Source organism: Nylanderia fulva, unplaced genomic scaffold (genome assembly GCF_048542155.1).
Source record: "Nylanderia fulva isolate GAGA-0341 unplaced genomic scaffold, ASM4854215v1 Scaffold388, whole genome shotgun sequence".
Lineage (NCBI taxonomy): Eukaryota > Metazoa > Arthropoda > Insecta > Hymenoptera > Formicidae > Nylanderia > Nylanderia fulva.
In genome coordinates, this window is record NW_028190464.1 from 16,542 (window position 1) to 88,104 (window position 71,563).

Below are 71,563 nucleotides of genomic sequence, written 5' to 3' on the forward strand. Positions count from 1 at the left end.
GGGGGAACCCTGTGGTATTTCAGGGCATTCCCCACCCGGTGCCAAAGCAGGGTGTTGAAGGCATTGGAGATGTCCAGTGAGACTGCCAACAACACCCCGCCTTCTTTCACGACGGCTTCCGAGACCGAGCGGACACGCAAGATTGCGTCAATTGTTGACCGCCCGGCCCGAAAGCCGTATTGCCTCTCATCCAAGTTCGGACCATCTCGGGACAGGTGATGGACGAGGCGGGCAGCGAAAATTCTTTCCAGAATCTTTCCCGCCTCGTCCAACAGGCATATCGGCCTGTACGCCGAGGGCGAATCCCTAGACTATCGACGCCCTCTTCCACTCCTGGGGGAAAGAGCCCTCCTTGAGGCACCCGTTGTACAGGTGCCTCATGGGCTCGACCATCTCTTTGAAGGCAAGGGCCCAGATCTTTCCGTGGATGCCGTCTGGTCCGGGGGCTTTCCCCTTCTTGATTCTCTTGACGGCATCCCGGATTTCCCTTCCCGTGACCCCCATCTCTGTCTCGTCACAGTCCTGTCCCCCCGTCTGTATCGGGTTTTCCGTGCCCGCTACCCGGGGGAACAGGACATCAATTATATTTTGGACGAGATGGGGGTCCAGTGACTCCGTCAATGGAACCGTCCCTCCTCTCAGTTTATTTAAAACTATTTTATAGGGACGGCCCCACGGGTCCTCATTCAGAGAGAAGATTAGATCTTCCCAGGCCCTCGCCTTCGCCTGTCGGATGGAGGCGCGCAGGGCGTTTCTTCTCTCTCTATACGCATCCCACGCGTCCTCCAATCCTTCAGGGTCCGACAGCGCGTACTTTGCCCTCCTTCTAACGTTCCTTCTTGCGTGGTCGGAGGACCACCTCAACTCGGCAATGTCCTCCGACCACCAGTATGCTTTTTTCGGGGACCGGGTTTTAACCCTGGGCATGGCCACGTCGCACGCTTGGAGTACGACGTTCTTTAGCCATGCCCTGTGTTCCTCTACTTCCCCGGTCCCCTCTTCCCTCGTTATCATGGCGGCGTTTATCGCCGCCATGAACATGTCCTCGTCCAGCTTCCTGAGAGCCCATCTTTTAGAGTTCGCCTCTCTTTGTCGGCGACGCTCTGCGACCTCTTTTGTGGTGGTGGCGACAGAGATCTCTATGTATTTGTGGTCTGATAACGTTTCGATTTCCGCCGCCACCCTCCACTCTCTTGCCATCCTTGCCGCAAGGCGGGTCATCCAGGTAAGATCGACAATTGACCCGCCCTGCCGGCGCACACACGTCTGCGCGCTCCCCTCATTAAGGAGCGCCAGGTCGCATCTCGTCGCCCATTCCTCAACCTCACCACCCCGCTAGTCGGTACGCGGGGAACCCCACGCCGTTGATTTGGCGTTGAAGTCCCCCGCGACCATTATTGGTTTGGGGTGGTGTTTGGCGATCTCTCGTTCTAGAATATTTAGTCTCCCGCCAAATTCATTATTTTTTAGGCTCGGCGGGAGATACACTCCTATCACGATGATGGGCCCCCAGGAAGCCACCACGAATCCCTTCCCCGCCCTAATGAGGTTTAGGGGAAAGGAGTCGGGCATATTCCTCCTTACTATTGCCGCGGTGCCCTCGGTGCTTTGTACCCAATTGGGCCTCTTTGGCACCTTGTAGGGCTCCGCGACAATTCCTAGGCCACAGGATCTCTCCGCCATAGTGTGGACGAAGAGATCCTGGGCGTCCTTCGTGTGGTTCAGGTTGGCCTGGATTATTTTAGTCCAGGCCATCGTGAACCATCATTTCTTCCTCTTTTCCCGAAGCAACTTCCATTGCTTCGGGGGCTTCTCTCCTTCTCCTAGTTCTTGGAACTCTTTGTTCCATTGGGGGCTCTGCTAGTCCCCTTGTGACTCCTTCCTCTGTTGGCCTTGCCATTCTATTGTGACGTGACGCTTTTGGAGCGCCGTCACAAGGGCGAAAAAGCCCGATCGGGTAGGCCGCGGAGACCTGGAGCGCCCCTCACTTCGGGGAGGGTGCGATCCGTCGTTTTTCGTATTTCGTATTACCGTATTTTTTGCGAGAATCGCCGTTGCACGCAGCATCGGCCTGTCGATGCGCGTGCGACGCGATTCGTAGGTAGAGCGACAAGGACGGCTCGAGAGAGCGGCCGGAGAGAGACATATTAAGCAAGAGAGAGAGGGAGGATGCCGGAGTGCCGCAGCAAGAGAGAGAAGGAGGATGCCGGAATACCGCAGCGCGAAAGGAGGATGGAGCGAGCATAAAAGAGAGAGAGCGCGGGACCTCGCGCAGTTAAGTATCAAGTATTCGTAATTTAATTTGATATATCTCGCGCAGAATCTAGGCGTGGAAATATTATAGATACCGAGAGGACTCCGGGAGCCAAGTAAATCACAGGGCCGATCCTGAAGGGGGACTACGGAGGGCCCGGCCAGCCCCCGTTTGTTCCCGAAGGAGAGATGCCGCGGGAAGAAACCCGGAGGAAAATCCTGTCGAACAGCGTTCCGCTCCCGGCGTGAGAATTACCTCAGCTAAAGGGGGAGGCGGGGGGAGACCTTAGGGCCCCCGCCATCGACCCTATCATCGAGGGATGCGCAAAAGATCGGCGCAAAAAAGAAGGTACCGAGACGCGCGAGGTCCGGCTCTCCACTGTTCGGTGTGCCGTAGACTAGAGAGGGTGCCTCCAGGACTCCACAAGTGCGACTCAAGGACTCGAATTCACCGCCAGAAACTGTAAGCCGCCTCTCGAGTAGTCGTAGTTACGTGTTGGTTGGTACCGTAGATATTGATCGTGTACCGTAATTACCGTGAGTACCGTACTCTCTCATTTTTCGTATCGTTTTGTGTGTGAGAGAGCGGTCTCTCTCTTTTTGTTTTTCGGAGTATCGTATCGCGGGGCCAGCCGACTTTGTGTTTCGCGAAGAGAGCCCTCTCCGAAAAGTGCCGCCGACAGTCTATCGTCTCGAAAATAATTATCGTAAATTCGGGTTACCGAAATATTCAAAGTCACGTTTTTATTAGCTCGATTATTAGATTTTCGGGATTTGCGTATAGCCGTCTCCGCGAGTTTGTTAACTATTTCATTGTTCTCGACTCGGCGAGAGAGTCGTGCGAGAGAATCACGAAATCTCCGTCATCTAGTTATCTTGTTTTTTTTCATACCGTGCCGTGTCTCGGAATATCGTATTGTGACCTCTGTCTATTCCGCGTGCCCGCGAAAATAAGTTAGACCATCATAACGTTTACCGATTTTGTATTTGTTATTCCGTTTGTATATTATCGTCGCGAAATTATATAAAATGTTTCACCTTGTATAAGTGATACTAATTTTGTAAGTCAATTCCGAAAATACCGTTACTCGCAGATCTTATTATATTATATTTTTGATTCGCTACCGCTAGTTTATATCTTACTGTTTCTTACATAATTTTATTATCCAATTGTATGTATCCGATGTCAAATTGTAAATCCTAAGTGTCAAATATATATATCTGTCAAATTCTAACACCACGTGTATGTCTCTCTATACCTCTCTCTCAACCATAGACCCATCACTCCTATAGACCCGCGACTCTGTATGAAATTTGAAAAAGTAACTTTAAGTACCGTTCACAGTATTATCGTGGCGCGTTTACACGCGCCTGGCGCCCAACTTTACCGTGAGTTAATGAACGCCCCTAAGGGCGTAGAATTAACTCTTCTGATACCGATTTTTACCGTTTCATTAGTTAAACTTGGAGAATCTTTAAATTGAACGCTCCCCTGTCCGAACTTGGCGTTTCGGCACAGGAAAAGACGTTGCAAATTTTTGGCGCCCAACGTGGGGCCACGCCAATAGAATATTATAGGAAGAGAGAGAGAGTAATATTCCTGAAAATTTTTCCTTTTCCTTTTTGAATTTGTGTACCGAACAAATATTTTTTTTTGTATGTGAATTATTATAGTATATGTTTTTTTATATTATTTGAACAAAATTTTTTTCCTTTTTTCGTTCTTTCGCCTTTTTGGTTCTCGTTTTCGTTCTTTTTCGTTTATCGTTCGTTTATTAGTGGGGAAAATTTTTAGTGTCGTACAGTGATACCGTCAACTGATAATTTGAAGATTGTGGAAAATATTGTCTGGCCGTAAGTAATTGAGCCAGCTATCCACGTCTTTGAGACTTATGAGCCATCGGGAAATATGCCGATTTTGATACCGCGGCGCCGTAATTTACCGTTTGTTTAGTATAATTATTGAGGGGAAAGTGCCGACAATCTTTCGCAGTTTTTTTTTTCTCTCTTTGTCTTTCGTTTTGGGCCTGATATCGACTATTTTGCGAAATTTTTTTTTGTTACCGTCTATCTGAATACCGAATACCGTTCCAGTACTTTCGTCGGTTAAACATTTGAACTGGATTCGTTTCTCTTTTGGTTTTTTCGCCCGCGTCTCGTTTATTTTGGTGACCGTCCAGAAATTTTCGGTTATTCGCCGCCATACGTGTAAATATCGTTAGCGAAAATAAGTCGCGGGAAATATAGGAATATATTATTGTTAGGGATACCTTTGTTGTTTTTTTCTGCCTTCTTGCTTTCCGTATCGGTTTTGTCTCGACTTCTAAAGAAGTTGAGCAAGTGGATATTTTTAATTTCAGTTATATACATTTTTTTTGTTTTGTTTATTGTGCGCGGATACCGTTACTCAGCCTTAGGGCAAGTACCCTGGCCTCTTGATACCGTTTCGACCTAAACAAATATACCGAACCTGATCGTTTACTTCGTATTGACTATTATTATTTTTTTTCTCTCTCGTTCGTGTTACTTTTTTTGGAATAATAGTCGTGTTTTTATTTTCTTGTTTTCTTTTTTCGGATATCTGGAGTCAACCGTTGAGAGTTAACCTTATTTATTATTAGTTTATATATTTTTTTTCCTTTCTTCTTTTTCTTCTGCCTTTATCTCGAATATTGTTAGTTATTTTTATTTTTTTTTCTGCTTTGCTCTTTTATTATCATCTTTCAATATTGTTAGAGTTATTATATTTTTTTTGTTTTTTTTCTGTTATGATCTTCGCTTCGTGACGGAAAGTTATTATTTTTCTTGTTTTAATACCGAGACTTATTATTATCGTTTTTTTAATTTTTTTTGTTTTAAATTCTAGCTTCACGAAATTTCTTAGCGAACCTATATATATTTTTTTTGTTTCTTTTATCTTTTTTTTTCCTTTTCGTTCAAACTTATTATTATTTCTGTTTTTATTTTTAATATTTACTTATACGGGTTTAACTTCGTGTCGCATATAAGATTATTATTATTATTTCTTTTGTTTTTTTCTTTTTCTCGGGGCACTTCGATTCTTTATTGTAGTTTATTCCTAAGTATAATTTTTTTTTATTCTCATTATTATTTTATTATTACTTTAGATTTCCTTAAAAATTTTTTTTTTTTCTTATAATCACGTATACTAAAAATTTTTTTTTCTTTTCTCTTCGTTCTTTTTCTTTTGTTCTTTTTCGAAAGTAATTAGTTACTGTGAACAGTTTTGCTCCGGTTTACTCTCAACTACATTCGAATTGTCCGATTTTGGTTACCGTTCTGTTTAAAGTTACCAATGAGGCCAGGCAGCGATCCACACCAGTGGATACAAAGTTTAACGGAAAGTCAAGCGCGACATCATTTGGCGGATAGGAATTTAAGCACGCAGGGAATTGTACCGGTCTTAAGGGCACGATTGTTACACTACGAGGAAGGAATAGCGAGAGGGCAAATGTCGACAGAGGAAGGGACCTCCAGTGGGGTATCGGAACCTCGACTGAGTAGGAACCCCTTAGAAGAGGAGGCCGCAGTTGACCCCACACCTCCCTTATTCGAATCCTTCGACGGGATTCATGAGGTCGAGCGGAAATCCGTAAGGCCTCAAGTTAGGTACCGCAATCCCGCGCCAGAGACGAATAACCCGCGACCCGGACGAGCTTCCACCGCAAAGGCATACAACCTCATGCGGAAATGGAATTTGCATTTCTTGGGGAAACGGGGTAGCGACGCGGAGGCATTTTTGTTGCGTATTAAGGAAGCCCGCGCCATAGTACCGATTTCGGACGCGGATCTGTTCAAGTGCCTGCCGTTGTTCTTATCGGACATCGCACTATATTGGGTGAGGTTAGAGGCAGAAAATTGGAGGGATTGGCGTGATTTTGAGACTGCCTGGAGGGGGAGATTCGGAGACCCCGATTATCAGTACGCGCTCCGAGACGAAATTTTCCGACGAACGCAGGGAGAATTCGAGAGCGCGGCCGATTATTTGACGTGTTTGAGGGCTTTGTGAAGTCGGATGTCTCCGCAGTGGCCCCTGACTGAGCAGCTAAATTTCGCGCATCGCAATATGTTGCCGAAGTTGCAAATCATGATTCGGCGGCAGGAATTCGAGGATTTTTCGACGCTCGAGTATTTGGCAACGCGAGTCGAACGCAGTTTTCTGGCCGAGAAAAATTACCGTCCCCCGTTACCGCCCGAACAATCTATTTTCCCGGATTTGGCGTATCACGCGCCAAAAGGGAAAACGCGAGCCCCGATTACCGTTGCGGCCGCGACCGCCACTCGCAAAGAGAAAGAGGCCGCGAGGAATACAACCGCGAATACCGCCTCAAATATCGGAGCTCCAGTAAACGCGGCGGCTACCGTTTCAGATACCGTCTCCGGGGATACCGTCAGACCGGCTGCAGATAACGCCAGCACTATAAAGTGCTGGAACTACAATAAGACCGGATATCGTGCACGCGGGTGTGCGGAACCGCGCCGAAAGTATTGTTACCGCTGAGCGAAACCGGACGTTACCGTACAAACGTGTACAAAGTGTGCGGGAAACGCGAACCGGAGCCCGTAGAGAGGGTCCCTACGACTCCGAGTTTGAGGAACGAGACCCGAAATTATTCGTATGTTACCGTCGGGGAAGAAATATTACCGTCTCTACGTTTCTTCTGCGTCACGATACGCGGCCATAGTCTCACGGCTCTCGTGGACTCGGGGTCCAATCGCACATTAATAGGCCGCGACGGAATGAAAATAATCGAAGCGCTAAACATCCCGACTTCCCGTACTAGAGGGATTCAGATCCGCACCGCGAACGGTCAGCTCGCGGATATTATAGCCGAGGCCGCCGTACCGATACAATTAGAGGATAGATGCCGCAAAATTACCGTTGGTTTGTTACCGAATTTAGCTGTACCGTGTATACTCGGGATTGATTTATTAACAAAATTCGGAATAGTAATAGATTTCGCCACAAGCGAATGGCATTTTTCGCAAACGCCACACATCCGTTACCGCCTCACTACGGAAAGTACGCAGGGGATTTCGTGCTGTGGATTATCCGACTTGACGCCCAAACAAGAACAAAGTTTAGAAATTATTTTACGAACGTTACCGCCAATCTCAGACACCCCCGGAGTTACCGCATTAACCGAACACACGATAGACGTGGGTTCGAGCCCCCCGATTAAGCAACGCTGCTATTTAGTATCGCCAAAAGTGCAGGAAGCAATACGGGCGGAGACCGAGAAAATTCTCGCGGCGGGAATTATAGAGCCATCCTATAGCGAGTGGTCGAATCCGATCGTAATGGTGAAAAAGCCGAACGGTAAATACCGCTTTTGTTTAGATTTCCGCAGGGTTAAAGAGTATCGAAGAAAGACGCGTACCCGTTGCCAAACATGAACGGAATTTTGGACAAGTTACGGTCGGCAAAATACATCTCGACAATCGATTTAAGTCAGGCATACTTTCAGATACCGTTGGCAAAGAACAGTCGAGAAATTACCACTTTTAGTGTCCCAGGGATGGGATTATATCATTTTACGCGAATGCCATATGGTCTTACGGGGGCTCTGGCTACCTTTTAACGCTTATTAGACCGGTTGATAGGGCCTGAAATGGAACCGCACGCGTTCGCGTACCTAGATGATATAGTAATAGTTACGCCTACATTCGAGAAACACATGATTTGGTTGAAGAAAGTGTTAGATAAAATAGTTACCGCCGGACTTACAGTTAACCCGGACAAGTGCGAATTTTGCCGCTCTCAGGTGCGTTATTTAGGATTTATCGTGCAGCGAGAGGGCCTTACCGTGGATCCCGAAAAGACGCGACTGATCTTGGAATATCCCGCGCCGCGAAATATCAAGCAGTTAAGGAGATTTATGGGGATGTCATCTTGGTACCGTCGTTTTATACCGCAGTTCGCGACGTTCAGCGAGCCCATAACGCGTCTGTTGAAGAAGGGCAGGCGCTGGGAATGGGGGGATGATCAGAATCGCGCCTTTCAGGAGATCCGAGATCATTTAGTTACCGCACCGACTCTGGCTTGTCCAAATTTCGAGATACCGTTCGTGCTGCAGACAGACGCTAGTTCGGTGGGATTAGGCGCGGTGTTAACGCAAACGATAGACGGGGAAGAAAGAGTGATTGCGTTCGCGAGTAGAGCACTGGCAGATCCCGAAACGAGGTACACGGTTACCGAACAGGAATGCTTAGCGGTCGTATGGGCGATTAAGAAGTTTCGACCGTACCTCGAAGGATACCGCTTTACGGTAGTTACCGACCATAGTAGCCTACGCTGGCTACATAATTTAAAGAACCCGACGGGTAGATTGGCAAGATGGGCGTTGGAATTATTGGAGTATGACTACAAGGTCATACATCGTAAGGGAGCGTTGCATCATGTACCGGATGCCCTATCGCGAATGTACGAGGGGGAAGATACCGACATGATATCGTATACCGAGCACACTAACGCTTTGGTGAATGCCGCGATAGAGACAGTACATGTAGAAAATATTACGGACGAATGGCACCAAAAGCGATTGAGGGAAGTTATCGAAACCCCAAGTAAGTTCACGCAATGGAAGGTGCTGGACGGTAGACTGTATTTTTTGAGGCCGAAGCGCGTAATTTCGGATATCGTGGAAGACTTAGACCGATGGAAACTTGTACTACCGAAGGAATACCGTATAGAAGCCCTAAGGGAGTCGCATGACATGCCGCAGGCGGGACACTTGGGGGTGGAAAAAACTTATCAGCGCGTGGCCGTATCGTATTTTTGGCCGAATTTGTTTCGAGAAGTTACTGCTTATGTACGAAATTGCGACTTGTGTTAACGGACAAAGGTGGATTAGGCAGGTCCGGCGGGTCTGATGGGACGTCGTATCGCGGACGGCCCGTGGACCGTAGTCGCGGCCGGTATCGTAGGTCCGTTGCCCCGTAGCAAGGCCGGATTTCAGTATCTTTTGGTGATACAGGATTTATTTACAAAATGGGTCGAATGCAAGGCCCTAAGAGCGGCCAACGGGAGTAAAATTAACGAGGCCCTCGAGGATTTAGTGATATCCCGATGGGGCGCGCCGCGATTTTTGTTGACCGATAACGGTACCGAATTTATAAATAAAGTCCTGAAGACGTTCGCGGAAGAACACAACCTAACGCATACTACCGTACCGCCATACCACCCCCAGGCTAACCCCGTAGAGCGAGTGAATCGAATTCTTAAAACGATGACAATCTCGTTCATAGATAAAGATCATCAAGAATGGGACGAACACCTTTCCGAATTTCGGTTCGCTTACAATACCGCATGTCATTCGTCGTTGGGCGCGTCTCCCGCTTTCTTGAATGTGGGGCGGGAATTAGTACCGGTCTACTCCCTGAGTAGGCGCACTCAGCAAGCTACCGAAGTTACCGCCAAAGATACCGCAAAGTGGGCAGATAGGATGCGAAGATTACAGTCATTGAGAGAATGGGTAGTCGAAAATTTGAATAAAGCGTACGAGAAACAGGCCTCCCACTACAATTTACGTAGACGGGATAAAAGATTTCGGGTGGGAGACCTGGTACTAAAATGGCAACATGTTTTATCGTCCGCCGCAGAGAGGATCGCGGCGAAATTGGCTCACAAGTTTCAGGGACCCTACAGGATAGCGCGGGTGATCTCTCCAGTTGTGTACGAATTAGCGCAGCTGGACGGGACCCCCGCAGGCAAATGGCACATTAAGGACCTTAAAGCTTATCACGTTCCGGATACCGTTTTGTAGATGCCGCGTAAATGTTACGGACGTGTCGCGGCCCGGACGCTGCTGCGGAATTTCTGGAGGCGGCACCCCGAGGTCGCGGCCTTCATCGAGGAGCACGACGAGGGCTTCTGGCCCGACATGGAGGATACGGCCGGGCAGTATCATGCGGCCGTATACACTACCGAGGGGGCGGTGGTGCGGGAGTTCCCGGAGACCCGGGAAACTCCGGTGCAGACGCCCGACAAGCCGCGTGTGAAGCCCGAGCCGCGAACACCTCCGGTGCCGCGGACGACGGAGCGGGCGACATCTCCGGGGCGAACCCCGAGGGTACGCTCTGGCCGAGTGCAGCGCACTCGGTCTCCCCGAGGGATGCCGATCCGCGAACTCCAGCGTGGGTGCTGGAACTGCGGAAACCAGGCACACGCGTACACGGCCTGTCCGTTGGGGCGCACCCACGATTTCTGTTATGGGTGCGGGTGGCGGGGCGTAACTCTACGCCAATGCCCCCGCTGCGGCCCAAACTACCGCAGGGCAGAGCCGTGTACGGCCGGACGAGGACCGCGAGCACCCCGAGTGCCATCGCCGGCACGCGAGGACTCGCCGACGCGGGACGGGTGGCCGTGGGCCCGCGACACGGACGGAAAGTCCATATGAGGACGTCGCGGGGGCCGCGGAGAAGAGCGAAGAAATTTTTTTTATTTTTTTGATATCTCTTTTCTTTGTTTTCTTTCTTTTTTTTTCTTTTTTCTTTTTTGTTCGATTTTTCTTTCCGTATATTTTTTTTATTTTTATCTTGTGGTTGTTTTTTTGAGAATTGTTTAGTTTAATGGACCAATGCCAAAAAGGGGAATAAACCCATATTATTGGAACCAGAGTATTCTTTATTTCCCTTTTCCTAATTCCCCCTATCGCGAGGTCGCGGAGCGGCTCATGCGAGGTTTTAGAGCGCGGACGCGAAAAGAATATGTCGCGATGTTGCTGTCGGGGCAGTCAGGGAGATACAGGGCAGCCTACCGTTTTCAATTTTTAAGCATGTGGAAGAGAATCTGCCGGAGAGGCGGCAGGTAAAGGGTCCGTAGCGAGACCTCCTCGGTCCTCCCCTAGGAGGGGGGAGTTGTGACGTGACGCTTTTGGAGCGCCTTCGACCCTATCATCGAGGGATGCGCAAAAGATCGGCGCGAAAAAGAAGGTACCGAGACGCGCGAGGCCCGGCTCTCCACTGTTCGGTGTGCCGTAGACTAGAGAGGGTGCCTCCAGGACTCCACAAGTGCGATTCAAGGACTCGAATTCACCGCCAGAAACTGTAAGCCGCCTCTCGAGTAGTCGTAGTTACGTGTTGGTTGGTACCGTAGATATTGATCGTGTACCGTAATTACCGTGAGTACCGTACTCTCTCATTTTTCGTATCGTTTTGTGTGTGAGAGAGCGGTCTCTCTCTTTTCGTTTTTCGGAGTATCGTATCGCGGGGCCAGCCGACTTTGTGTTTCGCGAAGAGAGCCCTCTCCGAAAAGTGCCGCCGACAGTCTATCGTCTCGAAAATAATTATCGTAAATTCGGGTTACCGAAATATTCAGAGTCACGTTTTTATTAGCTCGATTATTAGATTTTCGGGATTTGCGTGTAGCCGTCTCCGCGAGTTTGTTAACTATTTCATTGTTCTCGACTCGGCAAGAGAGTCGTGCTAGAGAATCACGAAATCTCCGTCATCTAATTGTTATCTTGTTTTTTTTCATACCGTGCCGTGTCTCGGAATATCGTATTGTAACCTCTGTCTATTCCGCGTGCCCGCGAAAATAAGTTAGACCATCATAACGTTTACCGATTTTGTATTTGTTATTCCGTTTGTATATTATCGTCGCGAAATTATATAAAATGTTTCACCTTGTATAAGTGATACTAATTTTGTAAGTCAATTCCGAAAATACCGTTACTCGCAGATCTTATTATATTATATTTTTGATTTGCTACAGCTAGTTTATATCTTACTGTTTGTTACATAATTTTATTATCCAATTGTATGTATCCGATGTCAAATTGTAAATCCTAAGTGTCAAATATATATATCTGTCAAATTCTAACACCACGTGTATGTCTCTCTATACCTTTCTCTCAACCATAGACCCATCACTCCTATAGACCCGCGACTCTGTATGAAATTTGGAAAAGTAACTTTAAGTACCGTTCACAGTATTATTGTTGCGGATTAGGGAGAGAGAGAGAGAGAAAGAGAGAGAGAGAAAGTGTGTGTGTGTGGGGGTGTGTGAATGCATCTCGGAGTGCATTCTTCGCCTTGAGACAAGCGCAGCTAACTGCGCTGAAATAGCCGCTCGAATTTGGCGCGACGGTTCGCGCTAAATCTCCGTGCGACAATCGCGAGCGAACGCGCCCCGCCATATCGCAAGACCGCGCGTGTCTTTAACGCTCGAAATACCTGTCGTTTTGAACGGTGACAGGTAACCGTCTCGTCATAAATATAACCGACGACAACAAGTGATTTTGTCCTCCGACATTCGAGAGGATTCTATCTTTATGTGGAAGGAACACAAACACGGTGTTCCTTACCTCGGAACTCTCTCGAAGGTCGGTAGAAAACAATCACGCTGGTTCTCGTTTTCTCTGTTCGAACGGATCTATCGTCGTCCAGTCGTTCGCGCGCACAGACAGCTTTCCTTTTTCGCTCTTCTCGATTCTCGTCGCACTTCTCGCGGGAGATCGATTTTTGTCATTGGATTGCACTTCCGGCAATCATTGAACGCTTCTAATTGCAGTTCGCTTGCATTAGAGCATTTCTTTTGTGCTGTATAATTATTTGTAAAAAATATATATTGTGTGCCGTGAACTTTCTTTATTTTCTTTTTTGTGCCGTCCTAAACTTGACACTCGCGTCCGCGCACTAACTATAATCACTCCGCGTAGCACCGAACATTGCACATTTGCTGGTCCTTCGAGCCGGATCATCGACAGGTCGTTAATTTGTCGCGCCCGGCACCTATTGAACTTCGCCGTCGGGGTGAGTGCGGGCTCCGTGACCGTGTGAGTGTCCAGTGACCTGTGACAAAGAAAATGGACATGGATCAAATGATCGACGCTCAGCATGAGCTCTACCTACGCATACTGCGTAGCGTGGAGAACTTGAAGAAGATCGGGGCGAGCAAATTGAACGCCCACACTGTCCAGGCTGCAATCCGCGTCCTGGACGATAAATGGGCCAAATTCACGGAACAGCATGAAGAGCTCCGCGCCCACTTCTGGAAGGAGATCAAGCGGGAGAAGTACACCACCGAGGACCTCCTCAGCAAGGTTGAGACGGCGTATTATGGGCAGCGCTCCGAACTCGCCGGACTGGAGGAACAGTTCGTCGAGCCTGTGGGGCCCGCCCTCGGCGAACGGGTCCGAGAGACGGCCCCGTCCCGCCGAACTTTACCGCGGATCAACCTACCGCAGTTTAGCGGCAAGTTCAAGGATTGGCCAGCCTACCGAGATCTGTTTAGCTCCATGGTCCTAGGAGACGCGTCCTTGACAAAGATTGAACAGCTGCATTACCTGAAAATCAGCGTAAAGGGTGATGCTGAACAGCTGATTCGCAACCTGCCGTCTACTGAAGAAAATTTGGAGGATGCGTGGGAATTATTGACTACGTATTTCGAAAATAAACGCTTACTGGTCAGATCATACCTGACAGCCTTCACTTCGCTGCCGCGATTGAAGGCCCCGTCAGCCGATGGACTACGCCGACTGTTCCACGGCGTGCTCACGACAGTCGGTGCACTGAAGGGCATCGGGCGCCCGATCTCCGACTGCACGGACCTATTCGTCCACCTGGTCGTCGAGCTGTTGGACGCTGAAACTCGGCGTGAGTGGGAGAGCTCCCTCAGAAGGTCGTCGGAGCCTCCGTCCTACGACAAGCTCCGGGAGTTCCTCCAGGAGCAACTGATGACCTGGGAGGTCCTCCAGTCAGTGAAGACCGTAGCGCCTGCCAAGCCAACGGAGAAGTCCAGCCGCTCCTCTCGCAGCAGCCATGTGGGTACCAGGGGGTCTGATCCGAACCGCAGCTGTCCACTCTGCAAAAGGGATCACTTTATTGCTTATTGTGAGCAGTACAAGAAGAAAACGGTTAGCGAGAAACGGGAAGCCATCAACACTCACCAGCGGTGCTGGAACTGCCTGGGTCGTCATCTGCTAGCCGATTGTAAGTCGCACAAGGCGTGCGCTACATGCTCAGGCCGGCATCACACGACGTTGCACGACGCCTTTGCGGCTGTGGCCTTACCTGCGACTGCCTCCTCATCTTCGACGACGACGGTCCATGTCGCGAGGCGACCACCCCGGGAGTGTGGACCGGCGCTTCTGGCAACTGCCCGTGTATTCGTGGCCGACCGCGTGGGTACTCGGCATGCGGTCCGCGCGCTGATCGACCCGGGCTCAGAAACCTCGCTGATAGCGGAATCCTTAGCGCAGCGACTTCGGCTCCCGCGGACCCCATCGTCAGTGGCCATCTTTGGAGTGGGAGGCATCCAAACGGGCGTCACTCACGGACGAATCACCGCCACCGTTTCCTCTCGCGATGGACACTTTGCGCTCGCCGTCTTGCCGCTTGTCTTCCCACGCCTCACGGTGTACGGCGGAACCTCGGAGGGCGAGGCCCGTTCCTGGCCCCACCTCGACGGTCTCGAGCTTGCAGACCCGGAGTTCCACCGCCGGGATGCTGTGGAGTTGCTGCTTGGCGCCGATGTCTACCTGGACCTCGCTCTGCCGGAGGGCTTTCGCCGAGGAGGACCACGCGAGCCCGGTGCCCTGTTGACTCGCTTTGGCTGGGTGCTGCTGGGCGTCGTTGGAGCCGGTCACGTCGCGGCTCCCGTGTCGTCTCTACAATGCTCTACGGGTGACGATCTGGTAGCTCTCGTACGCCGCTTCTGGGAGACCGAAGAGCCTCCTCGGGCCGCCTTGCCGCTGACCGCTGACGAACAGGAGTGCAAAGATCATTTTGTGCGCACCCACGTGCGACTTGAAGACGGTCGCTATCAGGTGCGACTACCGTTCCGTCCGGGGCTGCCGGATCTCAGCTCCACGCGCCGCACCGCGTCACGGCTCCTCGACGTCATGAGGCGTCGGTTCATTCACGATCGCGAATTCGGTCTACTGTATCGCGACTTCATGAACGAGTACTTGACACTCGGACACATGTCGCCTGTCTCAGCCGCGTCGCTCTCACCAGGTTCCAGAATCTGCTTCCTGCCTCACCACGGGGTGCTACGGAGCTCAAGCACGACGTCCAAGATCCGGGTGGTGTTCAACGGCTCGGCGCGTACTGGCGGCGGGTCGTCACTGAACAACTGGCTGCTCACCGGACGTAACTTGCTGCCGTCGCTAGCCGACACCTTGACTCGCTGGCGGCGACACCGCTATGTCTTTGTCGCCGACATCAAGATGATATATCGTCAGATACAGCTGCACCGCAACGACCGGGACTTGCAGCGGATCCTGTGGACAGAGGGAGACGAGGTCAAAGAATTCCAGCTGAATACCGTGACGTACGGCCTAGCGAGCGCACCGTACCTCGCCATCCGCGTGCTCCATCAACTCGCGATCGATGAGGTTGGCCGCTTTCCGCTGGGCGCCGATGTACTGCGCCAGGATGTCTACATGGACGATGTACTCACCGGAGCCGCCACCCTGGATGCAGCGGACGACCTCCTGAACCAGGTGGCCGCGCTCTGTACGGCGGGCGGCTTCCCGCTTAGGAAGTGGGCTGCCAACGACGATCGCCTTCTGGTAAAAATCCCGCTCGCACATCGCTTGGACGTCATGACAGGTGCCCGACTGCCGTCTGAGAGTCACTCCGTCCTGGGCCTCCGATGGAATCCAAGGGAGGATGTTCTTTCCCTCTCCGTACGACCAACCTCAACGGCTCTACCGACGAAGAGATCGGTGCTCTCGCAGACAGCACGTCTCTTTGACCCACTAGGCTGGTTGGCGCCGATCATAGTACGTGCCAAGCTGCTCGTCCAATCAGCCTGGATACAGCAGCTAGACTGGGACGCTCCGCTGACAAGGGACGACGCCGCCGAGTGGACCCGATTGGAAGTGGAGCTGCCCTTGCTTGAGGAGATCAGGGTGCCACGCTGGTTCCAGAGTGACGCTGCAAACAACTCGCAACAGCTGCACGGATTCTGCGACGCCTCCGAACGAGCCTACGCTGCCGTGATCTACCTCAGGGGCGTGATCAACGGGCAGCCCGACATGACCCTGGTAGTCGCTAAGACCAAGGTCGCACCGGTCAAGCGTGTATCGCTTCCCCGCCTGGAGCTTTGCGGGGCCACCTTCTTGGCTAAACTGGCCGAACACGTCCGGTCCTCCTTGGGCCTTGAAGGATCGGCGGTGCATCTTTGGACGGACTCCACAGTCACGCTCGGCTGGATCCGAGGACACCCTGCAAGATGGACAACATTTGTAGCAAACCGAGTCGCCGAAATCCACCGAGAGAACCAGGACGCAAAATGGCGGCACGTACCCGGCAGAGACAATCCAGCTGACTGCGCCTCCCGGGGGGTGTCGCCGAGGGAGCTGCTACGCCATCCGTTGTAATGGCATGGGCCGACCTACCTCAGCGGTCATCCTGACACCTGGCCGAAGGATGTAGGATCCCAGGAAGAGACCAGCCTGCCAGAACAGCGACCGCAAAAATGCCACGTGGTCAGGGAAGTGCTGGAACCTGAAGAGCTTCGCCGATTCTCCAGCCTTCGCCGGTTGCTACGCGTATTCTTTTGGATCTGGCGTTGGGCAACTCGCCAGCGCCGCCCCGTCAGCGACGAGGCTGCTCCTGACCTACTGAGGCCGGAGGAGATGGACGCCGCCCTGACTCGATGGATCCGGGTAGTCCAGGGAGCGAACTTCCACCTAGAGCTGCGGGACCTTCGTACCGGGAAATCACTGGCGACCAGAAGCTCACTCAGGAAGTTGACTCCCATGCTCGACGATGAGGGGGTCCTGCGGGTTGGCGGGCGGCTGAAACACGCTGTTCTGGATGCCGACCAGCGACACCCAGTCATCCTACCACCGGAATCTCACCTCACCTACCTGGTGATCGATGCCGCTCACAGACGCACCCTGCATGGTGGAGTCCAGTCCACCGTGGGGAACATCAGGGAACGGTTTTGGATCCCACGCGCCCGTCAACTGGTACGAAGCCACATACATCGCTGCCTACCTTGCGTACGATGGCGGGCGGCCACTCCGCAACCGAAGATGGGAGATCTGCCGAGGACGCGGGTCACACCAGGTCGACCCTTCCTTCACACCGGCGTGGACCTCGCTGGCCCAGTCTGGCTCAGGACGACGAAGGGCCGCGGTCACAAAGCCCACAAGGGCTTCCTGGTAATCTTCGTATGTTTCAGCACTCGCGCCGTCCACCTGGAGGTGACCAGCGACTACTCTGCCGAAGCCTTCCTCGCCGCCTTTCGCCGGTTCGTGTCGCGTCGAGGGAGATGCACGGCCCTGTATAGCGACTGCGGCACCAATTTTGTAGGTGCGGATCGACAACTTAGAGAGCTCTTCAGGGCAGCGAGCGGCGAAGTCCACGCCCTCGTTGGCCGCCTAGCAGACGAGGGAGTTCGGTGGGTCTTCAACCCACCGTCGGCTTCCCATTTCGGCGGCCTGTGGGAGGCGGCTGTCAAGGCCGTCAAACATCACCTGCGGCGCACCATCGGAGAGGCTAAGCTCACCTTCGAGGAGCTGTCCACACTCCTCGCGGAGGTCGAAGCCTGCCTAAACTCAAGGCCCCTCGGGGCCTTGTCGGATGATCCAGACGACCTTGACGCCCTGACGCCGGGACACTTCCTGGTGGGAGGGCCTCTCCTCAGCATCCCGGAGCCGTCCCTCTTGGACGCCCCTCCTAACCGTCTGAACCGGTGGCGACTTCTGCAGCAGATGCGGGATCACCTCTGGCAGCGATGGACTCGCGAATACCTGCAGGGACTCACACCACGGCCCAAGTGGTGGACCTCCCGGGGGAACCTCTGCAAAGGTCAGCTGTGCCTCATCAAAGGAGAGAGCACCCCGCCGTGCCGGTGGCCGCTTGCCCGAGTTACGCGCTTCCACCCGGGCGAGGATGGCCAAGTGCGCGTGGTGGACGTCCGCACCACCGTCGGTGAACTGACCCGGCCAGTGGTCAAGCTGGTCCCACTGCCGACGGTAGCCGCCGTGGAGTCCGGGACCCCCGCGTAACCGCGTGTCTCGTGCAACCTGGCGCTTAGCAAATACCTGTGAAATATCGTAAAATTAGTTATAAAATTAGTCGTTCGTCTCACTATTGTCAATTGTACTGCGTTAACTCTTCTCATACTTACCTGTCTCGCATATTTTGTCGTTTGTCGTAGCTCCACTCGCTCAGCACGTGGCACATGGGGCTCCTAACCTCGCCTGTCAAAACTCGCGTTCGCGCTCGACCCGCGGTCGCGACGATAAACCAGTCGACACATTATCCCTAGCAACCCTAGGATAGTTCGTCGCGTGTACCCGACGAAGGCGGGCGGGATGTTGCGGATTAGGGAGAGAGAGAGAGAGAAAGAGAGAGAGAGAAAGTGTGTGTGTGTGGGGGTGTGTGAATGCATCTCGGAGTGCATTCTTCGCCTTGAGACAAGCGCAGCTAACTGCGCTGAAATAGCCGCTCGAATTTGGCGCGACGGTTCGCGCTAAATCTCCGTGCGCCAATCGCGAGCGAACGCGCCCCGCCATATCGCAAGACCGCGCGTGTCTTTAACGCTCGAAATACCTGTCGTTTTGAACGGTGACAGGTAACCGTCTCGTCATAAATATAACCGACGACAACAAGTGATTTTGTCCTCCGACATTCGAGAGGATTCTATCTTTATGTGGAAGGAACACAAACACGGTGTTCCTTACCTCGGAACTCTCTCGAAGGTCGGTAGAAAACAATCACGCTGGTTCTCGTTTTCTCTGGTCGAACGGATCTATCGTCGTCCAGTCGTTCGCGCGCACAGACAGCTTTCCTTTTTCGCTCTTCTCGATTCTCGTCGCACTTCTCGCGGGAGATCGATTTTTGTCATTGGATTGCACTTCCGGCAATCATTGAACGCTTCTAATTGCAGTTCGCTTGCATTAGAGCATTTCTTTTGTGCTGTATAATTATTTGTAAAAAATATATATTGTGTGCCGTGAACTTTCTTTATTTTCTTTTTTGTGCCGTCCTAAACTTGACACTCGCGTCCGCGCACTAACTATAATCACTCCGCGTAGCACCGAACATTGCACAATTATCGTGGCGCGTTCACACGCGCCTGGCGCCCAATTTTACCGTGAGTTAATGAACGCCCCTAAGGGCGTAGAATTAACTCTTCTGATACCGATTTTTACCGTTTCATTAGTTAAACTTGGAGAATCTTTAAATTGAACGCTCCCCTGTCCGAACTTGGCGTTTCGGCACAGGAAAAGACGTTGCACTACTCAGGGGAATTCCTTTTTTCCCCTTTTGCACCGGCGCACATGCTTTGCCTCCCGTTCTATGATTAGCCGGGAAGTTTTTACTACTGCATATTGCGCAGTGCGCCGGTGCGTCACAGTCCTTGGCTGTGTCCTACCTGACCGCAGCGGTAGCAGGTATCGCTGCGGTCTACTTTGTTAGGGCATCGGGCCCTAACGTGTCCCCCCTCCAAACACTTATAGCATTGGAGGGGGCGCGCCTCCAACAGGTCGATGCGGGTACGTGCCCAGCCTATCTTGATTTGTCCTTTCTTGGCCAAGATATTTGCAGCTGCGACTGGGCAACGTACCCACACGATCCCCATTCCATTGGGGTTTTTTTTTATGTCGCCCACACTTATCTCCTCCCATTCACATTTCCCCTCATTGGCGACTGCATTTCTTACGTCAAAGAGGGTTGATTCATCTAACCCCCTTATTCTTATTTCTGCAGTCTTGGTAGGGCGTTAAATTTTAATTCCCTCCTTATCTGCCAGGGCTACTTTCAACCTTCTTGCCAGGTTGTCTGCCAGTTCTTGGCTTTTCCCACCTGTCACTTCATACATGAGGGCCCCCGTTATGGCCCTCCTGATCTTGACGCCCTCCTTGATGCCGAGATCTTCTAAATCAATTTTTTCTCGTGCCTCGCGCATAACGCTTTTATATTGGCCGGGGGGGCACGTTATTGTTATTGCCGCTGTTTTTGGCTCTCTTCTTTTACGAGGGAGCTGCGGCTTTGGCACCTGTGGCTTTTGCGCCTGTGGTTTGAGCGGTTTTCCATCCTCCTTTCCCGTGTCCTTGGGTTTCTGCATGTTCTTGCTCCTCCTTCCAACCACCTCTGTCCATTGTGGGTCCCGTCGGGGTGTCTCCACAGTTTTTCGAAGTGGTTGGATTTTTGTTTTAGTTTCCTGTTTTTTTTTATTCTTTGGGACTATTATCTTTGTCCCGTTCCTCTCTTTGGCTAGCCTGGCCAGGGGGTTGAGAGTCGTTACCGACTTTATGATGGGCTTGGTCTTTGGCTTTGTTCCCATCTTTCCTTCCGGGTTTCTTGCAGAAGGTTTGGTTGCGATATCCTTCTGGGTTTGTCGCTTGATTTTCTCCTGCTCCGTCCTTTTCGCCCTTTCCTCCTCCTTCCTTTGCGCGTAGGTGGGGATAGGATCTCCCAGTCGCCTGTCCATTTCTCTGGCGATGACACCCTCTATTAGAGTGATGAGGTTTTCCTGTTTCCTCCTTTCCTCATCTCCGCTCTCCTCCATTTTATGGATGCTGTGAGTGGTCGGAGTTTCTCTTTGTTTCTCCGACAACTTCAGCTCCTTGGGTGTCTCCCACTTCTTCCTATTCTTTTTGTTTAAGAATGGACCAAGAGGTGGGAAGTCCTCCTTTCTGAAGATCGATGGTTCCTCCACCACCTCCATTTCCTCCAAAGTTTCCTCCCTTCGGGTTGGTGAGAGTCCCCCACTCGTCTGTGGAAGCGGAATCCCCGGGGCCACTTCATATGCGGCCCCTGGGGTTCCCCCACCCCCGAGCGGAAGTGGGCTTTCAGCAATCCATTTCCCTGTCCTGGCCGTTCTTTGGTTTCCCCTGAGCGGTCTTATCCTTTCTTCCTCCGTATCCTCCTCTTGGTTTGTACTGCCCCCTGAAGCTGCGGCCTGTCTTTTGGGCATTTTAATTTGTTGTACAGTCCTTCTGAGGTGTTCGTTCTCTACTTTTAAGGCCCTTATCTGCTGCCTTAATTCCCGTAGTTGGTTATCGATCGGTTCCTCTCTCGGGTTTTGTGCCTTAAGCGCCAGCACGGTCGCCGCTGCGCATAGATCTGCTGCCGATTCTTTGGCATGTCTAGCTAACGTACCCTTTAGGTTTCCTGATTTTACCGCCACCTTGTATATACCCATTGTTTTCTCCGAGATCATTGCCACACTCTCCCCCCCGCGAATTGCATTGTGCGGAGTCCTTGCGGTTGCAGCGCAGGGCGGTATCAACCCCACGCCGCGCCCTCCCAAAAAGTTTGGGGGAGCGAGGTCACGGCTCGAGTATTCCCGCTCGAGCCGCCACCCCCCGCCTCCAGAGTGGTGCTCCCTCCCCCTCCCAAAGTTGATGCTCTCCCACCGGTGCCCATCGGACCCGGTGTGAGGGCCCTCCCGCCGCATCTACGTCCTAGAGGAGAGAGATCGCAACCCGCAAGGACGAGCGATGCACGTCCCCGCAGGCGAGCGATCCCCCCTCTCGGTTCCCCCAGCCGCGACCGTCTCACTTCTTTGTGAGCAGGATTCGGTCGAGACCGGGGGGGGTTGCCCGTTTGGGGGCGCGGACGCACCGATCCACTAAGCGAGATCAGCGTGCCCGCGCTCCCGTTTCGCGAGAGGTCTTGGGGAAGGAACCTCGGGACTTAGGCGTTTCCAGCTCCCCCCTGACAACCTTATTCCGCGTCTATATTAGGCGCGGGTATGTGCGGGGCAAACCCCCCCCCTCGACCCCTGCCATCACCAGCGAGCAAGCTCGCCGATGGCGAGGAAAGAGAGAGCCCGCCCCTGCCCTCCGCTACTGTTACCTCCCCTTCTTCCTCCATCACTCTTCTTCTTTTCCTGGAGGCGCCCCCCTCCCGATCTCCGACACCGCCGGCGGGCAAACCCGCCGGTGCCGAAGAAAGAGAGGGTCCGTCCCCATCCCTCCTATTACTACTTCCTCTATCGGGGGCGTGCCCCTCCCCAATTCCCGCCACCACAGACGAGCAAGCTCGCCGATGGCGGGAAAAGAGGGGGCCCGTCCCCGCCCTCCGTCTCTTCTCCTCTCTTCTGAGTGCTGGGGGTTATTTCTCCCGGCCTTCTCCCTCTCTTTCCGCTTCCTCCTTCTGCGAGAGGACTCTCGCAGAAGGAGGAGAACGCTCCCCATCTCTCCTTTGCCCCAACCATTGCCGACACAACTGTCGGCAGTGACAAATCGCGTCCCACTGCGGCCACCAGGTCAGCCCTTTCGCACACCCACGCGGGACAGTCCGCGAGGGTGTGCTGGGCGTCATCCCTTGGGTGGCCGCAGTGATGGCGGACTGCTGTTGGTTCCCTCCCTATACGACCCAGATACTCACCAAAGCATCCATGCCCGTGTGATGGGCATGGATGCCCGTCTGGGTCATCCTATACGTGACACCCCCATGTTCCCTGCTGAGCCACTGGTCTATGCAGGGAAGGACAGCCTCGACGGTCCTGCGGCCCGGCAGCCCCGGGTTTTGGAGGCGGCCGGTCCATCTCTCTATCAGGACCCGTCGCTGTTGGACTCTTATGAGGCAACGAGCACGGTCCGTTATGGCAATCCCCGCCGTTTGTAGTCCGCGTGTACACCTATATACTTCGGCGCACATGCGAGCCAGCAAGTCTGCAGGGGGTACTCCAGAGAGCACCCCCACTGTCACTCCGCTTCCCACTCCCACCTGTCCCTACTCTCTAGTTTCTTTCTATGTCCCTATGTCACCACTCGCTTACTATCCTGCGTGCCTTGCGTGGTGATGGGCGCGCCACTTCCTTCCTTTCAGTCTCTTCCTGTTCTCCCCTGCGCCCTCTCCTTGCTCTACTCTCACCTGTCCTACTTTCCGGCTTCTTCCTTACCATCTTTCTTTCCTGTCTTATCGACAGGATAATCTTTTATCTTCTTTCTCTTCCTTTTTCTTATTCCATTTTTTGCTCTCTTCTCTCGTTTCCTCCTATCTCTTATCTAATCTCTGTTCTCCTTTCTTTTCTCTTTTCCTATTCCTCTTCTCCTTTCTCGTCCTCCTTCTCTCTTCATCTCAGGCCGTGCGTCTTCCCGTGACCCTGCCACGTGTACGACTGTTCCACAGCCAATTTCAGGAGATCTCTCTGTCTCCATTTCTACTTTGCTCCTCTATTTCTCCTTCTGTTCCTTTCCTCATTTCTCCCTTTTTCCTTCCTTCCTTCCTACCTCCTTCCTTCTCTATCCCTCTTCTGCTCCCGTGTGAGTTAGTCTCCTCATGTCCACCCATCCTCCGCTTGTCTCCTTCTCCTCACATTTTCCATCACTTATCCATCACTCTCCTCCCTTTCTTTCTTCTGTCCTTTTCGTACCTTCTGTTCATTTTTCCTCACTTCACAACAGTTTCCTCTTCCTTTTTCCCTTCCTATTATTATACATTTTTCGGAGCACTCTCGCACCACACCTTTTCATTTGCCGCCATCTTGGCATCTCCGATATGTGATAGTAGTTTGATTCTTTCTTCTTGTGGCCTGAGTCAATTTCAAAAATAGTATTCGAGATTTTTCGGGTTATCGGGAATGGCCCGATTCTAACTTTATCTAATTTTCTTCTGTTTAGTCTTGATCCATTTTCTACGTAAACCTTTTATCCAACGTCAAATTTGTAATGTACCCTATTTTTATCATATCTACTTTTGTTATAAGTATGATTTCTTTGAGAATTTTTGTGTGCTAATATTCTGTCTTTATCTAGGTCTCTCTTTGGTCTCAATTCTTTTGGGATTATTGGGTCTATTTCTTCGAACAACAAATATTCTGGGCTGAATCCGGTGACCGAGTGTTCCGTACGATTACATTGTTCTGTACATTCTTCGATTATCTTCGACCATGCTCTAGATTTTGTCTCGTTTATCTTACATCTAATCCTATTCACAAGCGTTTGATTCAGTCTTTCGTTTAATCTGTTTGAAAACGGGCAGTTTACAGCTGTAAAGATTAAATTAATTCTTTGTTGTTTGAGGTAATTTTTGAACGCGTCTGAATTTATCCCGCTATATTGGTCTGTAGGGAGTGTTTGTATCTGGTGCTTGTCTTGAACTTTTCTCAGTAATTTTATAAAATCTTCTGCCGTTTGGTTTTTTGACGTCAGTATAAATGCGTACCTTGTAAAATGGTCGACTAGTAGATGTAAGTATCTTTTCGACGATCTGTTTCCTGCAAATCCACCGATCGTATCTAGGGAGACAATGTCAAATGGTTTTTCTGCTGGTCCTAGTTTCGCTAGTAGTCCGTAATGTTTTCTTCGCGTTTTATTTCTTGCGCATATATCGCAGCTGTTACATAATCGTTTCGTAATTTTTTCCATATTTTTAAAGTAGTAAAAGCTTCTTATCTTGTTCATAACTTTATTTTTGCAGATATGACCGTAGCTTCTATGTACTTTTTTGACTAGACTTTTTCCGAATTCTTCCGACACAATTATTTGTTTTTTATCTTTCCTGCGCTTATATAGTATTCCGTCCTCCTCATATCTATCTTTCATGTATATCTGCTCCTTATAAATTCTTTGATCCTGTCTTACGTCTTCCATATCAACGAAATTTACTGTTTTTATACCCTCTTCTATGTTTTCTAATTCTGAGATTACTGGATTTTGGGAGAGGCAATCCGCTTTTACGTTTGTTCTTCCTGGTCTATAAATGTCGAAATCAAATTGTGAGAGAAAGTGCATCATATCTCCTAATTCTTCATCTGTTCTGGATCTAATGTTTTGTCCTTCGAGAGGTTTGTGGTCGCAGACCACTGTGAATTTTTTCCCTATTAGCCGGTATTGCCAGTATATGATTGCTTCTTTGATAGCAAGGCATTCTAAGAATATTGCTTTCTTCTTTTTTTGGTAATCTTTTAATTTTTTTGAGAAGTAGTCGACTGGTTTAAGCTTCCCGTCCGGTTATATAATTGCCGGTGCGTTTGCGTTATTAGATTGCGAGTACCGGTTGTGAACACAATAAATTTTTTATTTTCATGAATGCTTCTTGGCAGTCGTGTGTCCATGAGAATTCTACATTTTTTCTAAGTAAGTTGTGCAATGGCTCCAGGAGTCTGACATTATCCAAGATATATTTTTGATTAAAGTTTACTTTTCTCAGAAATTGGCGAACTTTTTTTCTTGAGTCTAGTGTCGGGAAATTTTGAATGGATGTTAGGTTTTCAGTGGTCGGTCGAACCGTGTTTTTTGAAATAATATGTCCCAGGTACTTTACTTCGTTTTTTGCAAAGCTACATTTTACAAATTTTAATCGGAAGTCTTCCTCGTATATTGCTTGTAGTAATTTTTGCAAATGGTCCATGTGTCCTTCAAACGATTTTGAGAAAATAATTATGTCGTCGATATAGTTTATACAAAATGCACTTAGATTGTTCCTTCGGATAATATTACTCAATATGCGTTGAAATATACTCGGAGAATTCTTTAGGCCAAATGGTAAACATTTCCATTGCCAATGTCCGTCTTGCGTTACAAACGCTGTTTTATATTTGTCCTTTATACGTAGTGGGATTGACCAAAATGCAGAGTTTATGTCTAGTGCCGAGAACCATTCAGCGCTGTGTGTCCTTGAAATGATTTCGTCTATTCGTGGGAAAGATTGTGGTTCTGCCATGAGTAACTTATTTAAATCTCGAAAGTCGATGCACATTCTCGTTTTTGTGCCTTCATCTCGTTTGTAGGCCAGTGTAACTGGGGCTGCAAACGGGGAGCACGATTCTTCAATTAGATCTGCTTTTATTAATTCCTTTATTTGAAATTCTATCTCTTTTTGGTCATCTATTAAACACCTATAGGGTTTTTTTGCTATAAATATTCGTTCTACTAGCTTTATTTGCGCCTCGTGATCCTTCACTTTTCCTACATCAAATTTATTCTTTGCAAAAATTGATTCATATTTATCTATCAAAAGTCTTAATTTTTTTCTCTTTTCTTCGGGCAAATGATCCAATTTTGCGTCGAATTGCTTAACTGGGATACCTTTGTTGAAATTAACTAAGTATTCTTTGGTTTCTATTATGGGGTCCACTTTTGAGATTACTTCTTCTTTTTGGTAGATTTTGAGATCATAATCTTGTTTTAAACAAAAATTTTTTATCGAATCCAGGCCTAGCAGCATGTCGTATCCAAAATCTTCATCTTCCACTACGAAGGTATTTATCATTTTTGTTACTTTATGTACTCTTAGTCTCACGCCTAGTTTTCTTGAAACATTTTTTCTGCCACTGACCGTCTTGAAAGTGTTTTTATCTTTTTTTATTGGCAAATGCATTTTTTTCGCAATTTTTGAATTCAGTAGTGTGACATTTGCCCCTGAATCGTAGATTACGTTCATTTTTGTGCCACTTAGAAACACTTCTATCGTTATCAGCGGCAGTCAGATTAGTTTTTTTGATCCACTGTAGTTTCATTCAAATGTTCTTGGACTGCAATGTTGTCAGCGTTATCAGCAACAGCCAGATTAGTTTTTTTGATCCAGTGTAGTTTCATTCAAATGTTCTTGGACTGCAATGTTGTTTACCGTTTTTATATTTTTCGCGTCTCCACTAGCGTCTCTTTGTTTTAGTCTACATATCGTTTCGGGGTGGAATCTTTTTGGAAAACCTTTTGACTCGCAATACCCGCACGGCTTCTTTTCGTTCATTTGTGAAACGCGTATATGTCCCAAATGTGTTGTGTCTTGTATTACTGGCTTTACACTACGTTGGTTATTAGTCATCAAGTTGTTTACGTGATTGAACGTTTTCTTTTTTTGTACGAAACTTTCTAGCTTTTGTAGCTCTCCTAACATTTCTTCAATTGTTGTGACCTGTTTTATCTATTCTATCTTGTATGTAGATTGGTAGATCTGTTATAATCAAATCGATAAGGATATCTATCGGAAAGTTTTTTCGCAAGTTTACCAGTAAGTTTTCTTTTCGCAGTGCGTAATCTACTAAACTACCTCCGACATATATATATAAAGGAATACGCTTCCCTGCATTTTCGCCATCCTGTCTCGCGAAAACTCCCCAACATTGTTTTTTTCCATATATCAAAACTTGCATCTAACCCTAATGCCATAACTTTTGAGGAGTACCAGTCTTTTGCTGTACCTTCTAAGAACAATCGCAATATCAGTACTTTATCCTCATCTAACGTGACTTGGCATCTTTCGCATTCCTTTTCGAACATATAGAACCAATTTGCAATCGGGAAGTTTTTTCCATCAAAATTTTCTAACACGAAGTCTTCTCGTATTTTTTTCAAATTTTTCTTTGCATTCGATGTTTCTGTTCTCGTTTGTGTCGTTGAGTGATCACTTGTTTCCTTATTCGCAGCCTTTCCCTCTCCTTATATGGTTTCCATAGATTGTAGGTAGACTCCTTTATACCTTATGTCCTCATCTTCGTCTATGTATAGAGATGCAATCTCAGGTGGTAATAAAATTCTAAATGTGCGGTATGAACCCCGTGTTTTCATCGAGGCCAAAACCGTTTTTACTTTCGGTAGCGTGCAGATTTCTGGATGTGCATTCGGAGCTTGCAGTTCTATCGGTTCATAATGCAGTTCCGTATCAGCCGGTTGGATCCATTTTAGTTTGTATACGTTTGATTTTCTGTCCGCTGCTTCCTCTATGGTTACATAAAATCGAAATGCCACGTGCTTAGCCATTTGGAGTTTGAAGTTTAATCTTTCGATTTGTAAGAGTGGGATTTACACTCCGACCGAGTCTTTTTCTTGGAAGGAAGAAATGGGAACCGATTGATGTTTCTATAAATGAAAATTTATTTTAAAAGTAACAATATAACTAAATTTAATTGTAATATACAAATCCTAAAGGTGGGATAGCGCCGTGCCCGTGGGACGGCGTCGTATCTCCGTATCTTTCGAATTTATAACGAAGGCACATTACCGATCTATAAATAAAGAATCGAAAGGGCTGTCCCTTCTTGCTCCAATTGTTTTCTTCTCGGGGTTTTCTATCTCGTGGCGTGTTTCGTTCTTTAGCTGCTCCGATATACTCCGGTATGCTCCGGTATTCCGCCTGATCTTTCGCCTCTCTTTCCTCGTCTGTCTCTGTCACCCCTCCTTTCAAATAGACGGCCGATCGGCCCTCGTCGGCCGGCCGCGAAATTCAAAAGAGAGATTCCTCATCTCTACTTTTACATATACAAGCATTTATATATATAAAATAGGAATTTTATAGTTACCGACACCGTACCGACAGGCCTATTTAGTAGGCGGCACAAACTCCCGTAAGGCTGTCGGTCTTTAATAGTACCTCGTCGGTGTCCCTACCAACTGGGCCCGGTGGGCCCGGCATCGGTCGATAATCATGACAATAAATAGCTAATAAGAACATTTTATTTGTTCTACTATATTGTAAATTATAATTATATAGTTTATACAATGATAACTTATTAAACATTACGAAGCCATGTGAAACAAGCAATAAAAAATTATTATAAAACTTAGAAAAATTTTAATTTAAAAAAACCAATTACAAACGTTTCGAACTATACTTAGTCTTCTTCAGTGCGCAATAAAACAATAATATTAAATAAAAAAATTAATAAAAATTCTAATAAAAAGTCGCAATACAAAGTCAAAATAAATCAGATAATTAAGTCAAAATTAAAAGGCGAAATACATTAACAATAAATTGACATTATTAAAAAAGTTCAACACGAAAAGTCCCAATTAGAAGCAGAAATCGAATTGAAATATTTCATCCGGTTAATCAATAAATATTTTAAAATTATTATTTTTTAATAAGGTTTTCCTCGGAGTGGCACTTATACATTACTCCAAACCAATCACTCATCGTTAGTCGGCGAAAGGCTATCAGTCCGGCAATGATCGTGTCCATCCTCTCCAAGTTATTTAATATTTGTTATTATGAACTGAATTTAAAAATTTTATATTATAAAATAGAAATCCACTTATGTATATGTAGAAATTAAAAATTAAAAATTAGTTATTTGTTGCTTACAATTGTTCCGAATAAATTGAGATGACAATTGTTGTTGAACTTAGTACTTGACTGATGTCAAGTTATTTAAAAAGTTGAATAAATAGGTGTCAAGTCGCAAAACATAAACATTTTAATAAGTCTACAAATTCGCTATTTCTTCTAGAATGTCAAAATACGCGTTGTTGAGCAATTCGGTCTCTGTATTATTATTTATACCATGCTTTTGTTCCTTTATGTGTATCATCTCTGAGATAAGTCTTTTATAATAGTTAGATTCAATATCAAGTATTTTAACGTTATTCCAATCAAAAGCATGTTTTTTATCTACAATATGTTCAGAGACCACCGAATGCTTGGAAGAATCGAATTTAATGTTATTTGTTACTGATTTAAGTAAAGTTATTATAATGTTTTTCTTTCTTACATACACATATTATATTTTCTTCTTTCGTACTTAAATCACGATGATGTAGCGTGTTGGAAGCTTGCTCGTCAAAACACATAGAAAATAAAGCAAACAATACAAGGTGACTTATATCTGTTTACTTCGTTTCCAATACGCTACATCACCTCATTCAGTATAATTTCGAACGTCGTACCGTCAAGACGTGCTCCGAAATCGAATCTAAATTTTCTGGGTTCTTTTATTTTCTGTATATTTTGTCATTTAAATAAAGCTTGGTATTCAAGTAAATCCCAGTTATAATTAAATCCTGAGTTTAATTATTAATACTAATCAATCAAAAACATTATTTATATGCTCCTTTAGTCTAGTACGTAATTTTCTTTTGGTTTGCCCAACATACGAAGCTTCACAGTCTTTATAATTAATTTTGTAGACGACATTATTATTATTATTATGCACGTTTTTGTCCTTGTGAACTCTGTGACGTGGTCTTTTGAGCCCGTCACAAGGGCGGACGCGCCCGACCGGGAGGCGTCTGAGAGCGCTTTAATTTTGTGTTTCGTGCGGGTGAGCAGCGACCTTTTCGCTAGCTCACCCGTACTCTGTATCGGGATCGGGGTGGTGGGCCGGGAGAACGGCCATTGTTTTAGGAAGAAGAGGACCCAGGCGAACAACGAAGGGACGACCTCGGAGGGGGAGGAGCGGAGACTGAGCAACCGGCCCGGTGAGTATAAAACACACAGTATCGAGTGAATAAGAGAGAGAGATACTGCCAAGGAAATCATTACAGCCTCGAGTGGACGATCGGGAGCGGCCCGGAGCAGGCAGGGGAAGGCGCCGGCATCTCTACACGAGGATGGACACCCCTAAGGGGCCCCGCCACCACACGTCGAGGAGAAAGCGGAGATCCCTCGGGCCTGATCACCCCGGAAAGGTCTCCCCCAGCGAAGTAAGGCTAACAAGAATACCCACCCAGCCGTACGAGGTGTGAGCGGGGCCGCCAGGATCGGGTCTACGGAGAGCGTTACCGAGGACTACAATTTGAATTTGGCGGCGGAAGTCCGCGACCAGCCGCGACACACAGAAATCGATACGAGGATCGATTCCGGGTCCGGCGCGGGGCGCAACGCTGCCGCGAACCTGGCAACCGGGCCGGGGTGGCGCGCATTGTCTTCCCCCTCCCCACCAGCGTACCTTCCGAGGTCCCGCCGGCCCGAAAGGAAGGTACTGTTCGGCAAGTCGGTGTCCTGCGAACACGTGGAAGGACGACGACCCACAGCAGCCACCTGCGACGGCGAAATATTGTAAGGCCACCTCCTCGATCGTTCGGTAAGCGCGGATTCGGCGGGGACCCGTGGGTTATTAGAAGATTATAACGATACCGAGCCATTAGGCTATAAATCAGTTGATACCGAGAATTTATTGAGAGACTCACGGGACTCGCGTCGATTTCCGTGTAATTAAGTTTTGTGTATTTCTTTGCCTTCTTCGCCTCTCAGAGGGGCACCGAAACGAGTCGACAGTCACATTATATCGTAGTTATATTATATAGAATCATTTATTAACCCGTATTGAGAATAAGTTACGCTGGATGAGTGTATGGTCTTTTCGATTCCGAGCATGAAACTAAGGGAGGAGAATAACGTTAACGAGAAGTTACAATAAAGCCCAGCGATCCCCCTACGGCTCGATGACAATATTATATTCACACTTCATTAAAATTTATATATTATTAACTGAAAATATATTATTCTTCTTTTATCTTATTCATGAGTCCAATTAATATAGATATTTCCTCTCTCTCTCTCCGAGACTGCGATTCCGAATCTCCTTACGGAAAGAATCACGGCACTCTACCCCCTGTTGATACCGAGCTACCGAGGCCGAGCCGTCGTGTCCGCTGATTATTTGCCGAGATATTGTTGAGTAGTGCGGCCTGACCGCACCTGGCGCCCGAAAGATACGATACCGAGTACATAGTGATACCGAGTTATTATCGAGAGAGAACGGGAGCGGCACGACGAGGTTGCGCAGCAGTCTCTCTCGCACTCTCTCTCTCGTTTGACGAGAGAGGACGGAGAGACGGTCGCAACTCTAATAAATTTGTTAAGATTATTTAGACAACGGTACCCCACTCTAAAATCTGATTTTTTTTTAATTGTCGATGCCACTGTTTCAGAGATGTTATTAATATAGGGGATGACAAAAAATTTCTTATTATTTCCCTCTGCGATTTCTTTTGTTCTATTATTGTTAAACTGAAAATTATTTAATACTTATATTCTTCTATTAATTTCTTTAAAAATTAAATGAATAGGGTAACCGTTATCCAATAATATTTCAATACAAAGTTCTAAATTTTTCTTGTGATATATGGGATAAGATAATAACAATGCTCTATCAATGAGATTATAAATCACTCCTATTTTGTGGCACATGAGGTAATTCGATAAGAAAGATAGTACTCTACCTGAACAAGTCTTTTTTTGAAACCAGTCCAAGTGTATGATGTTATCAATAATCTTAATGTTTCAATCCAAAAAATTTTTATGCTTTTATTAATCATTGAATAAATGAGCTTTATGTGAAATCTCATTTTTATTTATTAATTTTTGTGCATGACATCCGCACAGACTCCGATTGCCGTCGATAGTTCATTTTTATTGTAACACAATAATTCGAGCCGAGTACAAAAGTTTTTATTTTGAATTCACGCTGGCTGTAATAATGCGTCCGTTGAAGAATTTCTTCCAATTTGTTGAACACAGTTTTAATTGGAGCGTGGTCAAACATTTGAAGGATTGGATTAAATTAAACAAGAGCCTGATTAGATTAAACTTGCGAATCAAATTTCTAAAAGATTGTTTAAATCAGGATGTTACACCATCTCATCTTAGATTTCTTTCTCGTTATGCTAATAATTTATGTCATTATAAGTCTGCACCAAAACACAAATTTATTATAAGATGTACTATTAAAGACATTTTAAGAAATGAAATTCATGACGCCCATAGACAAAGGCACAGAGTTAGATTAGATATTTATGAACTCGTTTGTTACATCTCGATCGATCTCCCGGTGGGTTATTGTAATGGGTTTTTCGATGAGCAAAGCAGATAATTACATTATTTTTATAATAAGGAGCAGGTTCGACTGGATGATAAATTTAGATGGCTCTTAGATAAACAAAACAAATTCAATAATAGAAATATTCGTCCTATCCAATATTATTACACGTGTGCGAAAGAATTTTCTTTCTCTTCAAGGCCATGTGAGTTAGGGCCGTCTCAGTCTCTCAGCGTTTCCTTGAACCCGACATCCTTTGTTTCTTTGATTCCTGATGTTGCTGATAAAAGAGATCCTAAAAAAATCATAAAAATGAAAAGGTCAGGCCATGTTCAAAAGAAGGTACTCAAAAATTTAAACGATCTAATAATAAATTATCACGAAAAGTAACTGATATGTTATTCAAGGTGCCAGTTCAAAGTGAACAGACGTAAAGTGTATATTATCTAAATTTAGTAATAATATATTACCATAAAAAGTAACTGTGATATTTTATTCAAGGTGCAAGTTCACATTGAATATACATACATATAAGTAAAACTGATTACAATTTGATTCTAGAAAATAAGTGCGATATGTTATTCTTAGTGCACAAAATATAATAGTCGTTTATAGAGATTTGATTTGAAATTTATACTAGCCCGTACAATAAAAAATAATTGCTCGTAATTCCAGAGTACCAATTTGTTAATGACTCAGAAAAATAACATGGCGGCCTGCTCTCAAAAAACTTTCGATGGGTAGAATAAATAATTGAAATAAGAGTTGTGAAAATTGTATAAATTATAAACCTCCAATCTTTCTTTAGTAAAATTACGAATTTTTGTATCAACTTCCGATTTGTGTTATACCGTATTTTCAGGGAGTAAGTTATTGATCAGAAAACTTTGCCTTGTTGCTCGAAACGGGTGTATATTAAGTAAAATTTATAAATGTACAGTTCTCAGGTCAACTACAATAAAGCTATACGCTTAAAAAGTTTACTGATTATTTGTCGTAATATACAATAAAAAATTACATATTAATTATTCAAGATACAAGTGAGAAATAAATATCATTAAAATATATAATACAAAAAAAATTTATCAATTTGACTCTGAAAAGTAAGTGACATGGTTCTCAAAGTGCAAGGTTTCATTTGACTTACAATTTTCTTCAGAAACACAGAAGAAAAAGGTATTTGTATATAGTTTTGTATATTCACTTCGTTGTGTGTGTAGAGCTTTTAAAAATACGTTGAATCCTTATTCTAATCTAATCTTCTTCTAATGTAATACTTTTCGTATTTCAAATGTTGTAGTAATTATTCTGTAAGAGCTTCGACATTATTTCTAAATGGACATCGAGAAACATCATAGTTTTTTGAGAGCAGGCCGCCATGTTATTTTTCTGAGTCATTAACAAATTGGTACTCTGGAATTACGAGCAATTATTTTTCATTGTACGGGCTAGTATAAATTTCAAATCAAATCTCTATAAACGACTATTATATTTTGTGCACTAAGAATAACATATCGCACTTATTTTCTAGAATCAAATTGTAATCAGTTTTACTTATATGTATGTATATTCAATGTGAACTTGCACCTTGAATAAAATATCACAGTTACTTTTCATGGCAATATATTATTACTAAATTTAGATAATGTTGTGGAAGCGTTTTTGCGACTATCGCTCGCCTCGACTTATTGTCTGCGCGAGCGAGCACACAGCTGATCAACCAAAAAAAACTATATACATAAACACGGCTTGTTATTGCCCGCGCTCTGATTTCGTGTTATTTCCCTCTTTTTTTCTCCGAAACCGGCGGGTTCCTGCGATCCGACGGTCGATTCCGAGTAAGTCTGCGTTCAGCCGTCTAAGCGATCACAAGTCAGTGATACTCCATCGAAACAGTTTTCGCTCTGTATTCTGCGAAAAGTGCGTTCACCGAATACCTCCGAGTTTGTGGATCTTTGCGCTGTAGCGATTTTAACCCGCTCCCGTTGCAAGAAGGACGAGCGAAAGACTACCAGACCAGAGGAACGACACCATCATTATTATTTAATTAATAAAATTGAAGGGAGCCTTCGAAAACCAACCCGGTTATCGTCAATCGTCCTTAATATTCCTTGCCCACCGATCGTTCAATAAACGATTAAAACCACACATAATTTTGGTCCTTCGAGCCGGATCGGTGGCAAGACGAAACCAGGCATTGACGATCTGCCGGCATCATGTCGAACGTGGAGGAGATAATCAGCGATCAGACACAGCTGATGTACTCTGTCGCACGAGTTCTGCCAAATTTCAAGAAACTTGGCCAAGCACGGATGACTCGTGCCGTTACCAAGGAGCGCCTCGCCAACCTGAAGGTCATCTTTTCGAAGTGCCAGGAACTCCATTCGAAAATCACTCGTCTGGCCAGTGATACTCAGAAGCAGCAGCTGCCTTACTTCAAGGAGCAGCAGTTTTTCGCCTGCGAGGACGTCTTCAACGAAACATCCGACTACATGGCAGAAATTCTCGAGGCCTTCGAACCAGGACCGCGGCATCAGTCAACAACCTTGGACGTAAGCAACCCTTCCGAATTCTCTCGCCGGTCGTCACATTTGCCCAAGCTACACTTACCGACGTTCGAGGGAGGCTTTGACAAATGGGAAAATTTCCGCGACCGATTCACCTCGTTAATCGCTAACGATACCTCGCTGTCAAATGTCGATCGTTTGCATTATCTTTGTTCGTGTGTAAAGGGTGAAGCTAGTAAGGCGTTGAGCCACCTCGCGATTACAGACGCGAATTACGTTGTCGCGTGGAACCTCTTAATTTCACGTTACGAAAATAAGCGACGCTTGATTACCGGGCATTTGCAAACATTAGTTGATTTACCCGCGGTTCCGAGCAAAAACTCCAAAGACCTTCGGTACCTTTGTGATCAGACCAACGCCGCGATACATGCGTTAAAGAATCTCGGGCGTCCGGTCGAGCACTGGGATGATCTATTGGTCTTCCTCGTTTCGCAGAAACTCGATAAATCAACTCGGGAGGCGTGGGAGATAAAGCTTGGCGAAACCAGCGAGTATCCTCGCTTTAAAGATCTTACGCAATTTATCGATACTCGAATTCGCGCATTCGACGCGATCGCTCCCGCGAATCCGAAAGAGAAAGCATCCGAGTCGAATAAATCGGCGAAACGCCACGTACTCGCCTCCAATTCCGGCGTTCCCGCGAACGTCACGTGCCCTGTCTGTAAAGCCAAACATTTATTATACCAGTGCTCGACCTTCGCTAGCAAAACACCGTCCGAACGATTCGAGTTAATCCGTCTCAACCGACGGTGTATCAATTGCTTCAGCGCGAAGCACGTTGTGAAGGAATGCACGAGCCCGCGCACATGCAAACAGTGTCAGAAAAAGCACCACTCGCTCTTGCATTTTGACACATCCGCCAATCAAGGAGATACCATCGAATCCGCGGTCGCGACGACGTCGAGCGACTCGAGTAATAGCGACGTCACAACGCATCTCTCCACAAACATGGTGTCACCGCAGGCCGCGATTCTCCTCGCAACTGCCCGCGTTCGCGTGCATTCGCCACAAGGACGAGTAGTTACTGTTCGCGCATTGATTGATCAAGGTTCCGCAGTTACGCTTATCACCGAATCAATCGCCCAATGCCTACGGTTACCGCGCGTCAAGCAAGCCGTTCGGATTGCCGGCATCGGCGATAAACAATCCGTATCGCATCACGCAGTTACCGTCATCGTAACTCCTGCGTTCGGCGATGAACCTGCGTACTCGACGACCGCTCTTGTTCTCCCCTGCTTAACAAAATATACGCCAAATCGTACAAATTCCGCGTGTCGCTGGTCGCATATATCTGGATTGCGTTTAGCCGACGGAGATCTCATGAGTCGCGATCCGATCGACGTCATTATCGGCGCCGACCTGTATGGCCTGATCCTCCTCGACGGTATTCGAAAAGGATCCGTTAACGAGCCTACGGCTCAAAAAACCACTCTTGGCTGGATCCTCTCCGGACCCGTCACTCCCATCTCCACTGATCCACGCGCATCTGTGCAGGTGCATCATGGAACCGTCCTTGAATCTCTCGACTCCATTCTCCGTAAATTTGGGAAATTGAGGATATTCCCCTCTCATCTTTTCCAAATCCCGAAGATCTCGAATGTGAGGAACATTTTTCGTCCACTCACTACCGCACGCCTCAAGGGCGTTACGTCGTTCGGTTACCCTTTAAAGGTCACACCGCAGTCTCGTTAGGCGAATCGCGCGCCGTCGCCTTCGCCAGCCTTCAACGCCTCGAACGGCGTTTCCTTCGTCAGCCGGAAACGGCTTCCGCCTATCGCGAATTCCTTACCGAGTATCGTCAACTCGGTCATATGACCATCGCGCCAGCGGATAATCGCCGTGGGAATGCACTCCACCGCTATTATATCCCGCATCATGCTGTCGTACGAGACAGCAGTGCCACGACGCGCTTACGCGTCGTTTTCAACGCGTCGTGTCGAACCTCGGACGGCACATCCTTGAACGATCACTTGATGGTCGGGCCTAAGCTCCAGCTCGATCTCGCCACGGTGCTAATGCGATGGCGTCAACATCGCTATGTCTACACTGCCGACATCGCAAAGATGTATCGGCAAATTCTAGTTGACCAACGCGATGTTGACTACCAGAGGATTCTGTGGCGAGAGTCTCCGGAACAACCAGTCGAGGAGTATCAACTACTCACAGTTACCTACGGCACCGCTTCCGCTCCTTACCTCGCTCTCCGTGTTTTGCGACAGTTAGCGCAAGATGAAGGCGCCTCATTTCCGCTCGCGGTTCCGGTTCTCCTTTCGCAACTTTACGTCGACGACAGCGTGTTCGGCGCCGACGATAAAATTCTCGCGCGCCAGACTCGCGACCAACTTGTCGCTTTATTAGAAAAGGGCGGTTTTCGCTTGAGAAAATGGGCAAGCAATTGCGCAGATCTTCTATCGGATATTGATCCGTCCGATCACGGTCTTGCCTGCTCAAAGGAGCTATATGATGATGAGCGATTGAGCGTGCTAGGTCTCACGTGGGACCCGTGTCGCGATGTCTTTCGGGTTAAAGTTTCTCTCCCGACACATATTTCGAAAACGAAACGCGAGATCTTATCGACCATCGCCAAACTATTTGATCCGCTCGGTTGGATCACCCCCGTCGTGATTACCGCAAAAATATTTCTGCAAACATTGTGGCAATTAAAATGCGATTGGGACGACGACATTCCCGGCGATTACGCAACCGACTGGGAACGCTATTATTCGCACTTATCGTGCCTTCATCAACTCGAAATCGCGCGCTGGACGCGATCCGGCTCTCATACCTTGAAAACGGAGTTACACGGTTTCTCAGACGCCTCTACGAAAGCCTATGCGGCGGTAGTCTACCTCCGTAACATTAACATCGACGGATCGGTCGACGTTTTCTTGCTCGCCGCGAAGTCCAAGGTCGCCCCTCTCAAAACATTAAGCGTTTCCGCGTCTCGAGTTAGCCGCTGCACATCTTCTTTCGCGCCTCGTGCAGTTCGTTCGAACGACGCTTCAACTGCCGAACATCGAAATACATTGTTGGACGGATTCCACCATAACGCTAGCCTGGCTAAGTAAATCGCCGTCTTGCTGGCGAACGTTCGTAGCAAATCGCGTCGCGGCCATTCAAACGACCTTACCGGACATACCGTGGCGCCATGTTCCGACTTACGACAACGCCGCCGATGCCGCGTCCCGTGGTCTTGCTCCGGAGGAACTAGCTCCACATCCGTTATGGTGGCACGGCCCCCCGTGGCTGTCTTTGCCTCCAACCTCTTGGCCGAACGGCAATCTCATACAAGATGAGATCACATCCACCGATCTTTTGGAGAAACGAAACGTACACGTCACGGATTCTCCGGCGCCTCCGGAATTATGGGATCTCGCTTTTCGCTTCTCATCATGGCCGAAATTGCTTCGCGTGACCTCGTATCTAATTCGATTTGGGAATCTCGCGCGACGGCAAAATCAATCACTCGAACGCAGTTCGCGCGTCGACGAAATCGCCGCAGCCAAAGCGTACTGGCTCCGCTGTATACAGGCAGCTATGTTTCCCGCTGAATTAGTCTGTCTCGCTGCGAAGAGATCCGTGTCCAAATCCAGTCCGCTTTCATCTCTCAATCCTTCGCTGAGCGACGACGGACTCATCCGCGTCCGCGGACGTCTACGTCACGCTCGCCTGCCAGATTCGACGAAGTACCCGATCGTCCTTCGGTCGCATCCTCTCCTTTCCCTCATCATCGATCATCACCATCATCGCATGCTACACGGCGGTTCACAACTCACTCTCGCATCCTTACGTTCCGAATTCTGGATTCTTCGCGCTCGCACTTGTACCCGCGCAGTCCTTCACAAATGTGTGCGATGTGCCCGCGAGGCTGCGACCATTCCAAATGAACTCATGGGAGATCTTCCGTCGGTTCGCGTAAATCGCGCGGCGCGACCGTTTTCACACACGGGAGTCGATTATGCTGGTCCTATTTTGTTACGAAGTACACCCGGGCGCGGACATAAGTCTCACAAAGCGTACATCGCCCTGTTTGTATGCCTCACTACTAAGGCTATCCACCTTGAAGTCGTAACCGATTATACTTCGGCCACCTTTATCGCGGCGTATCATCGGTTCGTGTCCAGACGAGGTCTTCCCCAGGGGATGTATTGCGATAATGGCACAACTTTCCAAGGAGCCGATCGCGAATTAGCCGATGCACATCGTCGCGCCCTCCGCGATCCAAATTTTATTGCGGCGACCGCTTGCGAAAAAACATCGTGGCATTTCCTTCCCCCGGCCGCCCCACATTTCGGTGGTCTCTGGGAGGCCGGTGTGCGTAGCGTCAAAACGCACCTCAAACGTTGCATAGGTGCTCACACTCTCACGTACGAAGAAATGAACACCCTTCTCTGTAAAATCGAAGCGTGTTTAAATTCTCGACCGTTATCCGCCGTCTCCGAGAATCTGGAAGACTACCGCGTTTTAACTCCTGGGCATTTTTTAATCGGCGCTCCGTTAGCAGCGGTTCCCGAACCCAGCGTTCTCGACCTGCATGAAAATCGATTGTCACGCTGGCAGATGACGCAGCGCATCACCGAAGGTTTTTGGAGATCTTGGCGCAACGATTACTTGCTCACCCTCCAACAACGCCCAAAATGGCGAATTGTACAAAAATTAGCGCGCGTCGGTCAGTTAGTTCTTCTACGAAATCCGCTAGCTCCCCCGAGTCAATGGGAGCTCGGCCGAATTGTTGCGTGCCATCCCGGAGCCGACGGCTTGACGAGAGTCGTCACCGTCCGAACGAGCCGCGCAGAATATAAGCGCCCTATCACCAAAATTTGTTATCTTCCCGTCGACATCAATCAAGAGATGTCAATGATATCCGACTCGGCGGGCGGAGATAAAAAGTAAAGCGAGCACTTGCTCATATATATATCTCGTTTTGTTTGTTTGCGTTTGTTTAATTTGTTTTAAAATTTAATCAACTATATTCTTATGTATACCTTTGTCACTGGTCTCGTAATCACGATAAGACTGTTCAAATCGATAGAGTGGATATCTCAATCGATTGTAAACGTTATCGTCGTTGGTGCAAACCGAAGTGCATCTCTTGTTCGTCACAATGCGCATTTCGAATGTGTTCATTCGAGGCGGGCGGTATGTTGTGGAAGCGTTTTTGCGACTATCGCTCGCCTCGACTTATTGTCTGCGCGAGCGAGCACACAGCTGATCAACCAAAAAAAACTATATACATAAAACACGGCTTGTTATTGCCCGCGCTCTGATTTCGTGTTATTTCCCTCTTTTTTTCTCCGAAACCGGCGGGTTCCTGCGATCCGACGGTCGATTCCGAGTAAGTCTGCGTTCAGCCGTCTAAGCGATCACAAGTCAGTGATACTCCATCGAAACAGTTTTCGCTCTGTATTCTGCGAAAAGTGCGTTCACCGAATACCTCCGAGTTTGTGGATCTTTGCGCTGTAGCGATTTTAAACCCGCTCCCGTTGCAAGAAGGACGAGCGAAAGACTACCAGACCAGAGGAACGACACCATCATTATTATTTAATTAATAAAATTGAAGGGAGCCTTCGAAAACCAACCCGGTTATCGTCAATCGTCCTTAATATTCCTTGCCCACCGATCGTTCAATAAACGATTAAAACCACACAGATAATATACACTTTACGTATGTTCACTTTGAACTGGCACCTTGAATAACATATCAGTTACTTTTCGTGATAATTTAGTATTAGATCGTTTAAATTTTTGAGTACCTTCTTTTGAACATGGCCTGACCTTTTCATTTTTATGATTTTTTTAGGATATATTATATATACAGGGTGATTCAAAACAACCGTTTGTCCTTAAAATGTATTCCTGACTCAATTCTGAGACGATTTATCCTTTGCCAAAATTTTATCCGAAGCTTAGTTTTTGAAATATAAAAAGAAATAGTTAGCGCATTAAAGCACGAGTACGGGCGGTAATCAGGAGCGGCGCAACACATTATCCGACGCGGGCGATTACGTGGGCGCTCGAAGCGATCAGCTGTTTGTTACACGCGGCGTTTTGTGTGTGTGTGTGTGTGTGTGTGTGTGTGCGTGTGTGTGTACGCGTATACACACACACACACACACACACTCTCTCTCTCTCTCTCACTGATTCTTACCTTGTCGAGATGTTTGATGTCCTTTGACGAATAATTGTTGCCTGACTGGATACAATCCGATATTGACACACTGTGACACACTGCATAATGAAATCATTTTTTTGTAATAAATTCTATTGACACTTTGACTCACGCACTTGATTAAAAATTATTGTAATAAATAACTGATTACAAATTACAACACATAATCACAATCTGAGAGAATTTTCTCTTAGAATTTGCCCTGAAAATTGTGGTAATCGTAGGATAATATTGTATGGAAAAAATTTTATTAGAATTCCTCTAATTAATATTTATCACATTCAAAATAATAATATCTATCACAATAAAATATGAAACATGTTTTATTAATTTTACTAAACCGTAAAGTAAAATTAATGAAATATATTTTATATTTTATTGTGATAAATATTATTATTTTGAATGTGATAATTATTAATCAGAGAAATTCTAATAAAATTCTTTCCATACCATATTCTTTTACAATTACTATAACTTTTAGGGTAAATTCTAAGAGAAAATTCTCTCAGTGTTTTGATTAATTATTAAAAATTACTTGTAAAAACGCGCGGCGCGCACAGCACACGTTATTCGATGCGGACGGCAATAGTTTACACGGCAAGGACACGACAATCATAATCACAATCTAAGAGAATTTTCTCTTAGAATTTACCTAGAAAATTATGGTAATCGTAGGACATTATGATGTGGAAAGAATTTTATTAGAATTTCTCTACTATTTATCATATTAAAAATAATAATATGTATCACAAGAAAATATAAAATATGTTTGATTAATTTTACTATACAGTTTAGTAAAATTAATCACACATATTTCATATTTTATTGTGATAGATCTTATTTTTAATGTGATAAATATTAATCAGAGAAATTTTAATAAAATTCTTTTCATACCGTATTGTCTCACAATTACCATAACTTTTAGGGTAAATTTTAAGAGAAAATTCTCTCAGTGTACCGATTAAATATTAAAAATTACTTGTAAAAAGGCACACGTTACTCGATGCGGACGACAATTGTTTACACGGCAAGGACACGACAACAGACTGCGGCGACGGACGACGCGACGCGTCGCGACGCTTCGCGACACGTCTAGACGATAACAATCACGCTGCGTTGCCGAACATGTGATTGACGCGAGACATGTATTAAAACGTATAATAATTATGTTATTAAAAAAAGCATATTATAACGTATTATAATTTTTTGAGTTATAATACATTTTTTTTAATGACTTAACATTATCCGCCCGTTTTGCCCTTTCTTTTTAAGCGAGACGTGAGAAAAATGATTATGTTTTGCGAACAAGATGTTCCATGTATAAATGTATTGGTCGCTCTGAAAAGAGCGGATTGACTTTGGTCGCTCTGAAAAGAGCGGATTGACTTTGGTCGCTTTGAAAAGAGCGGATTAACTTCGTCGCTCTGAAAAGAGCGGATTAATTTATAATAGATGCTCAAAATGACCACCATCCATCCTTATGCAAGCTCTCATGCGTTTAAATAAATTTAATTGGACGTTCTCCATTACTTTCTCTTCGATATTCCAAATTACATATCGCAATCTGGTTTCTAAGTTGTCGACGTCCTCGGTAAGCGTTTTGTATATTGATTCCTTACAATATCCCCATAAAAAGAAATCAAGAGGATTAAGGTCCGGGGATCTTGCGGGCCAACGTATCGGGCCATACCGACCCATCCAACGTCCAGGAAACTGCTCGTTCAAGTAGTTTGTTACAATCCTGGCGTTGTGTGGTCCAGCACCGTCTTGTTGAAAGAACATTTTATTTCTTTCAAATAGTGGCACTTCTTCTAAAAAATCGGGCAGATTTTCTTTCAAAAGTTCCACGTACGTCTTGCCAGTTAAAATATCTGGTAGAATAACAGGCCCAAGTATTTGGGTACCCATTATTCCAGCCCAGATATTTATTTTCCAACGTACTTGAAAATTTTTGAGCCGCGTTACTCTGGGATTTTCTTTGCTCCAATAATGCATATTGTGCGAGTTAAAAATACCTTCTTGTGTGAATAGTGATTCATCACTGAATATCACACGGGAAGAAAATCTGGGATCTCGATCCACTTGTCTCAAAAAATCTTCGCAAAATGTTCTTCTTGCCTGATAATCTTCAGCTCGTAAATGTTGCACGCGTGTATAATGAAACGCGTGCAACTTTTCTTTTTTGAGCGTTCTTTGTACCGTCGAGTAAGAAAAGTTGTGTTTTTGAGCAACCACTCGAATACTCGTTTCAGGATTATCTTCGAAAGCACGTACAATTCGCTCCGTATTTCGCAAATTTCTTGCATTGCGATTTCTTCCAGTATCGTGTTTATCCGGAAGGACACTGCCAGTCTCATGTAATCTCTGAGCTGCTCGAAGTATAACAGGAACCGATGGATGTCTTGCTCGATTTGGATATAATTCGGCGTATCTTCTTTTTTTTTTTTTTTATAGTCAGGAAATTTGCCTAAACCAAACTTCGCCGTCCTGACCCCTGAGGGAGGGTCAGGAGGCTTTGTGGTGGATTCCCGCCCGTAGTATCCCGAGGGACTATCGGACGGGGGACCGACCTAAAACCTGACTGAAGCCCCTGGTCGTATGGGTGTTGTCCACCGCGGAACCGCTAACGCATAACTTCACGGTGGACACCCGACCGGTGTCCTGAAGGTAGGACACATCCCCCGGGAGGATACTACAGGTATCCCCCCGGAGAGGACATCCCTTGCCCCGAAAGGGCATCGAGGGGAGCCGGGCTACTAGCTCCCCCCGGACTTCCCTGGGTCGACGTGCAATGAGATCGGGGCCCTCACCCCTCTCCCTGCCAAACCCGGTAAGTGAGACGGCCGCAGCCGCCCACCCCACACTTAGACGTCACGGGACGTCACCAACTAAGTGGACAAACATATACACGTCCACAACAAAAACCAAATAAGGGCCACAGACCCAGCCCTCTAGGGGCCAACGATGAGGCACAGAGGCCGACCACAATAAAGGTGGGAGGGTTGTTACTCCCACCTATGAACGAAAGACAACAAAACTAAACAATCAACATGGACTTGGCGCGGGTGAAGAGGCCTCGGAGTCACCTTTCGGCAGCCTCCCCGACACTCAACACCCATCGCCGCTACCTAATAAACATAAACTTGGCGGGGCAGGGAGACCACGGAGTCGCCTTTCGGCATCCTCCCCGGAACCCCCCGCACCCACCGCTACACTACGACCAATTGACAAAAACAACACTAAACATTGAGAGCAGAGCTGCAGCCCGGCACAGGGGAGTCACCTCTCCGCGACCTCCCCCGCCCCCGACTGCAGTCCACCCTCACCCACTCAGGACTATCGGGAGCCCCCCCAGCAGGGGGCCCCGGAGTCCGCGCACACGCCGAGGCAGCCTCGGTCTCCATAGGCAGTCCCACATCGGGACGACCCGGAGCCTGGCGCCTATCCTTCGCCCCGTTTGTTCGTTGCCCGGGAGGAGGGAGGGGCGAAACGCACCCCCGACCCCCCAGGATATGTCGAGCCGACTCCCCACCGTCCAAACAAGCCGGACAACGGGGAGTGGCGACGCACCCCGCCGCTTGGTGTCCCTCCACACCACAGCGGTAGCAACACCGCGAGCGATCCACGTCAGACGTACAATTTACGCGCGCATGTCCCAACCTGAGACACCTGAAACACCTCAGAGGTCGGGCGCGAAGCACCTCGACCTCCAGGGTGTTCCACCCTACTCGAAGTTTACCCGCCGACAAAGCCTTTCGGCCAACAGCCAGCGGGCAACGCACCCAAAGGGTGCTCAAGGGAGACCGCGGCAGGGACCGAACCGACCCGATCCGGATATCCCCCGCGCTGCATCCCCCCAGAGACCCCAACGCCTCCAAGATCTCTTCGCGCGAGGCGATCTCCTCCCCCATGGTACCACGAAGCCTAAGCTCCACGGTTTTCTGGGGGCGGGAGACCACCACATCCCTACCCGCGAAGACCTCTCGCAGCTTACCCGCGAGCAAGTCCGCCTTCTCCCCGGTGTCTTTTCCAGGGACCTGCAAAAGCAGACCCCCGGTCACACCAAAACGCATGGTCATTGGACCAATACCCAGCTCCTCAGGGTTGATGGCCGCTCTTGCCTCCCGTAGAACATCGGAGTATGTCCTACCACCCGTCGAAAGGAGCTGCACCGCTGACGCACCCGGAGCACGTGCAGCCCGCGCCACTCGGCCCCGCTTCGCGCCCAACACCGGACCAGCCGCAGGGCCCGACGTCTGAACTCCCCCAGGACCCAGGCCACCCGGCCCGCCAGCAACCATAATAGCCGCCGACGGGGCAAGCAACCCAGCCCCAGGAGAGCCGACCGCCCCAAGACCACCCCGACCCCGCCTCCCCCGCTTACGCATGGAGAGGACAGGGGAAACCTCGTTGGTAGGAGAAACGGAGGCAGGCAAAACTGCCCCACTCCCCCGAGACTCCAGTGAGGACCTGAGGGACTCTACGGTCCGCCTCAGGTACCCAAGCGCCCCAGAAATACGCCTCTCGATGAGGAGATCCACCCGCGCTAGAAGCTGCTGGTGTGGATCTCCCCCCAAAGCCGCATCAGAGGAGGACTCAAACAGAGTCCTCCGCGCCTCAGAGGTGGTCTCCTTGCCAGAAAATTCCGGCTCAGTGACCACCTCTTTGCCCCGTCTCTTCCGCGATCTCTTCTTGGCGGGGGGCGCCTCCTTCTCCCCAGAAGAGGGAGGAAGGGGAGCCATCAAACCGCGAACAACCTCCAACTCCTCGCGGAGTTTTTGATTGCTCGCCTCCAACTCACCGACGCGTTCCTTGAGCTTCTTAATCTCTTCCACGTGAGCCGGGCAGCTATCCGACAGGACCCGCTCCCCGCTCAAGACCTCCACCGAGCCACAGAAAGTACCGGGCTCCGACACGCCGAGCGCGCCATCAGACCTCCCAAGGGAGGCAGAGGCAGCGCCCGACACACCGTCACCCAGCAAACTCACCTGCTCAGTCGCATCCCGCGGCGAGTCCCCACGAGTCTCCTCCATCTCGCATTCTTCCTTCTCTTCTACAGCCTCCAGGGCACATCTGTCCGGCTCTGGGCGACCGCACAGCTTTGTGTCGCCACGCGACCGCTCCTCAAGATAACTTCTTATGTGCATTTTTAGACGCCTGTACATCCCAAGATGCCGATAGGCACGAAACTTCTCATTTTGGAGAACATGCTGGATCTTGGTCGCAAGGCTACTCGGATCGTCGCCCTCGCTCATATCCTCCCAGGCAATACATAGCTTAATGAGCTTGCCTTCCACCTTGTCCATCGTCCTGTCCCTCAGCGATGTCGTATTCCAATCCACGGACCCAGCTGGCAAATCCGTGGACGACCTGTCGTTCGATGACGACGAGGGGAGAGCCAGGCCTACACCCCCCCCACGCCGGTTCCCGGTACCCGAACCCGGGACGTTCTCTCTCTTTTCAGAACTACTCATAATTGCTAGAAAAGAAATTGGTTTTTTCTGTCGGGGGTTTTCCTTCCCCTTAGGAGGTTGCCTTACTCAGCTAACGGGGCCTCCCCCCCGGGTGTTATCTTCGGTGTTTTCCTTCACCTAGTGCAGTGGACAAGTCCTTTTTAGGGCCTGCACGCCCATCACGCCCCATTCATCCTTCGCACGCACTCCAGCTCGGGTACCTCGGGATTGCGACACCCGTACACTACGGGGATGAGTCCGTAGTGCCCCTGAGGGATCGGCGTATCTTCTTGCAGCTACGTGATACTTTTTTTTTTTCTTTTTTTTTTAACGCAGTGGAAATCCTCATGGATACCACCGCTCTCCGGGAAGAGAGCGGATGGTTATGTGGGACTTCTTGCTCCCCTTGGCCGATCCACGAATGGATCGGTCAGGGGGCTCAAGACATACCTCACTAAACCCACTGCGAATACCTTCACGGGCGTTAATGGGGGACGGCCAGGATGCTGGTATCCCATGCCGACTGGCCGCCCCCCCGCCTAATTGCTCCTAGCTACGTGATACTGCCCATGACACTCGCCGAGTGCCATTAGCATATCGTAATATTCTTCGTTTGTGTACGCTGCCATATCGTCCTCTTAACTCTTGCAATAATCGAAAGATTATTGTTTGCATTATCAATCTTCATTTTATTTATACAATCCGCGGGGTGTCGCGATTTCCCCCTCCACGCCTTCCGCGTCAAATAGCGGCACGCGACACCCGCGACAGCGGCCACCCGCGAATCGTATAAATATAAGATGCAGATCGACAATGCAATCAATCATCAATCGGCTCCCGTCATACGAAGAACTCAGAGACAAAACGAGACTGGCAGCGTCCTTTCGAGCAAACAAGAAAAAAAGTTGCACGCATTTCATTACACACGCGTGCAACATTTACGACCAGAAGATTATCAAGACGAACGTTTTGCGAAAATTTTCTGAAAAAAGTAAATCGTTTCCCGAAGACGCTTCCCGAGGACGTCGACGACTTAGAAACCAGATTGCGATATGTAATTTGGAATATCGAAGAGGAAGTAATGGAGAACGTCCAATTAAATTTATTTAAACGCATGAGAGCTTGCATAAGGATGGATGGTGGTCATTTTGAGCACCTATTATAAATTAATCCGCTCTTTTCAGAGCGACCAAAGTTAATCCGCTCTTTTCAGAGCGACCAAAGTCAATCCGCTCTTTTCAGAGCGACCAAAGTCAATCCGCTCTTTTCAGAGCGACCAATACATTTATACATGGAACATCTTGTTCGCAAAACATAATCATTTTTCTCACGTCTCGCTTAAAAAGAAAGGGCAAAACGGGCGGATAATGTTAAGTCATTAAAAAAAATGTATTATAACGTAAAAAATTATAATACGTTATAATATGCTTTTTTTAATAACATAATTATTATACGTTTTAATACATGTCTCGCGTCAATCACATGTTCGGCAACGCCGCGTGATTGTTACCGTCTAGACGTGTCGCGAAGCGTCGCGACGCGTCGCGTCGTCCGTCGCCGCAGTCTGTTGTCGTGGCCTTGCCGTGTAAACAATTGTCGTCCGCATCGCGTAACGTGTGCTTTTTTACAAGTAATTTTTAATAATTAATCGGTACATTGAGAGAATTTTCTCTTAAAATTTACCCTAAAAGTTATGGTAATTGTGAGACAATACGGTATGAAAAGAATTTTATTAAAATTTCTCTGATTAATATTTATTACATTAAAAATAATATCTATCACAATAAAATATGAAATATGTGTGATTAATTTTACTAAACTGTATAGTAAAATTAATCAAACATATTTTATATTTTCTTGTGATACATATTATTATTTTTAATATGATAAATAGTAGAGAAATTCTAATAAAATTCTTTCCACATCATAATGTCCTACGATTACCATAATTTTCTAGGTAAATTCTAAGAGAAAATTCTCTTAGATTGTGATTATGATTGTCGTGTCCTTGCCGTGTAAACTATTGCCGTCCGCATCGAGTAACGTGTGCTGTGCGCGCCGCGCGTTTTTACAAGTAATTTTTAATAATTAATCAAAACACTGAGAGAATTTTCTCTTAGAATTTACCCTAAAAGTTATAGTAATTGTAAGAGAATATGGTATGGAAAGAATTTTATTAGAATTTCTCTGATTAATAATTATCACATTCAAAATAATAATATTTATCACAATAAAATATAAAATATATTTCATTAATTTTACTTTACGGTTTAGTAAAATTAATAAAACATGTTTCATATTTTATTGTGATAGATATTATTATTTTGAATGTGATAAATATTAATTAGAGGAATTCTAATAAAATTTTTTCCATACAATATTATCCTACGATTACCACAATTTTCAGGGCAAATTCTAAGAGAAAATTCTCTCAGATTGTGATTATGTGTTGTAATTTGTAATCAGTTATTTATTACAATAATTTTTAATCAAGTGCGTGAGTCAAAGTGTCAATAGAATTTATTACAAAAAAATGATTTCATTATGCAGTGTGTCACAGTGTGTCAATATCGGATTGTATCCAGTCAGGCAACAATTATTCGTCAAAGGACATCAAACATCTCGACAAGGTAAGAATCAGAGAGAGAGAGAGAGAGAGTGTGTGTGTGTGTGTGTGTGTATACGCGTACACACACACGCACACAAAACGCCGCGTGTAACAAACAGCTAATCGCTTCGAGCGCCCACGTAATCGCCCGCGTCGGATAATGTGTTGCGCCGCTCCTGATTACCGCCCGTACTCGTGCTGTAATTCGCTATTTCTTTTTATATTTCAAAAACTAAGCTTCGGATAAAATTTTGGCAAAGGAAAAATTGTCTTAGAATTGAATCAGGAATACGACATTTTAAGGACAAACGGTTGTTTTGAATCACCCTGTATATATATGTATATATTATAATATTGTAACGGCGCAGCCGTTACTAATGCCTCGCGGGCCGATCAGCCGCCCGCCACGTGAGGCTTTGGCGCCTAAAGGCGCCCCTAATCGTTCCACACGGGCCGCCCCACCCCGGGGGCGCCCCACCGCGACTCCGGCGCGGTACCCCCGCCACGGACTCGACGCGGAGTGGGGGACCGCCAGACGGGTATATAAGCCGGCTCGGCGGACGAGCCGGCACCAGTCCCGTTCCAAATCTCCCAGACCAGGCAACGGGCTTCTCGTTGTGAAAGTGCCGGGTTTCTCGGTCGCTGGTTCCTACCGTTAGTATCGGGCAACGGGTTTCTCGTTGTAACACCGGGTTTCCGGTCTCCTCCTGTGATACGCCGGGCGACGGGCTTCTCGTCGTTACACTGGGTTTCCCAGTTTCCGGTCCATCCTGCTATCCGCCGGGCGACGAGTTTCTCGTCGTTACACTGGGTTTCCCGGTTTCCGGTTCATCCTGCTAACATCCGGGCGACGGGCTTCTCGTCGTTATACTGGGTTTCCCGGTTTCCGGACATCATTATAAGGCTATATGCCGCCGTACGTTGGCTCTACAGCTTCCCGTTTTGAATAAAGGCATTACGTACCTTGTAGCTGCAATCATCGTATACCAGGAGACTTGTAAGTCCCTTCCGGACTCCGTTATAGGCTATACGCCTCCGAGCTTGTAAATATACCGGACGCTCCGTTCGATCCTCACGCTTTGTACATATACCGAGTAGCTCTAAAGTTCTCTGTTCAGGCTTTACGCCACCGGACGCTCCGTTCGATCCTCACGCTTTGTACATATACCGGGTAGCTCTAAGTTCTCTGTTCAGGCTTTACGCCACCGGACGCTCCGTTCGATCCTCACGCTTTGTATATATACCGGGTAGCTCTTAAGTTCTTTGTTCAGGCTTCACGCCACCGGACGCTCCGTGCAATCACCGTTCACTTTGTATACCAGCGATTCGCTAAAACCCATAGGGTGACCTGTACCCTTCTATCAAACACTCTTTTTGTTGTTTTTTTTTATTTGAATAAACCAACTATTTTTGTATTAAGGAACAAGCGAGTCTGAATCTCCCCCTTCCTCCCGAATCCTGGAACCGGCGAGCCGATCCGCGGCGTCGGGAAAGGTGAACCGTAACAATATATATGTATATATATATATATATATATATTTATATACACACAAATTTATACATATATACATTAAGTGCCTTAGACTTTATTCTTCCTTTTCTATCTAAATTTACATGTTTAGTGCACTGTTTGTAAAGAAAAAATAAAATAAAATGAAAAGATATTGATTCTTGCGGTAAAATATTATATTAATATGCAAAAGTTTTAGTCTTTTTTTTCTAATTTTATTTTATTTATATACATAATATAATGCACTACAAATTAATCTTTAAAATATTTTCTATTACTTTTTGCTACCTTTCTGACAAGTTTCCGTTGCGAAAAAAAACCACATCTCGGTTTAAAAACAATGAAATTGTCAAGTCATTTTCGTATCTCTGCTGACATCTCACAAACTGTCCAGCTAAAGCATGCTGCATCAACTGGAATAAATGATAATCCGAAGGCGTCAAATCAGGTGAGCACGAAAAAAACTTACCAGCTTAAGTTAAAGATAGTTTACTGAGTGATTTGAGCAATATATGTGACTTATTTTATTAGTAATTTTTTGGTCAATGCGGCATGCTTTAGCTGGACATCATAATTAAAATAAAAAAAAGACTAAAACTTTTGCATATATGTTTATAATGCTTTTCTGATTATTTACATCTATTTTATTTCTAATAATTTAATCTCTGCGCAGAAAATATTTGTAAAATCACAAATATCTTTTTAGCAAACATACCTTTACACTGTATGTAATGGCCGCTCTCTCGAGAATCAACGCTCTATTGTACTCTAACGCTCTCTCCAACGATTCGCACAGAAACACCCTTGTAAGTCCGAGCTGATATTGTGACTGCGCCTCCTTTGGCGCGGCTCTGTCCAAGATTATCCTGCAGAGCTCCTTGTTGGGCGATTCTCTAGGCAAATGCGTCGAAATGAGGTATCGATACCAATCCACAAAGTGTCCGAATGCGAGGCGAACCGGGTAGCTAGTCTTCCTGATGCGGATTGTTTCTAACATTCCAGTGTATCTCAGCTGCTCGAGTACATAAGGCATGTTAAATTTCATCGGTGCTTTCTCGGTGTTTGGCTTAATGCAACGGACAAACCACGGGTTACATCTACAGGCAAAATGAAAATTTTCACAGCTATTCGTCTTTCCTGTCAGTTTTTAATATCTCACCGATATTTAATATCAATTGGAATTACTTACTAAGACATAGATTCCAATAGCTGCTGCAAGCTATCGTGAAATAAGAAGGATTTCCATAAAAAAGATTTCAGAAGAAGAAGAATCCAAAATGTCCGTCTTTCACTATCTCACACTGCACAATGCCAGGCAGCCGGGCAAGCGAGAAGAAACCGGAACAGGAACATAAGCAGATAGCGTAGTACATACGTTATGTACCGTTTCCATATTTTGCGTCAAACCTGAGATTATACGCGCGCGATAGAAAACCGAATCATACTATAAAAGATATTATAGGGTTGTTCTTAATATCTTATGGATAATCATAGTACAATAAATATAAAAATGAGATGATACGCATATATATTATGTATAAAAATATCAAAGTGATAAGATAATTTTCTATATAATTTTTATTATATTTTTCTATATATTTTTATTATATATTTTAATATATAATATATTTATTATATTTTATTATTTATGGTATATTATATTTTATATATTATGTATATATAATTGATAATTTTCAACACGTCCAAGGAGAAAAGAGAAATCTTTAACTTGATTTTTAACATAACCTTTCATTTAACCCGGCTGTTACTATTAACCTTTGATTTACATAACTGTCAAAACGCGCGATCTTCGATTTATATATTTATAAAAGATATAATATAATATAATATAATAAAAAATATATAGAATAAAAGATATAAATAATATAAATATTAATATAATATTAATAATATAAATATTTGGATTCTAATATTAATAAAAGATAATTTTTATTATATTTAATATATAATTATAATATATAAATAATTTTCTATATAATTTTATATATAATTTTTTATATATTATGTATCCAATATATAATATATAATATCCAATAATATACTAGTATCCAATATATAATACAATATATAATATTTATATCCTTTTAAACATACCTTCTCTATTCTCTAATTTTTCCTTTTGTTCTCTCTTTATTGTTCCTTCTTTCTTACCGCACAATTATCTTTTGTAACATCCTTTCTTCCTTCGTTCACTTTATTTTAAACTCTTCGCCTTCTTTATTTCCTCCTTTCTTTCTTTAAAACATTAACTAAAAATAAAATATATAACACAAAGTATCAATTTTTTATAATATATAAAGTATTAATTAAATATCAAAAACACAAGTTCTATTAGAAACGTTATCTGAACTTATCTGATGAAGTAATCTTGAACACGTCCAAGGAGAAAAGAGAAACCTTTAACTTGATTTTTAACATAATCTTTCACTTAACCCGGCTGTTACTATTAACCTTCGATTTACATAACTGTCAAAACGCGCGATCTTCGCTGCGACGACAGTTGCTCACGAAGTAAGCCCAACGAAAGAACCAATCAGCATCGCGGAAAAGCGACAACAATACTTTCGAAATATGCGAGAATCGATGTCATGCACTTTTTCAGATAGGATTAGAGAGATTTATAACTCCGTTAGATTTGGGCATCATCAAATTTTCAGAGTTTCACATGATATTTTTAATCTCGTTCCTGAGTTTGTCTGTAACGCTTTCTTTATCAAGCAAAATGGTCCACTATTTTCATATTACATAAAAGAAAGTAACAGATCAAACAAAAAACTTGAACATTTACCATAATTTTTAAACAACATAATTTCAACATTCAGAATATTCAATACTATTGTCAATACACGAATCAAAGGAACAAATCGGACAAAAATAAAAAACAATATTATTTCTTTTTTAAAGAAGAAAAACAATTAGTTAACAGATCAAACACAATGTAGGCGATATTATTCCTAATTCTACCGTATTCATTTATTACACGCGTGAGCGGCGAATTAACGTTTCCTCTCCCCCCTGGCGCGCTGCGTAAGAAAGAAGGGAGAAGTTAAAAACAAAGGGGGGGGGTTCCCCCCGGAAAGGGAGAGCGGTGGCCCATATAACGGCAGTGAGCCGTCGTGCTTGCCTATCGATACAGTTTAACCTAATAAAGATCCTTTGTTAAGATCACTAAGCCTTATTGAATTACGCCCTGACATCATCAAAACTATCCTTGGACACCATTTACAACTTCAGAATGGAATCGAGAAGAGTTAGCAAAGGGGGGATCCGTGAGTTAAACACGCACAGAGATACACGGGACTTTGAAAAGTACGACCCAAATGTTTTGTCGATTCAGAAAAACCGTGGGCTTGTGTTACCGGTAAAAACAGAATATTCCGCGTGTGTGCCACGAATATTTTGAAGGCTATTCGCGCTTGTGTGCCGCGAATCTTTGCTCGTGCTAAAGACAGAATATTCCGCGCTGTGTGCACGATATTTTTGAAGATATTCGCGCCTGTGTGCCGCAATCTTTGCTCGTGCTAAAAGACAGAATATCCGCGCTGTGGGCACAATATTTTGAAGGGTATTCGCGCCCGTGTGCCGCGAATCTTGCTGCGTTTCTAAAACAGAATATCCGCGCTGTGTGCCACATATTTTTGATGGTTATTCGCGCTGTTGCCGCGAATCTTTGCCTGCGTGCTAAAAGACAGAATATTCCGCGCTTTGCCACGAATATTTTGACGGTTATTCGCGCTGTGTGCCGCGAATTCTTTGCTGCTGCAAAAAAAAAAACAGATATTTCCCCGCTGTGTGCCACAATATTTTGACGTTTATTTGGGGCCTGTGTGCCGCGAACTTTGCTGCGTGCTAAAAGACAGAATATTCCCCCGCTGTTGCCACGAATATTGTGACGGTAATTTTGCGCTGTGTCCGCCGAATCTTTGCTGCGTGCTAATTTTCCGCCGCGTACAGAGAAAGCGAGTCCACCCTATCGCGCGCGGTGAATCGACTGTACGCGATATCCTTGTGAGATAGAATATTCCGCGCTGTTGTCGCGAATATTTGACGGGAATTCGCGCTGTGTGCCGCGAATTTTTTTGCTGCGTGCGAAAACCGATATTCCGCGCGTGGGGCCACGAATATTTTTACGTAAATTCGCCGGCTGGTTGCCGCGAAACTTTTTCGTGCTAATGTTTCCGCCGCGTACGAAAAGAAAGCGAGTCACTATCGCGCGCGGTGAATCGACGTGTACGCGATATCCCTTGAGATAGGAATATTCCCGGGCCGGTGTGTTCCGAAATATTTTGACGGTAATCGCCGCTTTGTACCGCGAATCTTTGCTGGTGGCTAATTGTGCCGACTTTTTGTGCGAACATTTGACGAGGTTAACCCTTTTATTAACCCCGTCGCTGGGGTTTCTAGGACTATGAAAAGGGGAAATGCAGTGTGTCGCTAACAATGGCGAGCCCCATGCGTATACCCCCCTTTCCGAGATTTAAGGACATTCTTCCGCGGAAGAGTTGCCGGCGACCGTAACAAGCTGACTGATAGATCGATTGACTGGGCCCTTAACCCGGAGATATGGAACCACACTGGATGAACAGAGGTCCGGCAGAGCCGCGGTGTCGTCAGCCGATTTTACGCGGCCATAAACGAGGATGGGCCCTCGCGGCAAGGACAATGAAAACCAAGTAAGTAACGACGCTCCGTTGAAAAGGGCCTTTTACTGAGAATGACTTGATTTTGACGAGAAATGAACTACTTTAAAGACGAGCTCTCTTCAACAAATTAGATTATCGTTAACGAAAACATCGAAGATCATGGAGCACCCCACATGGGAAAGATGGGCGGGAAAAAGACGTAATGGTCCCCCCCCGATGAGCGAAGTGTAAGGGCTATTCGCGACTTGTGAGCGAATTCGACGGCATGAGGGTGTTCTGGGAAAAGAAGAACACAAGGTCAAATTGCTGCGAGTGTCGTACGCCCTTGGATTATTTTCGGCGCAAGAATTTTTTAATAAGCCTCTAAATTAAAAGGACGTGCATCCGAGTGTTTACTCCAAACCAATCATCTACCCTTATTATAGAAAATCATTGGCGGCCATGAGGGAATGTTTTGACCTTTCGCAATCAAAATTCCCCCACGCAAACCCGAAAGAAAAGCATGGCGGACCCGGGCGAATCATTCACGGTTACTTCCATTTAAAATAAACCTCGCTAATAGGGGACCGATAGAGATGACGAAGTTGTCGATTATGTCCGAGGTATACCTACCCGCAATCTCAAGATCAAGCACGTATTAGGCATTCGAGTCTCAAGGATTTATTGGGGCTTTTAAAAGGATTGACGCTACAAACCCGAAGAAGTTCCCTGATCGCGAATGGAAAAAACCCTATTGATCAGAAAATCCAAGGGGGGAAAAAATTTTTCGATAAAGGGGAGATTTCCCAGCTTTAAAAAAGGGAAATCCAGCATGGGTCGAGTGCAGATTTGACCCCCCGGGGCCGAAAGTAATTAAATGTTTAACTGCCAGGAGTTGGACACTGGCATCCGCATGTAAACAACCCGAAGAAATTTAAAGGGGAGGCTGTCATGATGTGGTTCAGCCACCATTGAAAAAAGACTGTCCCGAAAAGAGTCAAAACCCCGAGTCGACGAACTTTGGGTGAAGGGGGATCGAACCGATACCCTTTAGCGATCCGTATTGTGTACAGTTAAGTTTTCGGTGTCCTTGAAGGGGTTTGGGGGTTTGTAAATATCAGTAGACGCGATATTTTGATCCCGGCTCCCCAGTGAGCCTCATAAAAACTAGTATGTTCCACGAGTTTGCGCGAACCGCTACCCCTCCAACGGCGATTGTTTCTGTGGAGAAAATAAATCCCCTGTTCGCGTAATGGCCCCTTTTCGAAATTAGTCGAAATCAAAAGAATTAATATTAAACTACTTTTCTGTAGTACCAAACGAAACAATGTCGTGTGCGGCTTACTTGGTCGCGATTTTGTCGAGATCCTTTAATAAAAATCGAACTGGTAAAACGGTAAAAAATTACTAGGAGAAACGAGTCGACAAGCGAGAACAATTTGGATACCGAATTATGCAAATGAATATCTCGAAAACCCTGAAAAAGGGTTTGGAAAAAATTTGAATATAATCCCGGTGCCCGAATCGCATGTAAATCGAAAGCGTTCGAAGATTGTATAACAAAAATACTTTTATAAAAAAGGGTTTGGAAAGGAGCGAAAACCGGAAACCGAGATGAAATTTTATTTAAAAATGAACAGCCGATTACCTTCCGGCCTAGGCGTTTAACGTATCCCTCAGGGGGACTCGGGCTCATCCCTGAGTGTACGGGTGTCGCAATCCCGGGGGGTACCCCCGAGCTGGAGTTTGGGGATGGATGAACGGGGGTGATGGGCGTGCAGGCCCCCAAAAAAAAGGGCTTGTCCCCTGCACTAGGTGAAGGAAAACACCGAAATAACACCCGGGGGGGAGGGGCCCCCTTACTGAGTAAGGCAACCTCCTAAGGGGAAGGAAAACCCCCGACGAAAAAACCCTTTTTCTTTTTTCCAGAGGGAAAACACAAGAAAAGACCACTTCCCGGGTCGGGTACCGGGGAAACCGCGTGGGGGGGGTGTAGGCCCGGCTCCCCTCATGTGGTTCCCTCAACGACAGGTCGTCCGTGTTTGCCGGCTGGGGCCAAAAAGGCCGCCATTTCCGGGGAAAGGGCACAGGAGGATCCCTAGGGCCCCAGGGGCCTTATGGCGGGACGAGGAATCGATCCCAAGTTTTAGGAACCCCTTGCCCGGGGCGATTCCAGGTGCCCGGTTGGGGGAGTAAAAAGGTGCTCCTCGAAACAAGCGAAATCCAAAGTGTTGTGTTCGGGACCTGGGACTTGTCCAAAGTGTCCCGCGTGCGGAACCGGTGGATTCCCGCTCCGGTATCGGGAGTGGGAATTTTTGGACCTGAGGACAATGTGAGGGCCCGTTTTCCCGTCTCCCCGGGGAAAAATGCGTGGGAGCGACACGAGGAAGCTGGGGGAGACCTCACCCCTTTGTCCGCCCTTTTGCCTTTCGGAGGAAGAGGCCGAGAAGGGATCCACTGGAAGGGGCCTGAGAAGGATCCTCACAGGAGAAGCATACCCTCCAAGGATAGTGCCCGCGGGTCCCCCGGTAAGCGCGGGGCCCCGCGGTAAGGGTCGCCCAAGACCACGGGCGATATGCTGGTCTCGCGGAGGCCAGGAGCGGCTCAACGAGCGACTCGCGTAGAGCTACAACTCGCGGACCTACGGAGGGGGCTGGACCCATCTTTTGGGGCCCGGGGCTCACCGCGGTAGGGCGGGAGAACGCGCCTTCAGAGGGGGCGTCAAGGGGGGCTCAGGGGTAAGACCTGCCCCTGAGCTAGTAAACTTGCGGGTACTTCACTACCCAAGTGGAGAAGTTGGCCGGAGTCCATGGCATCGAGGGTCTCTTTGCCAGGGGGCTTCGGACTTCTTCAAAGAAGCTGGGTAGTGTGATCGAGGAGCTGGGCACGAGGGTCTTGACGGGTGCTGACCCTGGATGGATGCCCTACGCATGCTAACCAGGGTCTCAGATTGAGAATTTCAGCTCTGGAGACCCAGTTGGGGAGTACGAGGGAAGGGGCTGGCTTCGCTTCGGGCTGTATTTGCCGGGAGTGGGGGTCACGCTACTTTCCGGATACCGGGAAGAAGGGGAAAGAGGAAGCGGCGACTCGCTCTTCTTCTTTGGACCAGACCGGCGGATCCCCGAGTTTGTTGCTGAGCGGCAGCGGGAGGACTGTCCGGTTACTGGCGGCGGTGTCGTCCCTTATCGATCGTCGTATTAACGACTTGAGGGGCGACATTGCGTCAATCGTCGTGGCCTCTTTTAGGTCGGGGCTTGCGGGCGGGCTGGGCCGCTCTTCTTGGAGCGCCGCCCATGGGGGGGGCGCCCGCGCAGCGAAGTGTTGGTGGTGCGGTTGCCCGATGCGGTTTCCCGCTCCTAGGGGCTCCGCTGCTTCCGCTTCCGCGGAGGTCTCGGCGGATGCCTCGGGGCGCGGGGCGTGCTGGTGGTGGTGGTCGTGGGGCGTCGTCGTCGTCGCTCGGGGCCTGCCCCTGGAGGGTGGTGGGGCCCGGCACTCCGGCTGCGTGGAGAGGAAGAAGCGTGTGCCTCCCCTCTCCCCTCGTCGTCGGTGGTTTCACTGACGGTGGTACGGGGAGGAGGGGAGCGCGAGAATACGTATGCCTCGGTTCTCCGCGAGCAAAGCAGAAGTTGGACCTGCCCAAACTGGGCATAAGACGATGCGGTTTACGTCGAGGGGGACGGGTACATTTGTTGTCTTCCAAAGGGAAAGGGACTCTTCCAAATTAGCGGATGAGCTGGCGTCCAAGCTGCGAGGGGTGGACTTCTCTGCTGGAGGGGAGTTAAGGGTGAGGACCCTCCCGCATGGGGAGTTTCGGTTGAGGGGTTATGGCCCTAATCTCAAGGAGGATTTCTCTCAAGGTTGGTTCGGCGGTGGATGTGCGCGGGCGAGGTTAGGTTTGGGGACTTCTTTGTTCCCCAACTCTGACGTCGGGACGTGGGGTCCGTGCCCGGGGCCGGGGCCGCACGTAGGCCCTAAGGCGGGAGAAAGCGTTGAGTGGGGGGTGGTGGGGTTGACGGTTTACGCCACTGCCCGCCGCCCCTTGCAATGTTTTTGGTGTCATGCTTTTGGCCACACAGCGAATAGGTGCGAATCTGAGGCCGATGAAAGCGGTTTGCTGTTATCGCTGCGGTCAAGGGGGTTTTGGGCAGCCAAAATGGGGTGGCGCCCCCTCCTGCCTAGCGTTTTAAAAGGGGGGGCCGGTAGGCCCTCACACACAGGCCGGCTCTAGTCTTTTGCGCGAGGAGGATTAATCCCCCCCCAAGGGGTTATGGAGGACTGGTGTCCGTTCTCCCCCCCAAAGGCGACAGCGCCCCGAGGGGCCCTCTCTTGGGGGTTCTCCGGGGCGATTGCGGTTTCGGGGCCGGGGGTCGCGGGGGCGCCGCTAGGTTTATCCCGCGGTTCCCTCGACCTCCTCAATGTCTATTCGTTAGTCCGTCTAATGTGGTTATGGGAGTGCGGCCTGCACTCGTCCTTCCTTTTGGGGAGGCAGCAGGTCCGGTTTTCGTCTCTGTCTTAGTCTTTGTCCTGCACAAGGGGGATTATGGGAGCTGCGGCCTGCAATTTGTTTCCCTTTAATCGGAACTGGCAGGTTTTGGTTCGCCTCGGTCTGTGGTCCTTAATGTTGTCCCTTAGTCAACCCGTTGTCTTTGGGGGGGGAAAAAAACCAAACCTTTCCCCCCAAATAAAGTGGTTCCCCTTTTGGCCTTAATTACCTTGGGGGGGGCCTGTGGCCCTTACTCGGGGCTGGTCCGTTGGGTTTGGGTCGTTTGTGCACCGTGCTATTTTTTATGTCCCTTTTGGGCGTCTCTCTGGTGAGGGCCTTGGTCTTGTTTTAAAGTGGGGGGTTTTCCCCCGTCCGTGGGGACGGGACGAGTGGGGTGGGGGCCCAATCTCATTCCCCCTTTTCCCGGGACGATAGGGGGGGTTTTTGGAAAACCCGGCCCCCTTGTTTTCCCTCCCCCAAAGGGAGGGGAGGGAGGGAAAGGGGGTTTCCGGGGAAAAACACCACCTTTTCCGGGGGGGAAAACCCCAAAAGGGGTCATGGCCGGGGGGTCCACTGGAATTTATGGGGAAAAATTCCCCCTGGGAAAAAAACCCGTAAGAAAAGGGGTTTTAGTGGGTTTTGGTTTGGGTAGGCCCCCTTCCCTTCAGAGGGGGAATCCCCCACACCCTTCTGGGGCCCCCTCGGGAACCCCCCCCCAAAAACGGTTTTTTTTTTTTTAAAAAAAAAAATTTTCCCCTCACAAAAAAAAAAAAAAAAAAAAAAAAGGCTAGGTTTTTTTAAATGCGTTTTCCCCCCAGGGGGAAAACCACCGGCTGGTAGGGATTCATGATCACACCCCCCCCCGGGAAAAAGAAACTGGGAAAAAGGACCCCCCCCGCCTGAGGCTTCTCCCAAAAACCAAGAGCTCTGCCCTTTTTCCCCGGCACTTCAAATTCGGGGGCCGTTTGCGCGCATAACTTGCGCGAATATAGTTTTTTTAGGCCGGGGGGCCCCCCCCCGGGGCCACCAAAAGGGTTTTTTGGTGAAGCACCAAGGCTGACCGGGAAAAAGGGGGTCTTAAAAAAGCCACAAGGAAATTTTTGCTCTCCCCGACGACGGGAGGGGGCCCGTCCTTCGAGGGACGGGGGGAAAACGGCAAAAATTGTCGCCGCACCCGTCATCGAAGCCCCTTTTTCCCTTTAAAACCCCCAACTAGTTTGGGTTTTTAAAAACCTTTTTGGGAAAGGGCCCCCCTTTAGTAAGTGCCTCCCCCCCCAAAAGGAGGAAATAAGATCGGAGGGAAACCCCCCCCGGGGGGGGGAAAAAAATCCCCCCTTCTTGGGGAAAAAAAAAACCCCGTCCGACTCACCAGCATCGATGCGGGGGAAAAAACCCTCCGCATTGCACACTTTTTAAAAAAGAAGAGAGTTTAAAAAGAAGTGGCCCCGCTCCCAATCCGTACGCCGCCCCCGTTTTTAATCCGGGGGCCGATTGGGGGGAAAGGGGGTTGATGGCTTCCGCCTCCTCACGGAGACGGAAAACCGGGGGGCCACTAACCCCTTTTTTGGGGGAAAAGGGGGGCCCCCGGTGCGACAAAACCCCCCCTCCTGCGCTAAAACGGGCCCCCGGGCCCCGGGGGCCATCCGCCGCCCCCCGGGAACCACGTCCGCCCAGTGGCACCTCCAAATCTCCTTGGCCGCGCGCGACCATGTCGGGGGGAAAAGGGGCGCCCCCCGCGCTTTTTTTTTTCCCGCTCGGCGGCGGCTTTCTATCCGATTGACGAGGGGGTTTTTTCCGTAGGGGCGGTCCCCACAGGGGGAAAAGCGTGGGGGGGGAAAACCCAAAATTTAAAAAAACCCCACGGGCCCGGTCCCCCCCGGGCCCATCCAAAAAATTCCGGATCCGATCTGGTCAGGATATGGGAATTCCATCCGGGGGGGGCCCCCCCAAAACCCCGGGATCCCCCGCGCGTTTTAGCACCCCCCAAAAAACCCCCCCGAACGCATCACCCCGGGGGGGGAAAAGAAGGGGAAAAAAGGGGGGGCGAGCCAGGGGGACCCGGGGGAGAGATGGCGGGTCGGGGGAGAGGGAGGGGGGGAAACCCCCCGGGGCCCCGAGAAAAAAAACGAGCTCTCGCTCGATGTTGGGGCCCCCCCAAAATCCTCCATTGCCTCGCGCGAGGCTGGTAACCCCCTTTTTTACGCACCCCCTTTTGTGGCATCAAGGGTGTTTTTCGGGAGGGGGGGTTTTAAACATTTAAAAATTTAAAAAAACCCCTAACCTCGATTGGGGGAAAGCCCCTTTCCCCCCTCGCCACATGCTTTTTTTTTCCCCGGTCGCTTTTTTGGGGGCGGTTAACCCTGGGGGAAAAAAAAACCCTCCCGTTGAGGGGGCCCCTCGTGTGGGGGGCGGCGATGGAGGCCATTCCGTCTTGGGGGGTGAACGCCGACCAGTGTGGGGGGGGGAAAATTTGCGGGGCTTGCGGGGGCGGGGAAAGGGAAAAAGGGGGGGTTTGTTGGGCGGCGTGGGGGGCCCAGGGGGGGGCCCCCGACAAAAAGGGGCCCCGGGAAAAGGGGTCGGGGGGGGGGTGGCGAGGGCGCTTTTTTAAAATTTTTGGGAAGGGGTTTTTTGGGGCTTTTTCCCCCGGGGGTTTGCGCAAACGATGCTAAAAAATCACAGTCGCCAATCGCCCCCACAGAAATATTCCCCCCAAGTGTTTTTTGGGGTTTTTCCCCATCAACACCCTGGATCGTAAGGCGGAGCAGCCAAAAGGGGCCACCCCCGTATTCACCCGACCATTCACGCAATAAAAAAACCCTCGCGCGAATGAGGGGGGGGCCCCCCCCCAACTCTAGGGCCCCCTTTCCATCATGCACCACTAGAGGGGGCCCCAATTCCCTTTTTTTCTCGTTATCCCCCAAAAGTCTTTTTCTTTTAAAAATTTTCCCCCCATGAGCCCCAAAAGACCCGATTTTTCAACTTCGGGCTGGGCGGACTTTTAAAACCCCCCCCCCCAAATCGGGGGCTCGCTTCGCGAGCTCCAGACCCCTTTCCCCCAAAAAAAAAGTAATGGCGGTAAAACAAAAAATTTTTGGGGGTACTCCTGTGCGCCCGCCCCACGGGGGCCAAAATATTCCCTGCCCGGGGTTTTTTTTTCCATTTTTTCGCTCGTGGGAATCTCCAACGCGGTTTTGTAAAAATCCCCCCGGTCTACGACCACTGCCTCACCCCCTTAGCGATGGGGGGGCGGGCCCCCCCCGGCCCCCCGGGGCGTCAAAAAACGGTTTTCCCATCGGCGGCCCCCCCTTCTCCCCGTAATAGCCCCCCAAATTGACGGCAAAAAGGGGCTTTTTGCGGGTTTTTTTCCCCCTCCCTTTTTTAAAAAAACTTTTTAAAACCCTGGGGCCCCCGGGGCTCGGTTTCGGGAAAAACGGCACGACACGATTATTTGCCCCATCCCCCCCCCTCGGAAGCACTCGCTTAGACGGTATGGGGTTGCTCTTTTTGGTGATAGGGCAGGGGGGGGGGGCCCCCTGGGGGGGCTCGGCCCCAGCCGATACCCATTAGGAGCCAGGTTCCCCCCCCGGGGCAACCTCCCTGAGCCCCCCCTCCCATCGCACGACTCGCGCAAGGGGGCCCGGGCCAAAACCCTCCCCCCCTAAAGCTCAGCGGGTCTGTACACTCTGGGGACCCCGACTCCCCATCTGGTTTTCCACCAGAAAAATCCCCCCCACATAGGGGGTTTTTCCGGCACCGAAAAATGCGGGGGGTAGAGTCCCCCGACACAACCGCTCCCGGGCGGTTTTTTTTCCCAAAATTTTGGGAAAAAAGTTTTTCAAAAAGGGGTTTTTCCAACCCCCCCCACTCTGTATCGGCGCATGCAGGTACCAAAACCCGGAAAAATCATGGGGAAAACGCAGCCCATCGTCGCCCCGGGGGTCCCGTCATATATTCCCCCCCTTGGGGGGTTTTTTGGCCAAACCCAAAAACCCCACCCCCCATCGGTGATAATACCAAAAGGGGACCAGTCCCGAAACAACCCAGCCGTTTTTGCGGCTTAAGGGGTCCCCTCGTGAGTTGCTCAGGCCTAAAAAAAGGGGGGTGGATCGCTTGCTTTTTTTCCCCTAGCCCGGGTTTTTTTCGCAGCCCAGATCCCCCCAAAAATCGCCCCGGGATCTTTGCGGTTAATGGGCCCCCCCCCCCACGGTGAAATAAGGGGGGGTGCCCCCCTTTTTCACCTTTTTCGGGGGCCCCGGGAAACCCCCATGGACAGCACCCGGTCTTTCCCCGCGTTGATCTCGACCCTTTTTTCGAAAATTAAAGGCGTCATGAGCCGTGTAAAGTTTTTTTGCCGACCATCCAAAAAGGCCGGGACCCACAATGTGTTGCGCCCCCAAGCTTTTTCCCATCCCCCGGCCCAAAAAAAACCCTTTTTAAAAAAAGGGCCTCCGAGAAAAATTTTCCTAGGCCCCATCTCCCCCCCCAATTTTAAACAGCGGGGCAAAAACCCCGGACCCCCCTGTCCCCCCCGGGGGCCCCAACCCTGGGGGCCCAAAAACCATTTCCCCCCAGCGCGCCCCCCTGCAACTCGGTCAGCGCTTTAAAAATAGCCCCCCCTTTTACGTACTCTCAAAACCCCGGGGGACCCCCCCCCTCGGAGTCGTATAATGCAGCGTGCGAAATTTTTAAATCGAAATTTCCCCCCCGATCAACGCCCCCCCACGGGGGGGGAAAAACCCCAACACGCCCGGGGCGCCCCCAAAGCACGGAGAAAGGACGCCCCCTTTCCCCACATCCCCCTTTTTCCCCCGGCCCCGGGAAACCCCCCTTGGCGCTTGCCCGAAGATGCGGGGGGGGCCAATCCTTTCCCAAAATTTTGGGGGAAAAATGTTTGTTATAAGGGATTTTTTTCGGAGGCCCGGTCCCCCTTTTCGGAGGGGGGCCTTTTTGGGAAAACCCCCCCCTTTAAAAAAGGAAAAAACCGGGGTTCTGGTTGTGGCGATTGACGAGGGGACGTCGGGGGCCAGGAGCAGAAAAATTGAACAGAAAGGGGGGGGGAAGAATCGCAGGAACACCGTTCCACATCCTGGGGATAATTTTTGGTCCCCCCGGGGCGCATTTCCAGTCCTTACGGAAATCCTGTTTACCTTTGCAGGTGTTTAGGATCCCAAGCAAGGTCTTTTTTCGCCCCGGGAAAAATGGATCCGGGGCCCCGCGCCATCGCCGAGCCCCCCAGGGAACCCCCCCCAAACTTGACGTAGGGCCCCCGGGCCCCTCCAGCCTGTGCCGTTTTTCCCCCAAAGGGGCTCACGAAAGGGGGGTAAAATTTTCCCTTTTCCTTTTCCGCGGGGGGCCTCCAAATGGGGCCCCAGCATTTTTTAAAAAATGGGGCAGAAGACGGCCTCTCGGCACCGAGGGCCCCCAAATTTTTCCGACAAACAGGATTTTTCCCTTTTTTTTTTTTGTAGAGGTTTTAACAATTCAAAATTTCCCCTTTCTCCCTTTTCTCCCTGCTCTCTCGCTTGCCCCGGGGACAGTGCTTCGGGGGGCCAAAAAGCTTTTCGGAGGGGCCCCCTTTTTAGCGGCCGGGGGAAAAATCTGCCCCGCCATCTCTTTTTTTGCCAAGCGGGGGGGCCCTCCCCGCCGTCAGAAAAATCTCTTGCCGTGCCAGCAAGAGTTTCCCTCGTAGCTCGGGAAAGGGGCCCCCAACCTTTTTTTTTACGAGTGATTGGGGGCTTGGCCCGCAGCCCCCGGGGGAAATTTGTTTTAGGGGGGAAGGGGGGGTGGGGCGCTTTGATCGTCAGTTTCTGCCCCGTGGCCGCCGGAAAAAATGTGGGTCGTTTCATAAAACCCCCCATCCCCCCCGCCCTATCGTCACCTAACGGGGGCCGGCCCCCATTTTGGGGGTCTTTGGGGGGAAAAAATCCCCCAACCATCTTTTTTAAGGCTCCTGTTGCCGTTTCCCCCTTTTTGGCTTTTTGCTCCTATTGGGGAAACCCCTTTTTTCCCCGATTTTGGGTTTTAAAAAAAAAACTTTCCCCCCGGGGGAAAGGTTTCCCCTTTTTCCTCAGCGCGTGCCTTAAATCTAGTTTCCCCAAAAAAACCATCTGGCCTTTTCGCGGTCAACATTTTTGCACTGGGGTTGTATTTTGGGGGGGCACTTTCTTTGTGGACACCCCAAGGGGGCCCCCATTTTTCCGGGGAACCCCCCCCGAACCCCCGCTCACAGCTTACCATTTCCCCCCCTGGTGTCCCCCTTTTTCCCCCGGCTGGGCCTTAAGGGGGGTTTCGACGGACCAGCGCGACCCCGTCAGGGGCCTCCGCACCTCTCGCGCTCTAAACAAGCGGCACCCCCACCGTCCCCCCGGGGGTCCGAAAAACCCGGGAAGTATTCTAAAATTTTTAAATTTTTCCTTTTCCCCCAAATTTAAATGCGTGGGGGGGGCAAACGATTGACAATTTGGGCCCCCCAAGAAAACCCCCGGGTTTTTTTAGCCCCAAAAATCCCATGAGAGGGAGGGGGGCCCGAAAACCCTTAGGGGCGCACTTTGCTGTACACTCTCTTAGTCGACACCCCCGAGTTTTTTAAACCCCTTTTCCCAAAAAAAAGGGGCCTTTCCGGGAGCACCACGAGGGGTGGGGGTACAAATTGGGGGGGGAGAGGGAAAGGTCCTTCCTAGAGGACCTTTTTTTTTGGGCCCCCCCAAGAACCAACCCCCCACTCCCCTAAGTACCCCCCCCACGTGTTGCTTTGAGGACCGAAAAAGGGCAAGTTACTCCCACACAATCCTTTTTTATTCCCCTTTTTTTTGAGGGACAGGCGTACATTTTTTTTAAAAAAGAAATCTTCCGGGGGGTCTTTTTTAAATTATATTTCCCCCTATCTACGTCAAAAAATTAAAGGGGGAGGTTTTTTTCCCTTTTGGGCCCCCTTTCAATTTTTTTTGGGGTTTTTAAAAGGGGGGGTTTTTTTACAAAACCCCCCTCTTTACCACCCCACCAAACCCGTTTTTCCATCATTTTGGGCCGGGGCCGGAAAAACCCGCCCTTTTTTTTTTACTTTTTTGTCCTTTTTAAAAACCCCTTTTATTCCACATTCGGGTTTCGCACGTTCTTTTTTATAGGTTTAAAAAAGGACGCCCCTTTGGTTTTTTAGTAAAAAGACCTCCTTTTCCCCTTTTTTTTTTCGCACCTGTTCCCCCCCTTGGGTTCCTCCGTAACATTTTGAAAAGGGGGCCCTCGGCGGGCCCCCCTCCCTGGGGAAGGGTTATTACCACAGAGGTTCGCCGGGGGCCCCTGGGGGGGGTTTTGGGGGTTTTTGCGCAACTTAACCTCCCCGCGGCCATGCAGCCCCAGACACGATGCCTCCCATCCTGGCTTGAAAGGGACCTCGGGGCCCCGGGTGCGTCATAGCCCGTACTACTGTCGAATCGTCAGTAGCCTCCTGGGAAAAGTAGATAGGACAGATGTCCGTGGTTGATTTAACGTCCGGTACTGTTACGTCTCGTGGGGTCGCGGCTGCGAGAATTTGAATGCAGAGCTCGGCTTATTCCACGAGACACGATCGCTATTACGGGTACGCGAATCTATGCGATTCTTCCCGGGGATACCCAGCGATCTGAGGTTATTCGCGCTGGAACTGAGGTGATCGGATTATTGCGTGGGACCTACCTGTGACTCTACTGTAATAAAGATAGCTTCGTCGATTGCTCTATGCGAAACGTCGTTGGGGTTGTGTAAGTAATCGTCGTACGTAAACTGACAAAGCTCGCACAAATCACCGATTCGCGTGAGGGTAAGTCGGAAGTTGCAGACTCCGCAATTTATTCCGATAGGTGTTCCGCCTATGATTAGAGTATGCTTCCGAATCCTTGTCCAAAGTAATTTCGAGACTCTAGGTAAGGTGGAATAGCATGAAGTGCAGAGGGCTGCCTTAGTCTCAAAATGGATGTACCCGATACCAATTTGGCAATAGAATAAGGGTTCAAACGGTACAAAGAGATTAACTTCTGGAGGAGGGGTTATACCTCTAAGGGTGAGTGGGCACATTTGTGCTTGTTGCGTAATCGAATTGATAATGCGTCATTAGCTCGTAGGTCTTTGGTGAACCCGGCAGTTATCGAGAAGTTAGTAGTCGTCGGCAAAACCGTCGGTAATTGCTCAGTAAAACACTGGTAAGGTGCCAGTAAGGTGTCGATAACCCGTTGGTAAAAGAACGTTCGTCGGTATATGGTTGGTAAATGTCGGTATAAGAACGTATGTCGGTATATAGTCGGTAATGTCGGTAAAAGAACGTATGTCGGTATATTGTCGATAACGTTGGTTAAAAGAACGTATGTCGGTATATCGTCGGTAACGTCGGTAAAAGAACGTATGTCGGTATATTGTCGATAACGTCGGTAAAAGAACGTATGTCGGTATATCGTCGGTAATGTCGGTAAAAGGACGTATGTCGGTGAATTGTCGATAACGTCGGTAAAAGAACGTATGTCGGTATATCGTCGGTAATGTCGGTAAAAGGACGTATGTCGGTGAATCGAAAGTGTTCTCAATTGATTATTGTTTAAATGACTACTTTGTTGCACGGATTTACGAAGTTATTTCTTGAGACACAAAGATTTTTAAGAGATTGAACTATTTGCGTTTTTCCGTGTTAGAATTCCGAGGGTGGCACCGCATGTGGTGGTCGACCCTAGTTTTATAGCCCGACCTTTTTTTTATAGCTTCCGCAGTGACGATGGAAAAGAGAAAAAATGCGTCGGAGATTTTTCTAGAATGTTCTCTTCCACGTGGTAGAAGCGTCTCTGAATTTGCTAACACGCGCGATTCCTTAGGTTAACGTGAATTTCACTTACCTTTAGTAGCACTTTCTTGATCGTGTCGGCTCGTACTTGGAGGTAGTGCGTGCGGCGAGGGTCGTTCACTGGGATGTTTGGCGGCGGCAGGCGTCGTGGTTGGAACGTTATTGGTATGCACTTCCACTGTAGGAGTTGTCGTTGTTATTATTTTTAATGTTGAAAATGTTCTCGTATTCAGGATCGGCCTGATATTCCACTCCGAGGAATTGAGAATATTCCTCGGTCGCTGATTCGCGATAAAGTCGGTTTAGTTTTCGTAATTGATTCTTCCTTCCTGCGCGTCGCGTCTTAGGCATATTGAATTTGATGCATCCTCTGAATGATTACTCAAATAGGGAAGGTTGATATGCGGCGGACCTCACTATCAATTCCTTATTTTGGCAAATGCTGAGAATGTTAATTCTGACTGTGATGAGCGGTGGTCCGCTCCAAACACAGTTTGAATTATTCTGAATTCAAACGCCGTATGACAAATTTATACGCTATCGTATTTTATCACGGGAGTGGAAGTTTTGAAGAATACTGAACACTAGTTTTCACACATGAATACACTGATTTATTCGTATAGTAGTACAAAATTCGAGACTAAAACTTAGAATTAGAATTTAGATTTAGACTTAGAATTTAGAGTTAGAATATTATACTTAGAGTTAGAATTTTAGAATTAAGGTTAGGATTTAGAATTTGGACTTAGAGTTAGAATTTAGGAGTGCGAACTATACTGTTCGGTGTCGCGCAGAGAACTGCCGAAATTCGGGACTGCTCTGAGGTCCTTCGTTTCGGCGGCTCGGGCCTGCGGCGGCCTGGAGAGGGGGAAATCTCCGGAGTAGGGGCTCTCACCGTGGTGGGAGATCCTTAGGCGTGTTACGTCCAACAATTCACCTGGCGGTAAGTTGCCTTCTGCACAAGTCGGTCTTCTCTCGCGTCTACCTCGGTTAAACGTTTGAGAAGCTGCTCTCTAGTTTTTATGGGCAACCTGCTAGGCCGACTATACCCAGGGATGCCGAGAGCTTGAGATTCGGTTGAGAGTATCGGACAGAGAAGGAAACTGTCGGGTCGGGTTGATAAATAAAGATAATTTGTTAGTATAATATCGTTTATTTATTCATAAAACCTTCTCGTTGATATAAGGGTTATAGGTCCTGACGTGGTTCGTGGGGAACTTGAAATCGAGTTATAATATTGCTAAGTTCCTCTTCCGGATTGTCAGACTAATTAAGGTAAGTAATAAAAGATGCAAAGTTGTCCCGAGCTCCTTCGGGGATGGAATCGCGAGTGTCGTTGAATGTGAGGTTAGCGGTGTCCTCGTCGAAAATGTAGAGGTCTTGTTCGTTATGAGGTTGTAGAATGGGATCGTATGATGATACGATATGTTGGCTTGGATCCGGAATATAATATTCGGGATCGGGTAAGAAATTATTATTCGTATTTGATTCTGAATGTGACGGATCCGGAAATTGCGGATGAGAATAATCAATGTAAGGCGGAAGATTATTTATGGGCGAATAAACGTCTGGAGAAGGGGATCGAACGATTATTCGCGTTGGAAAGATCTGGACATGTAAATTAAGGGGCCTTCTTGTCCTACGTTCGCGTAGTCTATGGAGACGTTGCTCGTCGCGATCAATTTGATTCCTCCTTCGGAAGGGAGAGACCATCTAATGGTTGGATAATTTTATATGAATAATATGCATTATTGATCGAAGAATATTTTATAATGTAAAATAATTGAATTAGACTCACGTTTATATCGTGATTTACTCGTTAACGAAATCAAAATGAGATGAAAGGTTAATCTATGCTAGGATGCCCTTCACCTGTTAATTAATTAAGCCTTGTGTCAATTGTTGTTATAATTAAATGATATTAAACTGGAATTGATAATAAGGTAGAAAAAGAAAAAGGATTCTGAATGCGTATTAATATCTATATCAAGAATATTAATATTTGTAGTTTCAAACATAAATAACTAAAATCTTAAATATGGAAGTAATAATTCTTAATAATTATCAAGACCTCTGTCATTCGGTTTGGTAAAGTAATTCGTTTGTTTTATAGAGCGGTGAAAGAGTAATCTGGGAAGGGTAAAGAAGTACACGGTTATCCCGTGTGAATTCTGGTCCTTAAAGGCTAACGCGTACGTTCACTTTACTAAACGTGCATCTCAGAATTGTAGCAACGAATTTACCTTATGACAGAGTATCGTTCTATTAGTAGTAAATAGGATAAGGTGGTGTGCATTTGTCAAAACGAATCGAATATCAATATGCAAAATCACTGTCAGTTGGTGTAGTAAAGTATTCGCAACTATTGGAAAGTGCAGGTAATAAAAGCGTAAGAGCGATAGAGAGATAGGTGTTCATCCGGCTAGGCCGGGTTCTCAGGTCCTTGTCTTAATAGGCTAATGCATACGTTCACTTTACTAAACGTGCACCTCTGAGATGACTTGCGAATGTACCTTCTGACAGGATATAATTTCTAATGTGTACTGTGGAATTAGCGTTATTCAATTCGCTAATAGGTGGTAGGATACAGGGTTACATACATATATAAATAAGCAGTAATATAATAAAATACATTAATATATATATTTATAAT

The 71,563-nt window shown here is 47.8% G+C and overlaps 4 protein-coding genes across 4 annotated transcripts; 3 read left to right on the forward strand and 1 right to left on the reverse strand.

Annotated features, from left to right (window-relative positions):
* Positions 1-1,335: 1,335 nt before the first annotated feature.
* Positions 1,336-1,755, reverse strand: LOC146721991 (uncharacterized). Its single transcript, XM_085485683.1, has one exon. The coding sequence runs from the start codon at positions 1,753-1,755 to the stop codon at positions 1,336-1,338; it is 420 nt and encodes a 139-aa protein (XP_085341809.1).
* Positions 1,756-13,082: 11,327 nt separating this feature from the next.
* LOC114940560 (uncharacterized) lies at positions 13,083-16,604 on the forward strand. The gene has a single exon (XM_029315285.2). The coding sequence runs from the start codon at positions 13,083-13,085 to the stop codon at positions 16,602-16,604; it is 3,522 nt and encodes a 1,173-aa protein (XP_029171118.2).
* Positions 16,605-16,862: 258 nt separating this feature from the next.
* Positions 16,863-18,242, forward strand: LOC114940559 (uncharacterized). The gene has a single exon (XM_029315284.2). It carries the CDS (start codon positions 16,863-16,865, stop codon positions 18,240-18,242), a length of 1,380 nt encoding a protein of 459 aa, XP_029171117.1.
* Positions 18,243-34,890: 16,648 nt separating this feature from the next.
* On the forward strand, positions 34,891-40,134 carry LOC114944530 (uncharacterized). The gene is made up of 3 exons (XM_085485684.1): positions 34,891-36,778; positions 36,913-38,081; positions 38,227-40,134. The coding sequence occupies exons 1-3, from the start codon at positions 34,891-34,893 to the stop codon at positions 40,132-40,134; spliced, it is 4,965 nt and encodes a 1,654-aa protein (XP_085341810.1).
* Positions 40,135-71,563: the final 31,429 nt, after the last annotated feature.

Coding starts and splice junctions, on each gene's coding strand:
- LOC146721991 (XM_085485683.1), bottom strand. CDS start 1,755: ATGGCCTGGACTAAAATAATCCAGGCCAACCTGAACCACACGAAGGAC.
- LOC114940560 (XM_029315285.2), top strand. CDS start 13,083: ATGGACATGGATCAAATGATCGACGCTCAGCATGAGCTCTACCTACGC.
- LOC114940559 (XM_029315284.2), top strand. CDS start 16,863: ATGGACGCCGCCCTGACTCGATGGATCCGGGTAGTCCAGGGAGCGAAC.
- LOC114944530 (XM_085485684.1), top strand. CDS start 34,891: ATGTCGAACGTGGAGGAGATAATCAGCGATCAGACACAGCTGATGTAC. Junction 36,779..36,912: donor ATCTCTCGACTCCATTCTCC/GTAAATTTGGGA, acceptor TACCCTTTAAAG/GTCACACCGCAGTCTCGTTA. Junction 38,082..38,226: donor CTACGAAAGCCTATGCGGCG/GTAGTCTACCTC, acceptor CGCCTCGTGCAG/TTCGTTCGAACGACGCTTCA.